This window comes from Rhinatrema bivittatum, chromosome 8 (assembly GCF_901001135.1).
Source record: "Rhinatrema bivittatum chromosome 8, aRhiBiv1.1, whole genome shotgun sequence".
Classification (NCBI taxonomy): Eukaryota; Metazoa; Chordata; class Amphibia; order Gymnophiona; family Rhinatrematidae; genus Rhinatrema; species Rhinatrema bivittatum.
In genome coordinates this window covers 105,631,135-105,703,223 of record NC_042622.1, presented here as the reverse complement: position 1 = coordinate 105,703,223, position 72,089 = coordinate 105,631,135, and the positions used below count along the sequence as shown (strand labels likewise).

Here is a 72,089-nt window from a genome sequence, read left to right as displayed (position 1 = left end):
CTCTCTCTCCTAGATGCAGACACATTTCCTACTCTCTCTCTCCCAAACACAGACATGCACACACTCACTCTCTTCCAAACATACACACACACACATCCTTTTTCTCTGACACAAGATTCACACACTCCTCTCTGACACATAGACACACTTCCTCCATCTCTTTCTCCAAGACACAAACACTCCCTCCATTTTTCTCTCTCAGACATACATACACTCTCTCTTTCTCCCAAACACAGACACACATATACACTTCCTCTCTGTCTCACTCCCCCAGACATAGATACACACATGCCCTCTCTCTCCCAAACATATACGCACTCCCTCTCTCTTATACAAAGACACACACTCCTTCTTACTCTCTCTTTCAGACACACTCACACACTCTTCTCTCTCTCATACACACTCACACACTCTTCTCTCTCTCATACACAAAGACACACATACACATACTCCCTCTCTCTCTCTGTCCTAGACAGAAAGACCCACACATTTTGCTTACTGATTCACACATACATGCATGCTCGCTCACTGACACACATACATGATCACACACATGCTCACTGACTGACTCAAACACACACACACTCATTGGCCCACATGCATGCTCACGGACTCACTCACACACTCTCTCACACTCACTTTTCTCTCCTTCCAGAATGCACAAGCAGCAAAAAGTCACTATGAATTAATTTTAAAATGTCAGGTGGGGGTCCAGGCAGGACCCCATGAGAATAGGGTCTGGGTGGGTTCTTGAGGCTTCAGAAGGAGGAGGTGTCCCTAGGTTAGGGAAGGGGTGGGCTAGAAGGCCTGAATGCTGTATTTTTTGCCACAGTCAAGCATGAGGGAAGGCCATTGCAGATGAAAACATTGAGAGGCACTCAGCTGGTGGTGAGGCAGTGGCTAGAGGCAGAACCATAACACAGGGGAGGCTGAGCTGCTGTGAGGAGAGGCTATGGCAGAAGTGTTTCACAGTTCACTGCACTGCTCCAGGGCAGCAAACTTTGAGGCAGCAGTCCAGGTGGGGTCAAGTTCTGGGGAGTGTTTTGGGAGGTGGAAGACCAGTGTGATGGTGGGCAGCTCATGTCATGGCGATCTTTCCCCTTCTCAGAAGCTGGCTCAGGTGGAAGTTGTAAGTTTACAACTTTTGCCTGAGTGGCTGCTGAGAAGAGGGGATGGCCACTGTTGCAGGATGCAGACAACAGACCTACATGCACATCAGCAATCAGGAGCTGCAGTTTGAGTTCACGAGATGACGGTTTGCCACCTTGAGTATTGTGTACCGTTCTGGTTGGCTTATCTCTAAAAAAGACATAATGGACATACAAAAGGTACAGAGAAGGCAACAAAACTGATTAAAGGGATGGAAAAGCTCCTCTATAGAGAAAGGCTAAAAAGATAAAGGCTCATTAGCTTGGAGAATAGACGATTGAGATTTATAAAATCATGGGTGGAATTGGTAAATAGGGAACAGTTATTTACCCTTTCAAACAACGCTAGGACTAGGGGTCACTCCATGAAACTGCAACTGCCAGATTTAAAATGAATCGTTTTAAAGTATTTTTTTCTTTCAGCGTACAATCAAGTTATGGAATCTGTTGCCAGAGGACGTGGTCAAGACAACTAACACAGTGGGATTCAAAACAGGACTGGACAAGTTCCTGAAGGAAAAGTCCATAACCACGTAGAATTGGAAAAGCCAGTGCTTATCCCTGAGAGTGAAGTAAATCAACTACTTGGGATCTGCTGGGTACTTGTGACCTGGATTGGCCACTATCAGAGACAAAATGCTGGGCTCGATGGACCTTGGTCTGAACGAGAATGGCACTTCTTATGTTCTTACCCAAAAGGTATGAATAAAGCACATGAAACAAACATTTTTTTAAGTGTAAAAAAAGTCCTAGAACAAGGGGGTCATGATGTGAGACTTCAAGTGGGTAAACAAATTCCTTAAGTTACAAATTATTTTTTCACAGAAGGGTGGTAGATGCAGTGAACAGCATCCCAGTATTGGTGGTGGAGGCAAAACAAAAATAAATAAATAATAACAACCACATTCAAGGAAGCCTGGAATAAGCACAAAAGATCCTTAGTTGCAAGGAAGTGACAATGACACTGAAGATCAAGGAGGGTCGGCAGTATTGCAACAGGAAAAGATGGTCCTCGTGGTCATTGTCTCCTGTCATATTCTAAGCCTCATAAAAAGCTAGAGGAAGCAAAGAAGACCGAATATCCCCCCCCCCCCCCCCACACACACACATCAGGGATCATCACCGATTTGTTCCCTCTTTCAGGCGCACATGGCGTGTCTTCTTCTAATTAAACCTTGAAACATTAAGAGAGAAGCCCTGATTTCAGGCATCGGCATTCAAAATGTAAATATGTGAGGCACATTAAATATTTAAACTAGTGGGACTTGTTCCAGGTTTCTTAATTAAAAGTTCTATTTCATATTTTTACAGAGGCATAGTAAAAAGGTCAAAGTGGTATTTTAAAATGCTTTGTGGATTTCTTATTCACAAATATGATGCCTCTTTTAAATAACAGATACCGTCCAGCAAATCCATAACTGCATTACATCTCTGTCAGATCACTAAGTTTAGGAAGACACTTTTATACAAGTGAGCCTTTTTTAAAATTATGTATTGCAAAATTGTAAAAGTATATATCAGTATTAGATGATTCCTGACTGTAGTAGCTATAGATACTTTTACTTTAGAAAAATATTAAAAAGATTCCCGCACACTTGAATAATTTCTAGGATTGTAGATTATAATATATTACATGGCCATGCATAAGACATTGGTTTGTTTGTTCTTCTGTTTTCTAGTGAATTTAGTATTCATGAAAAGTGCTGAACAGAGAACATGGGAAAGCAAAGTCCTCCATTACCCAAAGATCAGGCACACCACCTTCTCCTCACTACCCTGCCAAGGTGCTTACACTCTGCTCTAGAGGGACCACCCTTAGGGTCATTTCAGTCTCTATGCTTCTGTCATCCTTGGCCTCCCTGCTGAAGCTGCCAGCAATGGTGACGGATTAGTGCCATGCTGTGATGACAGTTTTCACGATGTAGATACCAGCCCACAGGGAACTGTATCTAGAAAGGGCTAGTGTATCCCATCAGGCGAACTAGGTGGTCGCCTTGGGCGCTGACCATTAGGGGTTGCTTAAGAGCAGCCATATGGGCCGCGAGCAGAGCCTCTCTCGCTCACGGAAAAGAGGAGCAAAGCATGGGGCACCGGAGAATGCAGGGGATGGGGAGGATAACAACCAGCTGATTGCAGCAGGTTTCAGCCCTGGGGGGGGCGGGCGCAAGGCAGAAGGTTTGCCTAGGGCACCTAATAACCTTGCACCGGCCCTGGATCGAGACTGCCAGCTCATTTCATAGATAAATTTACACAAAGGGTATATAAATACAACTCTCTATAGTCTTGTCATAAATTACACAAATCTTAGAGAGCCAAAATGTATATATAAAACATACAAAGTTTATTGAAAATCCCACCCATATAAACCTATATAGACATTAAAACTAAGCTAGCACACTCACTCATTCATATCCACAAATTAAAAAATATGTCTTTTTGAGATACAAAAAAGTACAGATGTACATTGTTATTACAAATTAATTTCACAAATGCCCATGGTTTATCATGGTTGATCAACTGCATATATTATATATTGCCACGATTAAATGGAGTCAGTCGTGGCAATATATAATATATGCAGTTGATCAACCATGATAAACCATGGGCATTTGTGAAATTAATTTGTAATAACAATGTACATCTGTACTTTTTTGTATCTCAAAAAGACATATTTTTTAATTTGTGGATATGAATGAGTGAGTGTGCTAGCTTAGTTTTAATGTCTATATAGGTATATATGGGTGGGATTTTCAATAAACTTTGCATGTTTTATATATACATTTTGGCTCTCTAAGATTTGTGTAATTTATAGCTCATTTCATAGAGGCAGCTATACAACCTTCAGTTGGCAACGGCTTTCCATTACTCCTGATCTGCGGCAGATCTGAACTGCAGACCTAGAGGTGTCGGGCTCTGTAGTTCCCATAAGGCATTGAATCACACCGCTCAATCCTAAATACGGAGTGGTACATGAAAACTTTTGTTAGCCTTCAGTGCCATCTGCTGTTCTATGGCAGATTTACAACGGTCTCAAATGTTCCCTTTTCCTTGGTCTATTGCATTCTTGCACGGAGGACCAGATCCATCCATGTCATTTTTTAACTTATGCACATAACTTTCCTGGCAATGAAAAATTACTCATGTAACAGGAAAATTATGAACATAAGTTGTATAAGAGAATTGGATGGAAATCAACAGGATCAAATTACCCATTCCTTGTGCTGAGGGAGGAGATTGAGGCAGAGAGGAGATGCTGAGGAGGACACTGGGAGATATGTCTGAGTCTTGGTGTGGCGGGAGTTCACTGAGGAAGGAGAGATCAAACAAGGGAGAGGAGAGAGCATTGAGGAGGGACATTTAGGAGGGGAGGAAAGAGAAAGGCTACAGGTACAAATTTAGACTGCAAACCCTCTGGGGACAGGAAAATACCTATTGTACCTGAATATAATTTGCCTTGAGATACCAATGTAAAGGTGTGAACTAAATCTAAATAAATAAAAGGGAGAAAAGACTTGAGATTGGGGGGGGGGGGGAGAGAGAAAGGGAGAAAGAACTGAAAATGGAGTGCATGCACACATCCCTATGCAGTTCCCCCCACCACTACACTCACACATCCTGTCACATGTACCACCCCCACCTCACCCCACAAACACACACACACGTGCAGATCCCCTCCCCTCATCCTCACACAGAAGGACGCAGATCTCTTCTCCCATCCCACTCCTGCACACACCCACCCATATGGACAGCCTCTGGAAATTTTGAGTACACCTTTCCAATAACATTTTTAAACCTATATTTCCTTTCATAAATTCCAGCTTCTACAATGTAAATATGTAAAGCAAGATAGAACAAGGTTAAAAAGTTTTGATTTCTACAACTAAAATATGTCTCATAAAACATGACCCAACAACATAAAACAGAAATGATTTATAACATTCACAGCTATAGATATGGCAGCTGCCAGAAATGAAGACCACCCAGTGTCTGTCAGAGGTGTCTAACTTTTTCCCTAATAATGCAACCAAAAGAAAACATCTGTAATCAACAATTTAAGAAAGTCAAGTCCCATTTAGTGTGGTAGTTGAAGTATGACCACTTTCCCTTGTATTTTTCCAGTATGTAACAGGAGGGTGGTGGTTATTTTTTTCCATTTCATTCAGTTCTAAGATTTTGTTAAACACAATTTCAAAATGTGTTATTTTTAATGCTGTAACTAAAGAGAGTGACCTGATTCTAGCAGGAACATATGACAGAACTTACTAAATAAACTAGTAATAAAAGGATGGGGAAATACTGTGAAATGTAGGAAGCGCATAATTGAGATGTGTAGATGTGGTAGTAGAGAATGCAGGCTGAGCTCCAGTGTACTGTGAGATAGTAGCAGGGCTGGACTGAGACACATTGGCAGCCAGGGCAAGCTAATAATTTGGTGCCCCTCCTTACTAATTTGGTGCTGCCCCCCCCCCCCCCCCCCCAGCCATTGCCGGTGCAAGGATATTAGGTGCCCTAGGCGAACCTTATAGCTTTGCACACACACACACACACACACATACACACACATCCCAGCTCTTTCCTTGCACACGGTTAAGAATTATACATTTACAATATAACAGATTTTACATGAAAAAAAGAACAAATCTAAGTACAACATTCTGAGGAAAAATATCACATTACATTTTATTTGTATACACTGCTGTGGTGCCAACCAGAAATCCCTGCAAACAAGACACTTGGAAACCACATGGTATTAGGCCTATTGTAACGCATATTGGGCGTGTACTGGACTCTCAGAAAGCCATGAGTAAACTGAATTATAATTACAATTTCTTCTACTCTTAACAGAACACATGGGGCTAACCTGCATGGAACGGTAGTTAATTCACTTAACAGAACATATAGGGGTGACCTCCATGGCGCAGCAGTTACTACCATTAACACCACATGTGGGTAATCTGCCCGGCGCTGCAGTTGCTACTCTTAACAGAATGCATGGGAGTAACCTGCACGATGAGAGAAGCTACTTGCTAGGCAGACTGGATGGGCCATTTGATCTTTATGTGCTTTAATTGCTAGTCTATGTTACTATGTTATAATACAATAAACCTTCCATAGCAAAATAGCACTAACTACCAGCACTCAAAACAGTATCAACCCTACCTATGAAAAGGCATCACTGCAAATATAATACAAGCCACTAAAACATCAAGACACCTCCTAATAGGAAAATACCTTACCTCAGTTACAAATGAAGAACAAAAACAGACTCCACCAAAGACAGATTAGAACAACCACAAATCATAAATAAAAACATACAGGCAAAAATTGAACTGGAAACTGCAACAAGCCAAACTTTCTGCAGTGCAACAATGGAAAAAAAGAACCATCATCATTCTTCAAACCTCAAACAATAAAATCAAGAAATAAATATAATAACTACATAATCATAATAGTAAAAATGGATTAATAAAAATAATATTTCAAAAACAGATAATGAAAGATTCAATAATTAAAACCTCATATACAGTTTTTAGAAATATTTCCCAGACACCAATAAAATATGCCAGCACCAAGGATGCCTCTTCTCAATTAATTACAGTTTCTTTCCTCTATCTGTACAGGACTCACTTGTATCAGGGCAAGTGAAAACATCCACTCTCTTGTATTTTTCCAAGCGTATCCGAGGTCTGGTCGAGGTCAAACCAGGTTTCCGTTTCCAGGGAAGAATGGAGGGGCAGGTAGGATGAGTCAGGCTAGGAGAAGCACTGAAGGCAAGGAACATGAAGACTGAGCTGGAACAGAAGACATTGCAGGATCACCATGAGGTGCTTCTCCCCAGTATGAATAATTCTATCATTGGGTGTGTTCCATAGCTGCAACTGGAACCTTCATGTTGCATTAAGACCAAAATGTGTCCTTGTAACACTGTGCCATCTGCAGAGCCCATCCTGCGGCCAATGCACTTTACTTCCCTCTAGACCCCACCTCTGAGATGCCAACACCTCAGGACGCCTCCATGCTGACACTGTTTCTCCTAGGCATGTGCGAGAGCACTGCCGCTCTTTGATGGCTCCATAGCAGGAATTCCTCAGGGGCACCCCCTAATGAAGCCAGCACTGATGAATCATTAAAACTCTGGCCAGACAGCAAGATGACACCTCAGCAACAGGTCATCTTGTTCATTGCTTCAGATCCTGCCTTGACTCTATTCCTTGCCTCATTTCTTTCTTATTCCAGCTCCTACCTTCCTTTGCCCTTGCCTCTCTCCAGTTCCTGGCCTTGTTCCAAGTCCTGTCATATTCTCCTGTTCCTGCTCTACCTTTCAGGTCCATCTGCTTCCCTGTTCTCCTTGCTCACTTCTGACTGCTCTCATCAGACTTGACCCTACTTGATCGCCACTTGTCTTGACCCTAGCCCAGATACAGACTCTACTAGACTGCCGACCATCTTGACCCTTGCCTAGATACTGACACCGTATGCTCGCTGCCTGCCTTGACTCTTGGACCACTCATTAGCTGTGGACATTTTCTTAAGCCCTGCTGGCCTCAGAACCCAAAGTCTCAACAGGGGAAGACTCTTTCTCAGTCCCAGCCTATAGTGTGCCTGCCCACTGTCAACACAGATCCAGTTCACAAGCTGAGAAGTATCAACTCCTCCATAGTTCAAGGACTTATATTCCATGACAGATTGCTAAGGCCATGAGTTTGGCAGACACATCTTCACCTCAGGCCCTACAAGGACTGGCCTACAGGGTACAGCAGCAACAAGTACAGCTGACTTAGATAGTGGGGCTACTTGGCATGGCCATAGACATGGACATCACGCAGAACCAGACTCCCCTGCCTGCGCCACTGGTACTGCCTCCTCCCATGCCAGTCCATACACTGGCTCCCTTTTCTCATTTGGCACCCCTATCCAGATATGATGGAGATCCCAAGGCTTATCATGAGTTTTTAAACCAGTGTTTAATGCACTTTGAGCTGCAAGTGCCCAGTTTTCCAAGTGATTTTACCAAGGTGATATTCATCCTATCACTACTCTCTGATCCAGCCCTAGCCTAGGCTTCTCCCCTGTAGGAGAGGAACGAGCCCCTCATGGGGAACATCGAGGAGTTCAGGAACCAATTATGCAGAGTGTTTGAGCCTGGACACTCCTCCTCTGCAGCTGCGGATGTGCTTCATCTTTGGTAGGGAAGCAAGACAGTGGGCAATTATGCCATCCAGTTCAGAACCCAAGCATCTGAACTTAATTGGAACTAAGAAAACCTGATAGCCATTTTCTGGCAGAGTCTTGCCAATCAAATAAAGGATGAGATGGCTGGAAGGGACATACCCACGGAGTTGGAAGACGTTATTACCCTCTGCAACTAGATCAATATAAGGTTCCAAGAACAAGCTCAGGAGAGGGATTCCTCTTACAGACACTTGAAGCTGGCTCCCCGATTTCAAAAGCCTTTCGTAAACCCTCCAAGGGAATCAGTGCCGCACTCAGTGCTAGAGGAACCTACGCAGCCTGGAAGAGCCATGATTTATGAAAAGGAGAAGCAGAGATGCAAGCACTCCAATCTCTGCCTGTACTGTGCTAGATGGGGGTCTTCATAACCGGCAGCCGCAACCCTCTAATTTCCATATTGCATGGTGCCCCCCTTGCGGGCGCCATGCATACATTAAAAAAGCAGGCCTGCTTTCAGTGCACATAATTGCATCAGCCCCAATGGGATTACCAAGTAACTTTAGAGCATGAAGCAAGCCAAGTATTTTTTCTGGGTTTATAAGTTTTAAGTTGTGTGAGGAAGCGCCCCTCAACACTTCTCCTGACCACTGCTCCTTCTTCTCCAGGCGGATCCCATCTGCAAAACTCAGCAGCGTTTTAAATTCCCAGGCACTGACGTGGGCCTCCGGTGCCCTAACAGGGCCTGCACAACTGCCTGAAAGTCCCTGGAAACAAGTCCAGCCAGGATCCCAGCACAAATAGTACAAAAATGCAGTTTATCCCAAAACAAACTTTTTACAGTCTCCCACCACAGACCATCAGTGGGTCACAAAACTCCCAGTGCACAGGAACAAAACACCCTCCATTGTACTGCAGGCCTCGGTCTTCCCAGTCCTTAAACACAAAAACAGAATCCAAACACATAAAACACATAAAATCCCCTTTAACAGTGCCACTCACTCAGTTTCCATGTCGGAGTCAGCGGCTTCCTCTGTAGGGACTTCTGTCTCCATGTCTTCCTCCTCCTCTGAGGAGCTCAGCTTTTCTAGCCACTCCAACATTTCTGGCGTCCCTTCCTGTTCTCTATTCATTGGCTCAGGTGTGTGTAAGTCACGGGTGCTCTGCTCAGCTGCCCAGTCATCTTTCCTTCTCTGTCATTGGCTCAGCTGAGGCTCAAAGAACCTTGCGCCGCCACCCCCCAGTCTCTGTCTTGATTCCTACGTCATTATCAATTGCACCCGCCGAGTAGGTGGTTTTCTGGGCTGTGAGCAGGTTGGGCGCTGCTTGCAGCCCGACAAATCTCCACTCCTCTTTTCCACCACTTGTAGCCCCCATATGGCTCGCACCCAGTGGCGTACCAAGGGTCTCTGGCGCCCGGGGGCCAATGCATTTGTGTACCTCTCCAGCACTCCCCCCCCCCCCCCCCCCCCCAAAATCCTTCTTGTACTAATGCTTAGGGCCACAGAAAATCAGTGGCATCTCTAGATAGAAGAATTTGGGGGGAGGAGCCAAAATGACATTTCCTTATCACCCCCACCCCCATAGTATGGCACCCTGCTTTAAATTTGGCTATAAAAATAGTCGTAATAAGAAAGTCCAAAGGGTCTTCTGCGTAATTTTAAAAAGCTGTCCAGTTTCACACTTCTAGTATAACTACTATTAAAATTATTTGATAGCTTCATTCAACTAATTCTATATGGCTATGAGAATAAAGTCTGGAATGTATACAGGAAGAAAAACAATGTTGTAAACCGGTGCGATATGTATTCTTTACAGGAACATCGGTATATAAAAATTAAAAATAAATAAATAAATAAATAAATGTCAATATAAATCTGCACCTCCAGTTCTGTAACACAATGAACATCCACAGAAATTCCCCCAACAATGGAGCTTGGATGTTTCCCTTACAGCTCATCATACAAAAAGATATTTCCAAATTCTGGTGTCACCTCACAGTAATAGCAGCACGAACACTTTCCACTGCTAGACACACTGGGGTAGATTTTATAAACTTACGCGCGAGCGAACAAAAGTACGCCAGATTTTATAAGATACGCGCGTAGCCGCGCATAACTTATAAAATTTGGGGTCGGCGCGTGCAAGGGGGTGCACATTTGTGCACTTTGTGTGCGCCGAGCCCTACTCGCGTTGCCAGTTCCCTCCGAGGCCGCTCCGAAATCGGAGCGGCCTCGGAGGGAACTTTCTTTCCACCCCCCGCACCTTCTCCTACCTAACCCCCCCCCCCCCCCCGGCCCTATCTAAACCCCCCCTACAGTTGTCGGCAGAGTTACGCCTGCCCGAAGCAGGCGTAACTCTGCGCGCACCAGCGGGCTGCTGGCGTGCCATTACCCGACCCAGGGGCTGGTCCGGAGGCCTCGACCACACCCCCGGGCCGGCATCACGCCCCAACACGCCTCCCGTCCCACCCCGAAATTCACGCCGCCCACTCGACATGCCCCCGACACGCCCCCTTTGCGAAGCCCTGGGACTTACGCGCGTCCCGGGGCTTGCGCGCGCCGCTGAGCCTATGCAAAATAGGCTCGGCGCGCGCAAGGGGCTTTTTTAAGGGTTTCGCGCATAACTTATGAGCGTAACCCTTTTAAAATCCGGCCCATTGTGAAGTAACACAAAATCCCACAAAAAAGACACTCAAAATCTATACTGAAAATCTATCATAATGAAATATCGTAACTGTTTACAAATCATAAAAGTAAATGAAATAGCAAATACAATCAAAACAACTTTAAAAGAATAACAATAATTATTTAAATAATAGCTAAAAATATTAAATCATACACTTAAACCCTATAATATACATTATTAGAATAAAATAGCTGCTAGGAACATCAATAACTTAATTACTAAAATAGACGCTAATATCGAATATAAAAGGCCTTAAAAAGCATAAAAGTAAGAAATAAATGATCTCTAATTCACACCGTATATGCTTTCTCGAAAAGCCAGGTTTTAAGATTGCGCTTAAACTTTTTAAAATCTGTTTCAAGCCTCAGATTCGTCGGCAGTGTGTTCCAGAGTTTTGGTCCTGCTAGAGACACAGCTCTCTCTCTAACTTGATTCAAATGTGCTGACTGGACTGAAGGTAATGAAAGAAGGCCCTTATTGGCAGATCGCAAATTTCTTTGAGGAACATGCAGTCTAATGGCTGTATTTAGCCAGTCTACTTGCTCTCCATGGATGAGTTTGTGTAGAATGCATAGTGTTTTGAATTTAACCCGTGATTCAATGAGTAGCCAAGGGCTCAAACAACAATAACCCTACCTGTGAAAAAGCACAGGTAAATATTACACTGGGTCCCAGAATGCCAATACATCACCTACTGAGGAAACAAAACAAACCTGATTGCTATAGATCCCTACACAGACACTACACACTAGCATAATCTCTCAACTTGGTCACATGCACAGAGTAGAGACAGACCCTCACCAAATACAGAATAAAGGATCACAAATTAGACAAAAACTGTGTGTAACAATGATAAACAGATCTGCCATTCCTCATAAAACAAATAAAATCAAGAAACATAAAGCATCAATTGTAACAGTAAAAACATACTAATAAAAGAATATTTTAAAACAACTGATAAATAGAATAATTTTATATTAATTAAAATCATATACATTTTTTTTAAATTTCCCAAGCACCAATAAAATATTTCCAAACAGCACATTTATCAAATAACACCCATTAATTAAAACTAAAAAGGATTTTAAAAAGCCCCTGCTGTAAATACCTGGGAACACTTGATTTTCAGTCACCCTGAGATTGTCGAGGATTAGGAGGTTAGGGGAGCACACAGACTTTATCCTCTCTCTCTCTCACATTCTCATGTCCATTCTCTCTCACACATACACTGTCACATACATACATATTCATGCTCTTATACCCACCATAATCTCTCTCTCTCACAGACACTTACACACTCTCAGGCTCTAAGACCCTCTCTCCCCCCCCCCCCCCCCCCCCACACACACACACACAAGCTTTTACTCCCCTGGATTCTCTCATACACCCACACACACGCTCTCATTTTCACTGGCTCCCCGACATACACACAAACACACACACCCAGGCATGCACCAATTCATTCTCACACACACAGACAGGCACCTATTCTCACACAGACAGACCCCAGGAAGACACCCATTCATTCTCATACACAGACACACCCTCAGGCAGGCACTCATGCAGTCACAAACATACACCCCCAGGCAGACTCCCATGCAGACACTGAAGGCGGTCACCCTCTCTTCTTTTGCCAGCAACCTCGGATCTTCTCTCATTCCTCTGCTGCCGCGTGGCTATTTGGGGAGGCGCCGATTGCTGCTACTGGCACTGAAGGCCATTCTGCTGCCTCCTCTGTGCAGGCCCCATGGTATTAAAACTTTTGCGAGATCAGTATACATGAAGTGCTACTCTTGCACATTCCCAAAGATACTTTTTAGTGATTAGCATAAGTTAATTTTTGTTTTTACCTTTGCTGTCTGATGTTAGTTTTCTAACCGATTGGTCACAGGACATTTAGATAGATAACTTTTGAATTATCCATCAAAATGGCTTTTAAATATGGACTTATATGGGGGTAATTTTCAAAAGAATTTATGTGCATAAAAGCATATACTGTAGCAAATTTCAAAAACCTGTTTACACACTTATAGTACACTTATGCATGTAAAACCTATTGATAGTTCAATAGCATATATTGTAGCATTTTCAAAAGCCCACTTACTTTTGTAAAGTGAATTTATGTGTGAAAAACCCAAATTTAAGTATGTAAATCCTTTTGAAAAGTATCCTTCTTCAATTATTAGCACTCTTCTCCTTCTACGGGTTCCCTGTTCTTCCCCAGAAGAAATTACAGAGCCTCTCTTGATCTTGCTCACAGTACTCACAACTTAGCAAATGATCCACAGAAAATTCTCCCACTTACTTCTAGTGGACAGACATTCCAGGTCCAACTTCTTGACTCTCTACATAAGAGTTCTCTTCCTTCCACAGACAATCCAAGTACATTGATAAGACAGGCTAAAAGAAACTGTGAAAAGAAGTTGGCCATAGAGGCAAAAACTCATAATAAAAACTTTATAAAATATATCCAAAGCAGGAAGCCTGCAAAGGAGTTAGTTGGACCTTTAGATAATCAAGGAGTTAAAGGGGCACTTAGGAAAGATAAGGCCATCGCTGAAAGACTAAATGAATTCTTTGCTTTGGTGTTTACTAGGGGTGTGCATTCGTTTCCTACGTATTGGTAATCCACAACATATAGGGCCATATTCGTTGTATTCGTGGGGAAGTGAAACGTATCGCGATTCCCCACGAATACAACAAATCTTCGCCGAATTATTCAGCCATCTAAAGGAGCGAATTTAAACAAACCCCCCACCCTCCTGACCCCCCCAAGACTTACCAAAACTCCCTGGTGGTCCAGCGGGGGTCTGGGAGCGATCTCCTGCACTCGGGCCGTCGGCTGCCGTATTCAAAATGGCGCTGATAGCCTTTGCCCTTACTATGTCACAGGGGCTAAGGACCCCCACTGGACCACCAGGGTCTTCTGGCAAGTCTTGTGGGGGTCAGGAGGGCCCCCCAAGACTTGCCAAAAGTCCGTGGTAGTACAGCGGGGGTCCGGGAGCACTCGGGCCATCAGCTGCCAGTAATCAAAATGGCTCCGATAGCCTTTGCCCTCACTATGTCACAGGGGCTACCGGTGCCATTGGTCAGCCCCTGTCACATGGTAGGAGCACAATATGGCGCCAGAGATCCATTGCTCCTACCATGTGACAGGGGCTGACCAAGGGGACCAAGGGAATGGTGTATAAAACAGAAAATGTCATAATACCTCTATATCGCTCCATGGTGAGACTACACTGTGAATACTGTGTACAATTCTGGTTGCCACATCTAAAAAAAAGATATAGTTGCACTGGAGAAGGTACAGAGAAAGGTGACCAAAATGATAAAAAAAGATGGAACAGCTCCTCTATGAGGAAAGACTAAAGATGTTAGGGCTGTTCAGCTTGCAGAAGAGACAGCTGAGGGGGTATATGATAGATGTCTTTAAAATATTGAGACCATGAAGTTAGCAAGTAGCACATTTAAAACTAATCGGAGAAAATTCTTTTTCACTCAACTCACAATTAGGCTCTGGAATTTGTTGCCAGAGGATGTGGTTAGTGTTAAGCTCGAGTTGTGGACCCTTGGGCCGACGGGAGGATGGAAGTCCTTAGGAGGGCAGTCCAAAGGTTCTCCCATCGGGTGGCGAGGCTGAGCCAAAGATATGACCAGCAGTCCTATGGCACTGGAGACTGTGGCAGCGGTGGAAGCGGAGGAAGAGTCGAGAAGAAGAGCTATGTCTTCACCCCTGGAAGTCCGCAGGAACCCAGACCGCTGGGACATAGGCGGACCTTTGAGCGGTCAGGAGACGGTGCAAGGGTTGACTGGAGCTTCGCCCTGGAAGCCCGTGGTCCCCCCGGGAGGAGCCCATAGGGACCTGGGCCGCTGGGACTTAGGTGGGCCCTTGGAGACGGTAGTCTTGAAGGAGTCCTACGTCGAGTGCCAGAGGGTCGTCGCTCACCAGTCCGAAGGCGTACACCAGAGAATCACCGCTTGCCAATCCGAAGTCAGGAACCAGAGAATCACTGTAAGCCAATCCGAAGTCAGGAACCAGAGAATCATCGTAAGCCAATCCGAAGTCGGGAACCAGGAACACCAAGACGGAACAGGATCCAAAGCTCAAGGAAGTCACCGAAGCAAGCAGACTGGACAGCGCTGGAGGATGTTGCCAAGTCACTGGATGAGCAGAGGAAGCTGCCTTTTATACTTCCCCTGCCCTGGCTGATAGAAACAGGTGAGGCCATTTAAAGGGATTGGGTCCCTTTAATTCTGTGGAGGGGGCGTGGCCTCGTGCTTAAGAATGGCGGCGGCCATTTTGGATTTCCCCCGCGGAGGGGAGATGCCGCTGGGGGGAAGCAGGACAGCTTCCCCTGCACCGGGCAGCGCCGGAGGCCTCGCAGGCGCGATGGCCCGAGTCGGAGCCCTCCCCCGGGGCTCCCGTGGCGAGGGAACGCCGCGAATCAGATAGGGGGCCACGGTCGTGGGGTGCCACGGCCGCGGAACACAACAGTACCCCCCCTCTTTAGGGCATCTCCCTGGAGGCCTGGTTTAGCTGGATGGTCCTTGTGGAACTGCTCCAGCAAATTCCGGTCCAGGATGTTAGCCAGTGGTTCCCAGGAGTTCTCCTCGGGGCCGAAGCCTTCCCGTGCTATCAGGTATTCCCATTTTTTCCTGTGTTTCCTCACATCTAGAACTTCTCGGACTTGATAAGTGAGGTCATCTTCAGAGGCAACAGGTTGCGGAGTCGAAGGCGTGCTGGAAGGTCATGATAATACCAGAGGCTTCAGTAGGGAGACGTGGAATGTGTTGTGAATCTTGAGAGACGGGGGGAGACAAAGTTGATACGAGACTGCTCCCACCTGCCTGATGATGGGAAACGGTCCAATGAATCGCGGGGCCAGTCGCGATGATGGCAGCTTCAAGCGGATGAACTGCGTGCTCAACCAAACCTTCTGGCCTGGCTTGATAGGCGGGTACGGTCTTCTGTGCCGGTCAGCATAACTCTTAGCTGCCTGGCCGGCCCTGACCAGGGCGCGTTTCGTAGATATCCACAGCCGATGCAGCTCATCGGCAGAGAGTTGAGCTGTCGGAGATGCAACCGTGATGGGGATAGGCAGTGGCGGGCGTGGCTGTTTCCCATACACTATCTGAAACGGGGAGGCCCCCATAGCTGCGGAGATATGAGAATTCAGCACATATTAGGCCCAGGGTAACAGGCTAGCCCAGTTATCTTGTTTTTCATTAACATATAGACGAAGGAATTGCTTCAAGGTCTGGCTGGTTCTCTTTGCGAGACTGTTGGTTTGTGGATGGTAGCTGGATGTATAATCTAGGGTGACATCGAACTTCTGGCAGAGAGTCCTCCAGAATTTGGCCGTAAATTGAGGCCCTCGATCGGACAGGATGCCTTTAGGTAGGCCATGAAGCCTGAAGATATGCTGGACGAACAGCTGGGCCAGCTGGGGTGCCGATGGCAATCCTGGCAAAGGCACGAAGTGCGCCATCTTGCTAAAACGATCGACTACCACCCAAATTACCGTGTTGCCATTGGATAGTGGCAGGTCCACCACGAAGTCCGTTGCCACGTAGCTCCACGGTTCAGAAGGCGCGGGTAATGGTTGAAGTAAGCCTGGAGTGGACTCGAAGATTCTCTTGTAGCGGGCACAGGTCTGGCAGGACTCCACATAGGCCCGGACATCCTTATTTACCTTTGGCCACCAATAATATCGGCACAGAGTCTGCAATGTGCGGGATTGCCCAGGGTGGCCGGAGCAACGGGAATCGTGAGCCCATGCCAGCACTTGTTTCCGTAAGCGTGGCGGAACCAGAGTTTTCCCAGGCGGAATGATGGTGGTAGCCGACAGGAGGATGCTGGATGGCTCAATAATGTACTGAGGTTCCTCAGAACCTTCTGTTGAATCAAATACTCGAGATAGGGCGTCAGCCTTGATGTTCTTCCCAGCCAATCTGTACCGGAGAATGAAATTAAAACGGGTGAAGAACAGGGCCCACCGGGCTTGTCGTGGGTTGAGCTGTTGCGCCCGGTGCAAGTGTTCTAAGTTCTTATGGTCCGTGAAGACCGTAAACTGGTGTTGTGCCCCTTCCAGCCATGGGCGCCATTCTTCCAAGGCCACCTTGATGGCCAAGAGCTCCTTGTCGCCGATGGCATAATTCCGCTCGGCAGGCAAGAACTGGCAGGAGAGGAAGGCACACGGATGTAGCTTATGGCCCTCAGAGGCCTGGCTCAGGATGGCCCCTACTCCCTCTGAAGATGCGTCCACCTCTATAAAGAAGGGTCGTTGCGGATCCGGGTGCCGAAGGCATGGTTGCTGTGTGAATGCCTCCTTGAGATGACGAAAGGCGGCCTCTGCTGCCGGAGGCCATTTTTTGGGATCTGCGCCTTTCCGGGTCAAAGCTGTCATCGGGGCCACAATGGACGCGTAGTGAGGGATGAAAGAGGGATGAAAGAGCAGGAGTCTCTTCCCTTCCCCAGGAAGGGAAGAGACTCCTGCTCAAACTGGCACTTTTCGAGCTCTGCATACAGCTTATGTTCTCTGAGGCGTTGTAAAACTTGAACAACGTGCCGCCAGTGAGCGGCCAAGGTATCGGAAAAAATCAGGATATCGTCCAAATATACTACCACGCATTTGTACAGGAGGTCACAGAGTATCTCGTTCATAGTATTCTGAAATACTGCGGGGGCATTACAGAGTCCGAACGGCATCACCAAGTACTCATAGTGGCCGTCACGGGTATTGAAGGCCGTCTTCCATTCGTCGCCTTCCTTAATACGAATGAGGTTGTAGGCCCCTTGAAGATCCAGTTTGGAGAAGATCCACACATCTTGTAGCCGGTCGAATAGTTCAGAGATGAGAGGCAGGGGATAACGGTCCTTGATTGTTATGGCATTCAGGCCCCTGTAATCAATGCAGGGGCGGAGCGTCCCATCCTTCTTCCCGACGAAGAAGAATCCAGCCCCTGCGGGGGACTTTGACTTCCGAATGAAGACCCTCTCCAGGTTCTCTCTAATATATTCATTCATAGCCTGCATCTCTGCAGGAGAGAGGGCGTAGGTGCGTCCTCGAGGAGGCTCAGTGACAGGGAGGAGATTGATGGCGCAATCGAACGGTCGATGAGGTGGAAGTACTTCAGCCTTCTGCTTAGAAAACACATCTGCGTACGAGGCATATGGAGCTGGCAGGCCTGGGAGGCTGATGGAGGCGATCGGGCAGGGCCCGGGAGCCACAGCTTGGAGGCAATTGCCTGGCAATTCAGCCCCCAACGAGCCAGCTGCAAGGTCTTCATTCGAACTGGGGCTCGTGCTTCTGGAGCCACGGGAGTCCTAGGACAATGGGATGGATTGAGTACTCCAGGGCATAAAATGACATCTGTTCCTGATGCAGGACCCCGGTCCTCAGCTGGACAGGAATAGTGGTGTGCGTCACCCGTTCCAGAAGAGGCTTCCCTTGGATTGAGGAGATGACCAAGGGACGAGACAGCGGAACTTGAGAAATCTTTAAATGTTCTACCAGGCCTTTCATGATAAAATTCCCGCCGGCGCCGGAGTCCACCAAGGCCAGCGTGTGGAACTCTCCATCCGCTGCGGTTAATGCCACTGGCAGGGTTAGTGGAGGTGCAGGAGTGGTACGGCCCAGGAAGAGACCTCCTTCAGGTCCTAGGCCCGAGAGTTTCCCCGCACGCATCGGGCAAGCAGCAATCCGATGGCCCGCTGCACCGCAGTAAAAACAGAGCCCCTCCCTCATTCGCCGTAGATGCTCCTGTGGAGAGACTCTCCCGTGACCCAACTCCAAGGGTTCCTTGGCGGGGGCTTGGAGGTCGGTTGAAGCGCTACTAGGGGAGGGCGAGGACCTTTTCGCTGTCTTTACCTCTGGCAGGCGAAACCACATGCGACGGTCCACTTGGTTGGCTAATTCTATCATGCCATTGAGGTCGTCCGGCAGTTCCTTCGCGGCTAATTCATAGAAACATAGAAACATAGAAATGACGGCAGAAGAAGACCAAACGGCCCATCCAGTCTGCCCAGCAAGCTACGCAGTTTATCCATTTTTTTTTTTAATCTTCCCCCCCCCCTTTTTTCTCCCCCTTGTAGGTGTGAGGATAGCCCTTCCAAGAAGATCCCATGGAGGCAATCTTCTCTCCAATTTAACTCTGCAGATAGAGTGCGGAATTCGGTTGCGTATTCGGCCACTGTCCGAGTTCCCTGTCGCAACCGGAGCAATTCCGAAATGGCAGTGGGTTTACGGATCGGATCATCAAAAACCTGTCAGAAAGCGGATAGGAACTGGCTCAAGTTTTCAAAGAAAGGGTCTCTTCTCTCCCACAGATGAGAGGCCCAGATCAGAGGCTTCCCATCGAGCAGCAACATGATGTAACTGGTTTTGGCCAGGTCACTGGGAAACTGTGCGGGCAGCAAGGAAAAACGGACCTGGCACTGGCTGAGGAATCCTCGACACAACTTCGCATTTCCGGCGTATCGAGAGGGAGCCGGGAGTTAAGTGGGAATTCCTTGCCCCAGGTCGCCCCCATAGGCCTGGATGGCATGCGGCTGAGTAGGGCGGCCTCCTTGAGCCCCAGGCGGAGACGGCAGGGTAGGGTTCATGGGCCCTAATGCCTCGAGGCATTGGGTCAGGCCCTGCACTGCTGAGACCAATGTATCGAGGATCTGTTGCTGATCCTTTAGGCGCTGGGCCATTCCCGGAATGGCCTGGCAGGCGGATGCCTCTGCCGGGTCCATGGACTTGGCAATCTGTTAAGCTCGAGTTGTGGTCCCTTGGGCCGATGGGAGGATGGAAGTCCTTAGGAGGGCAGTCCAAAGGTTCTCCCGTCGGGTGGCGAGGCTGAGCCGAAGATATGACCAGCAGACCTATGGCACTGGAGACTGTGGCAGTGGTGGAAGCAGAGGAAGAGTCGAGAAGAAGAGCTGTGTCTTCTCCCCTGGAAGTCCGCGATTCCCCCAGGAGGAGCCCGTAGGAACCCAGACCGCTGGGACTTAGGCGGATCTTTGAGAGGTCAGGAGATGGTGCAAGGGCTGACTGGAGCTTTGCCCTGGAAGCCCGTGGTCCCCCCGGGAGGAGCCCGTAGGGACCCGGGCCGCTGGGACTTAGGTGGGCCCTTGGAGATGGTAGTCTTGAAGGAGTCCTAGGTCGAGTGCCAGAGGGTCGTCGCTCACCAGTCTGAAGTCATACACCAGAGAATCACCGCTTGCCAATCCAAAGTCAGGAACCAGAGAATCACCGTAAGCCAATCCGAAGTCAGGAACCAGAGAATCATTGTAAGCCAATCCGAAGTCGGGAACCAGGAACACCAAGACGGAACAGGATCCAAAGCTCAAGGAACTCACCGAAGCAAGCAGACTGGACAGCGCTGAAGGACGTTGCTAAGTCACTGGATGAGCAGAGAAAGCTGCCTTTTATACTTCCCCTGCCCTGGCTGATAGAAACAGGTGAGGCCATTTAAAGGGATTGGGTCCCTTTAATTCTGTGGAGGGGGCGTGGCCTCGTGCTTAAGAATGGCGGCGGCCATTTTGGATTTCCCCCGCGGAGGGGAGATGCCGCTGGGGGGAAGCAGGACAGCTTCCCCTGCACCGGGCAGCGCCGGAGGCCTCGCAGGCGCGATGGCCCAAGTCGGAGCCCTCCCCCGGGGCTCCCGCGGCGAGGGAACTCCATGAATCAGATAAGGGGCCACGGTCGTGGGGCGCCACGGCTGTGGAACACAACAGTTAGTGCAGTTAGTGTAGCTGGGTTCAAAAAAGGTTTGGATAAGATCTTGGAGGAGAAGTCCATTAACTGCTATTAATCAAGTTGACTTAGGGAATGGCCTCTGCTACTATTGGCATTGGTAACCTGGGATCTGCATAGTGTTTGGGTACTTGCCAGGTACGTGTGACTTGGATTGTCCGCTGTTGGAGACAGGATACTGGCTTGATAGATCCTTGGTCTAACCCAATGTAGCATATCTTATATTCTTATGTACTGGAAAGACTGGCTAGGACATCTTTACCTTGTTGTTCCTCCCTTTCTCCCAGTTCCTTCAACACTCCAACAGCTTCAAAGGTCTTTCAGCTTCAGAAGCTCCTCTCTGTGCTTCATAGGAGGCATTTTTATACTCCCTTTGTCCCATCCCCTTAGGAGGAAGAACCCACCCATCATTCAAAAAAACCACATCCACTAGAGATTCTCAATGTTAACCAATACACTCAATTTAACTTTTAGTAGGGCCAAAATTGCTCTTCATGTTTGGACATAGGACTGGCAGTGCAGTGAAGTAGTAAGAGCATAGAATTGCACATCTTGATACCCTGCTTGTCCTCTTTTTACTACTCACCGTGTAACCTTCACCAAGTCACTTAAACTCCCTGGGCCAAAACTTAGATGGTAAGCTACTTGGTCATGGCATCTGAGGTATCTTGTTCAGAGCTGTGTACAATGATGGCACTATATAAATATTCTTCTACAGTCTTAAATGCCTCCAGATTATTTGGAGTCTGATGCACAATGCTCTGTTACTTAAGCAACTGCAGCTTTCATAATGCTAGCAAGGGCAAAATAATGATTTTAAGAGGTTTCCAAAATCTATTGAAATGCAATATTATAGTCAAGTAATATTATTGTACAGCATTATAGTCTGCAAAGTACAGATTTTCTAATTGAATTTCTTTTCTGCTGACATTCGCATTATTTAGATCAGGCCATGCAAACAGGGGGAAACTGCAGATTAATAATTTGCATTTGGTTGGCAGTAAAAATAAAAGAGAAATTTCAGCCACGACTGGAAATACAAAAAGAAAAGTCATAGCACTGAAGGATGTAAGCCCAAAAGCATTCTGGGAATTTACATGCAACTGACTACACTTTGGTTCCCGAAATCCCGGATTGGCAATTGCTATAAATGGCAGTTCTTGGAGCAATAATTGGAAAGAAAAATCGGTCAAGAAATATTAACAAGATTATCAGGGTTGATGCTGCCTGGTTTGCTGCCCTGTAAAACATTCCCCCTAGCCACAATACTTTCTCCCTCAGTTCCTAGTTCTCCTTACCCCTCCTCCCCCCCATCCCCAGTTTTTTGTTCCGCAAACTCTGCCCTCTCTCTCTCTCCTTCCTTCCTTCCTGGCTCCTTTTTCCCCTCTCCTTAATCCCCATGAGTCTCTCTGGATCTGAACTGACCCCACGCTGGAACACCAAAGAGACTCTCTGGACCCAACCAAACTGCACACTGGTGTTATGGCTCCAGTTCAGTCAGGGTGTGGGGGAACACCACCATCGGAGTGGCGCAGGATGGCATGGCAAAGCTGATGAGACTGGAGCAAGCTTGGATAGGAACAGCGTTCAGGTAAGACTGGAACTGAGACTTGGACAGGAACAGCGTGCAGGTAAGGCTGGAACTGAGGCTTGGACAGGAACAGCGTGCAGGTAAGGCTGGAACTGAGGCTTGGACAGGAACAGCATGCAGGTGAGGCTGGAACTGAGGCTTGGACAGGAACAGTGTGCAGGTATGGCTGGAACTGAGGCTTGGACAGGAACAGCGTGCAGGTAAGGCTGGAACTGAGGCTTGGACAGGAACAGCGTGCAGGTGAGGCTGGAACTGAGGCTTGGACAGGAATATCATGCAGGTGAGGCTGGAACTGAGGCTTGGACAGGAACAGTGTGCAGGTCTGACTGGAACTGAGGCTTGGACAGGAACAGCGTGCAGGTATGACTGGAACTGAGGCTTGGACAGAACACATCAGAATGAGACAAGGACAAGACAGAACATGGAACATACAGGCCCGAAGGCAGCTACACAAGAAGGCCCTGAGGGGCAAGACAATTATAGACTTAGAAAGGCCACAGACCAAGGCAAGACCTTTATTGGCCAGAAGGCAAGGCAAGAGGCAAAAAGTCCCAAACGGCACATGGCAAAGCAAGGATCAGATTGCCCAGGGGCCTCAAGGCAAGGCAAGGAAAAGGTCAGAAGGCCCAGAGGCCATGAGGTAAGGCAAGGCTGAGGTTAGGAGGCCTGGAGAACATGAGGCAGGATAAGGATAAGGAAACAGTGGCTAGGGCAAGGAGCCAAGGGCAACTTGATGCGAAAGCATCTTGGATTTGGTAAGGCAGGGTTATGTAAGGCTGGAGTCTGTATGTGATGCAGACAGGGAGAAGGAGCTTGGCCAGCCTGGAGTGTATGCTCATTGAGGTCCTCTGGGGGAGGGGAGGCTGCAGGAGAGGCTGATTCATGAGACCAGAGACGAGATGGTGAGAACAGTTCAGAGCAGTGTCAGTGAGGCTGCATAGCAGCTAAAATCATAACAGCTGGACCACCAATGATTCGTACAATTCCCAGCTGGTTGAGAAATGAGACCCAAAGTGATCTCTTCTGTGATTGGTTGCTGGCACATAGCCATCTATCAGATTTCTTGGACACCCCCCCCCCCCCCACCCCCAATGTTCACATGATGCCAGTGGAGCTGGACTCCACTCGGCCCACACCGGCCCACCAATGACCATCCTGGGCCAGCAGCCCATGGCACATATCCAGACTGGCTGCAGCAGTGATAACAATCCATGAGGGAATGCACAGCTCTGCTACTTAACCACCTATGTTTCATCCAGGATACCTTGTGGTGCCCAATCTTAGCTGTCAGCTGTCATGCAGGATTACCAATGTGCAAAAGAACACCTGAACCACCAATGTCTTCTGACAAAGGCAAACTGGAATGGCAGCATTGGTTTCATAGGTGTCTGATTACAATTGAATGTCAATTATGGTGTGGTCTGCACAATTGTCATAAGGGGTTCCCCACTGCACAGTCTTCTTAGGGCTGCAAGATGGGAGAGGCTCTATTTTCCAATAGTGTGATTCCACAGTAACTTGGTGGGACCCTGCTTTCTTCAGCTGTGATTGCATGCTTTCCCTTCAGGTTCCTCATGCCCTCTGCTGGGAATGGTACTTCTGAAGCTGAACTTGGTAGGTAGTACTTGCATATGTCTTGCTGGCCCATCTGTGCTCAGCAGGAGCGAACTGTTCTTGCTGTCAACTCTACTTTTTACTGAAGGTTTCAGGGGTGACGGCAGATGCCAATAGTCCGACTTTCATCTCACATTTTTTCCCCATTTTTGCAAGTCGTCACCTTAAAGCTGGACTGGGAGAAGGTGATTCCTCTCCTGCTCTTCCTTCTGACGTTGATGCTTCTCCCTCTCAAATGCCTCATTTCTGCCATCTCTCACCACTCGGGCCTCGTTTCTGCCATCACTTGCCCTGCCACCAACACTAGTCTCCTCTCTTCCTGTGAGTATATACACAATACACATCAATATTTCTGTGCACTGTTCTTGCAGGTTCAGTAAATCTCTGATAGAGTAAATACTCCTAATGTGCATTTCTCAATTTTCTTTTTCTTTTCATGTGGGTGCATTGCTGGCACTCGTTGCTGCTGTTTGCAGAAATGGTAGTTCCGCTCCTGCTATTCCTTCTGATGCTGTTGCTTCTCCCATTCAGCCACCTCATTTCTGGACCTGTGCACCCTGCCACTGACACTCATCTCTCCTCCCACTGTTGCAGGGCATACCATGAGTGGATGCATCATTGGCACTCATCACTGCTGTTTTCCTGAAAGGCTGGATCATCTCCAATTCCTCCTTCCAATGGGGATGCTTCATCCTCTTTGCCAGGCTATCAGCATGCATCTTGAAATGTTTCTCAAGTTTTTGTGACATATTGATCGAATTTATTCGACCTTTAATAGCAAACTATTTGTTTATGCAACTTTCCAATTTATGCACACTTTGAAACTTAGTAAACACTCTGAAAATGTTACTTGTGGTGGGTTTTTTTCTGGTTGGAAATGGGTCATAAGCCTGAGATTTATAGGCCAGCCTGGAAACCTCACGTCCAAAGATGACAGGCCTGTGATAAAAAGGAGTCATGGGTATCCTCGGGCCAGAGATTTCCAAGAGCGGCCTGGAAACCAAAGGCTTGAAGATGACAGGCCCATGATAAAAGAGAGTGTACCACCAATGAAGAACGAGAACAGTTTGTCATACAAATATTACTTTATTTAAAAACACATTTAAACCAGTACATTAAGCAAACAACTTCATAGGCACAGCATCTATTTCTTCTGGCACTAGCATTCATCTTCCTGGTGGTAGCAGTGATCTGAGAAAAGACGAATGTTAGAGTTAGAACACAATCTCTTCCACATAACCCTCCCCACCCCTATCAAATCACCCTCATGTATAAAAATGTACCTCCAAAATAGTCTTCTATGACCCTGCAAAGGAGCTCATTCCCCCTTGCCATACTATCTACATCTGTAGCTGTGTGCACATATTCAGCTCAGGCCCCAGGTCCAGATTCCATGTATTGATGAATGCCATGCAGTAGAGCGATACCGTGGAGCACACAGCACACCACAATAATATTGACAACTTTCTCAGGTGCATACTGTAACCAATTCCACAGCAGTCAAGTCAGTGCCAAATGTACATAAGAACATAAGATATGCCATACTGGGTCAGACTAAGGGTCTATCAAGCCCAGTATCCTGTCTTCAAATGTGGCCAATCCAAGTCACAATTACCTGGCAAGTATCCAAACATTAAATAGATCCCATGCTGCTAATGCTGGCAAAAGCAATGGCTATTCCCTATTGATTAATAGCAGTTTGTGGACTTCTCCTCCAGAAACTTATCCAAACCTTTTTCAGACCCAGCTACACTAAATGCCTTAACCACATGCTCTGGCAACAAATTCCAGAGCTTGATTGTGCGTTGAGTGAAAAAAGAATTTTCTCTGATTTGTTTTAAATGTGCTACTTGCTAACTTCCTGAGTGCCCCCTAGTCCTTGTATTATCCGAAAGAGAGTAAATAACAGTTTCACATTTAGCCGCTCAAGTCACTGGCTGCAGGGAAACCTTGCAAGATAAAAGATTTCAGTCTTACCTTTATTTAATAGTAGTTTGTGTTCGGTTAATCAAGTTTTTAGGGTAAGCAAGCAATCAGAAATCTTCTTATGTGACTTGTTAAAGGAATCCATGTTAGCAAGAACTTGACAAATGGGAGAAATATAAATGTTAGAGGGTCACAGACAAGGCCGAGCCCTGGGGGCCACCTGTCTTTAAAGAAAAAACAGTCAATGTAGTACTAGACATTACAATCCTCTGAGTGCATTCATGCAAAAAAAGATGCAAACCTGTTAAGGACACAATTGTCAATCCCAAACTGCCTAAGTCGTCTTAGCAGCAAGGCGTGATTGACAATGTCAAATGCTGCTGTCAAGTTGAGCATGACTAAAAAAGAATTCTGAACCATTATCAAATCTCTTCCGAATGATGGCAAAAATCAAGAGCAAATGTATCTCTGTACTGTGCCCGATTCTGAAGCCATACTGATAAGTATCAAGAATGGAATGATCTTCATACCAACTTTTTCAAGAACTTTCACTAAAAAAAAAAAGGAGATTTGAGATAGAGTGATAGTTCTTAGAACCACTAAGATCAGAGTTAGTTCTTTTTAATACTGGTAGAACAGCAGTGGCCTTCAAAGGTTCAGGGATATATTCCTCTTTCAGGGACAAATTTACAAAAGCATTGATATTCTTAGCTAAGTCTTATCTCAAACACTTCATCAGGGCATTCAAACACTCACTGAAAGCACATAAGTTGGTATTCAACTGGCAATGATGTCAATAATTTTGTCGACGGACACCTTGTTAAATTTCCCGCATTAGAAAACACACACTAACATGTCTCCCCACTAACAGGGCTCCCTGCAATGCTTTGCAATGGCTAATGCCTTCGTTTACAAGGGATTTTCATGCACCCATGCTAATCGTACCATAGAGATTTTAGCGCAGGTTTTTTCAGCACTAAGACCCACATTACATACCTAAGTAATGTACATCAGGTACCCTGGTAGGCTCAGCATGGCTTATTACATTGGCCCCTCTAATAGGTTTGAAGTCAGCCAGCAAGGGATAGTGAGTCCAAGCCAACAGTACCAACGACTAATTTCAGGGTGAATGTATACCAGGTTCCTAAGAGAACTATCATGTCCTGTGGGCTAGACAAGGTTGAGGGGGTAACGTTAAAAATGGGGAGGGAAATTCTTAGAGTAGCGGCAAATAAACAAGAAAGACGCTGCAAAGTCAAAAAAAGTATTTTAAATGCTGAAGAATGGAGTTTCTTTATAAAATGTAACCCCTCATTGGGTAGGTAAGTTCCAATCCCTACCTGGGTTATAGGGTTCCTGGTTAGTCATGATCAAGCAAATAGTGTATTGGTCTGGCTGAGGTGAAACCTTCACTGTGTAGGACTGACCAGGGCCAGCAGAGCACCTTTTTTGTTGTTGGGGGGGGGGGGGGGGGGAGCTTTGCCAACCAAGTTCCACCCCTTTTCTCTGTCCCTTTTCATCTCACCAGTCTTCCCTTCTCCCTCCAGGATCCCCCTTCCACCCTGATCAGTGTCAGGAGGAGGAGCGCATAGGTGCCTCAGAGGTGTGCTCTTCCTCTTCCTCCTCCACTGCTGCCTGGCCCAGCTGCTGCTTTGAACCGCACAGCTGTACAGACATAAGGCAGTTGAAAGCAACTGTCAAGTTCAGAGCTGCAGAGGTGGAGATTGAGTGCTTTCCTCCTCCTGCCGCCAGTTGTGAGCACGGACAGGCGCTCAAGAGTGTGAGCCCTTGTGCTGCGACGTGACCAGCACAGCCCTGGGGCTGGCCGTGGTCCATGTCGCTAGCGAGTGAGCGCATCTGGGCACAGGCTGGTAGAAAAAGGAAACTCTCTTGGTTTGAAACAGGAACACTCGGATGTCCAACACGCTCCAGGAACTGAGAACCAGCAACCCATGCTGGTCTCTGGGGTAGCCCTCTGGCCACTCCAAAAGCCCTTTTGGACTGCCGCTTGGAAGCGGTTTGAGCATGAGGACACACGTAGGCAGACAACTCAAAGATGACTCTAGAGACATGGATAAGATGCTGGAGACTTGGATATAACACTGAAGACATAGACATGGTTTGAAGACTGAAGCATGGCTTGAAACAGAAACATGGCTTGAAGACGGTCACAAGGCCTGAGATAGAAACATGGCTGGATGGAATGAGATGAGGGCTCAGGACCTGGAACAGGCAGGAAGCTGGAACAAGAACTCCAGAGATCAGGGGCAGGACACAGGAACTTGAAACTTGAACTAGGAACTCAGACTCAGGAGCTCGGAATTCGGATTCGGACAAGAATCTGAAGTCGAACCAGCGTGAAGACTTGGACAGGACTCTGAAGATTTGGACGCAGATCCAAAGACTTGGATGCAGGAACCAGGATCAGAAGACTACACAAAACAGGAGATCTTGAAGGATCAGTAATCACAGGACATTCGGAGAAATGCCTGGAGAAATGCAGGCCTGGAAAAATGCAGGAAGAGGCCTTTTAAAGACCAGAGGTAATGACATCATCAGGAGGGGCCGCGGGGCTTTTCCCACCTCGGTACCTTTAAATTGCAAGCAGAGGTGTGCACGTGTGCCTAGGACAGCGCACCGTGTCGGGAATCGCCGGCGGTGTTTCAGGCCGCACAGGAAGCAAGAGCAGCATTGACGGCATCTCACTGCTGCACGGAACAGGCGGCATCGAGGACAGCAGCGCTCCGGCTGCATGAGAAGGCAAAACCAGAAATGCCAACTCCAGAAAAAGATTTTTATTTTTACTGCCAATGCAACTTTTTTTTGCTATTAGTAAGTTTTTATTTCAGAAGTTGTCAATCCAGCTTGCGTGTTGTGGTGGTGTAAGGAGGGGAGGAGGTTTTATTGAGGTTTGGAGTATGTGGGCAAGGGAGGTAGCCTCTTTGAAAAGTTAGAGCTTCTCAGTTGAGTGAGTTACCTGTTGCTGCTTCTTGGATCCAGATCAGGCTATTTCCAGCTCTCCTCGTGACACTGATGTCAAACGGGTGAATTTTAAAAACCAGGAGATACATGCGTATATCGACCAGGTGCATGCCGCACGGATTTTAAGTGGTGCCTGGGTCCATGCGTATTTCCCTGTACCTAAAACATTTTTGTTCAGAAAAGGGGCGGGAAGTGGACATGGTCTGAGCGGGGCATGGGCATTCCAGGAATAATGAACGAAACCAGCACGTATTTATACACACCAGCCCGTGTCAGGGTTCCTATCCACGAAACTTTACCTCTGCTATGGATGGTATATAAGTCATGAAACAAAAAAAACCTAGGCTAATCAGCAGTGTTTTAAGGGTTGGGCTAATAGGGTAAAAGGAAGGCAAGTTAGCTAGTGGGTTTAGGTTGTCCTCTCCTTTACTGGGCAAATGGAAATGAACTAGGGAAACAGGTAATTGCGTCAGCACATGAATCTACTAAAATCCCCATTTACATGATGAAGGCAGCTTTTGTGCACACATGCGTGCATCAATGTAAAACTGTGCGCGCATATAGCTGATTTTATAAGCAGACGCGCATATACGCACATATGTTATAAAATCACCATGTCTATGTGAGCAAGCTGGCAAACGTGCTCCTATGCTTAGGTCTTAGAATTCACTTGTAAGGAAGCAGGATGAGAGATGCACCAAAATTACAAACCCTTCAGAACATTTACAGCCAGGACAAATTTTCAGCTATTTTTTACGGCGGCCTATAAATTTACCAGCGGTTGGAAATCCTGTACACACACCTTCTCTAAGATTATCACCCTACTCGAACAGACAGATCCAAGTCCTGGTTTTACTCTATTGTATGTGTGGATTTGTAGTTCTGATTTTCTTGGGAAATCAGTGGGAAAAAAAATCTAAACTACAGATCCAGCCATGAAACAAACAAACCCGGGACTGAATCAGTCTATTCCTCCTCCCTAAGACTGATTTTAACTCCTCATTCCTGACAATGCATGCCAGGGAGGAGGCAGGAATTTGGTGACGTCCCCTCGGCCCGGGCGAGGGGGCGGGGCAACAATTTGGTGATGTCTCATCTGCTGGGCCCTGCCCCTTCCTCCGCCGCTCGCAGAGCTGGGGACGAGGAAGCTTTTACTCCGGAAGCGGCCTCTGCAGGGCACAAGAGCAGAGGGAATCGCTTCCTGCTGCGGTGGGGTTCGGGTTGTAGGGAGACAGCGAGAGGCGACCGGGAAGCGGCGATGGCCCTGCCAGGCCTGTGAGCTTCTGCAGCGATGTGAGAAGTTGCTGAGAGCGGAAGGTGATGGGGGAGGGGAGCCAGGAACCAGACGGGAAGGGATGGTAGCAGGAGCCGGGGTCGGACCGGTGGAGCAGCGATTTCAACCTCCCACACTCCCCGCCTTGCCCTGGAGGCACCCTCGCTCCCCACACACTGAGAAGGGAGGGAAACAACAGCTTGGCCTCTTCACTTCCATTAAATGACAGTTTCCCCATGGTGACCTGAATCGTTTAGAATTTAAAACAATTGTATTTTGATAATTAGTGCCGTACACTGGATTATAAAGCCTAATATATCTTTCTTTAAATTCACTCAGCCCACATATATTCCTTCATATCCACAGGCAAGTGCCTTTCACAATATCTTTCAAAACTTGCCCACTATAATTCGGAAGGGAATCTTAGATAGTTTTCAAATGCTGGTATGTTTCCTGTCACAGGAGATTTGGGGACGAATAGTATTGTTATAATATCTCGTCTCGCATTCAAGTCCTGCCTGGAGAGAGGTGCTTTTTCTTTTCATTGGTCTTTCTCTCCCAAAAGTCGAGCATGGATGGAAAGGGTTCCAGCCCCCCCTGCGTTGCTTGTCCCGTTGGTTTCGTCACTCCCGCGACCGCACCCCATTCTTTGACACCTGTCACTTTTTAGCCCAGTTACCGTAGACTGTGAACGCCCTCGTATGTCGTCTAATTAGAGGCCACATTCCGTGGACATTAATTCACAGTAGAAGGTGCTGATGCAATGTTTATTGGAATTCCGAGAGTCGTGCACGGGCTAATATTTACCATGTTTAATACGAATTCCATTTTTTAATAGCAATAAGGTTCTTTGTTGCAAGCTTTATTTTATCTATTTAAAAGTAATTCTAAAGCGGGGGGGGGGGGGGGGGGGATAAAAAGACATGATTGATGGAATGTATTGGAGACAGTCACAGAAGGTGACACCTCTTCTTATTTGACTATATTTATTAGTTTTTTCTCATCTCCTGACATGGTCTGAATATCGTGATCAACTTCATAATTCTGCTAAAGTTTTTTTAAAGAATATATCCTGGATTAAATTAACTCTCATGCTGACCAAACTGGTGACTTGAATGTTTGTTTTCTGTTCACCTACCTAGTCTTTTTGACTTCCTTAGTTGGCAAAAATAAATTGACCCAATAAAAGCTCTATTTCTGTGAAATGGTCCCCAAGAAACGCATAGTGTTGAAATAAAGCCTTTTGGAGTAGAACAACAATTTTAATAGCTTGGGGGCCTATTTACTAAAGGCTTTCTCCCACTTTGTGTCTATGGGAAAGATGCTTAGTAAATGATCCCCTACTTTGGAACACAGTTGGGAGGGTCTTTTTCTGATTGATGTTTGCTTTCTGAGACTTCAACTTTGTAAAAATACTATTTGTTCCTTCTACCTTTTACCATTACTTGTTCTTTGGGTATAGACTCTATCAATTAAAAATGTTTTTTTATTCAGAAACTTTACTATGATTCCTATGTATTTACTCCTTTTTCCCTGAATAATAAATTGTTAGAGCTTTGTAGAAAACTTAAAGAGCCACATTTTAAAAATTTACCTCAGTGTCATAGTGATTAATTGAAAACAGAATTGCATCAATAGCACCCCTTAAAAATGACAACCAGGAAGGGGCGACAACACAAGTTTTGTTTCAGTTTTAAAATATTCTTACTCTTCCCATGGTGAGATGTGGCTAAATAAACAGTTCTGACAATACAGTACTGGGAAGGTGTTGCATAGGTTCAGAGTCGCTAGTGCTGGTTTTGGAATGAGATATCTGTTCTATGGCTATTTAAGATTTGCAGATGTATTCTGCTGGACCTTATCTCTGGGGCCGATGCAATTAAAATTTGCGGAAAGCGGCGGTCTGCTGGCTATGAACACCGACGCCGATAAACTCTGCGTCGGTTTTCATAACTGCAGTCAGCCAGGCAGGCGTTAATATCTGAGCGATAAATGTGCATCTGAGACACACATTTATTTTTTTGCATTTGGAGTGAATGAGTAATAGCCTCATTCACATGCATTTGCATGTGATGAGCGCTAACTCATTCACGCCGCGTCGGATGCATGTTAAATAGGCGCTAATCCTCCTATTACATTAGGGGGTAGATTAGCGCCTATTTAACCTGCGTCCAACAGCGGGTTAAGCAGTGCGCTTAAGCAGCGCGCTTAAGCAGCTGAGCGCACTGTATTGCATCGGCCCTGGTGCTAGCCAAAGCCCACTTTTTTTCCACACCATCGTATGCTCTTCGGCTGTATGCATAATATTCTGATTTATTTGATCTTTCTTGGCTCAAAGATGCTGAAAATTGAAGCTCTGTTCTTTAGCAGTAGTAAGCATAATTGTAAAATGAAAGTATAATTTCTAATGGTATTCTTTCTGATATATGGGCTTCCTTTATGCTTTCAAGAATATATCTACCATATGTGCAAGCTAAGTTTTATATGGTGGAAGCTAAGCTCTGGAGTTTGGGGAAACTACAGAATATATTAAGATTTTGTAAATATAATGTGCTTAAATGATTAACTATACATCTAGTGATATACGGTATGTATGCCATGCACTGCACAATGAATTGTATCAAAATCTCTTCTGATTTTGATTTTAGAATTACAGAAGTGCCGCTCACTGAGATATTGACTTGTTTCCCCCCTCCATACTTCAAATGAACATGCTAGAAGATGCTTTATCCAAAGGGACTAACTTTGTACCTGGTAAGACATTGCATGTTTCAGCTAAGCTCTTCATAATGTGTATTTTGGGGGAAAATGTTATTGGGTATTTTCAACAACTGGAGCAGTATTGAGGAAGCCAGTGCCAAAATTTCAATTGTTTGATCTGGATTGAGATCCAGAAGAAACACATTTGGGTGTCCCTCACTGAGTGTTTTCCCACATGCCAAAAATAAATTACACAATGGGACACAGTAAAGAATCAATTTAAGATTTGAAAGGAATGAATTTATATAAAATAAGTGGGAGTGTGTTGGAAAACAGTAATTGAATAAATAGCTGTTACTTAAAGAGTAGGTAGGAAGTGCTAAAAATGGGATTTTTTTTTAGTTTATCACTTTTATATTTTAATTTTGTTTGCCCTCTGTGGTTTTTTGGTTTTTTGGTGTTTTTTTTTGGGAGGGTGGTGGGGAGAAGAAATATTGAAGTTAGAGCTTAGGTACATTGATAAGAAGTATGCTGGGAAATCTAAGTATCATCATTATTAACTTTAAAAAATGCATGCTCTTACTATATGCCTCACTTCCAGAAGAATTGGAATTCACTTCATTCACCCTGTTAGGGGAAAAAAATAATATAGGCAAATAGTGATACACTATTTTTTCCAGCATATATATGTGACTTTTATCTACTCATTAAAGCATTCAATTATTTTTTTTTCTTAATTTAAGTAAGTCATGTTAAAATTTTGTTGATCACCCACTGTGCCTGTGTGCATTAGCTGTTGAGCATTCAGGCCGCATTCATTTAGAACTGAAGAGTTTAATCCTGATCTTTCCTAGTGTACAGCCAGATGGACTCAGGACCAATGGGTTATATGCTTCAGTGTTAGCAGATGGAGACGTAGTCAGGTTTCAAAGCTGATTTCACCCTAGATACACCCCTGCAGTGACCTCAGCCCTTCAGTATCTCTCCGTCTCCTAGCAGATGTGGACGTGCTTTCCCTGTGGAGATCACTGTACCCTTTAGAAGAAGAAATTCTACTTTTAAATTGGAAAAAGATTGAGCCCCGCTCTCAGGTGATACTTAAAGATCCCTCCCCCAGTTGAGAATTCCTGAGATGATTTCCGAGATACCTCAGAGATGTGCCTTGGTCTGGTAGCCGGTTCCTAGCATGGACTTTGCTGCTGAAGCAGCTGAAAGGCAATGGTTGCAGGAAGCCAAGCGTAGCGGTGACGTCCAAAGCCCACTCACCCCACAGCCAGAGATCGTCTCTGTACTCAGCCGGTAAGCGCTGAGCACAGGTAAGTATAAAAAAGGAAAAGAGAGAGAAGAGGATTCCTCCTGATTCAGAGACATTGGAGGGGTTTCGGTAAGACTTCCTTCGGTCTCCTTGCTTGGTGTGCCATACCAATGTCTTTCCCGATCCCGTTGGGGTAAGGGGAAGTGGGTTTTTGAGTGGCCCCCTAGTAAGCTAGGCCCTGCTTTATGTTCGGTAGGCATACCACATGGTAGGCCATGGCGGTGCCGTCTTGCGCGTGATTTTATGCATCTTGTAGTGCCACCATAGAGCGTCGGTATGTGTGGTGCATGCCGGCTGTGCGCATAACACCGCAAACAATGTTGCGTGCGTATGTACGTGTACAAATCTCTAGGCGCAGAATTTAGGTACAGCTAAGCACACAGGCTATGCGTGCGCCTCGCCATAGCTCTCGTAGGTGCCTGAAATCTGTGCACACAATTTTTAAGTACTAGCCAGCTGAACACACAGTTACCATCCCTAATGGCTCCAGCAGCAAAGAAACATAAGCGCCATTTTCTCTATGCTGCTTGTCATATTAGGGCTACACAATCTGACCTGGATTCTTACTTATGTCAGCACTGTGAGGAGGCACAGGGAGAGTTGGCCTCCCCAGATGTTCCTAAGCCCGGCTCCTCCCAGTCAGAGGATGGGTCATCCACAACTTTAACTGGAAGTACCCCGGATATGAATAATCCCAGGGCTGGGTCTTCCATGGGAGAGAGAAATCCAGTGGCACTTACCCCAGTACTTCCTTGGCTAGGCATGGACCCGGCTGCCTTCTCTTGGGTGGAATTTTTTTTCATGGCCTTCAAGCCTTCGCACAAGTGCAGTCTGTTTCACTTGCCCCTGTCCGGACAGAACCCCAGCTGGTAAGGCCTCCCTTTCAGCCCTTTTGGCAGACCTCAAGACATGCCTCACCTCACCAAGGGTATCCCTGGCAGGGACCCAAACAGCACAGATGGAAGAAGGGGTTGCAGATTCCTTGGAAGATGGGGAAATCCCTTTGGCTTTAGAACCATATCGGACCATGTTACTTTTTTTTCCATAGAGCTGAATTGCTGGCCCTGGTTTCCCAGACCCTGAAGATGCTGTGAGTTCCTGGGGCAGACTGTATGACAGAACCAAAGAAGAATCCCATTCTGGTTTCTGTACAGAAAGCCTCTTGCTATTTTCCAGTGCTGGAAGCCATCCAGAAGTTGACTGACCTGGAATGGGATGCCCCTGAAGCGAGTTTTAAAGGTGGATGAGCATTAGAAGCTGTATACCCACTGGATCTGGCGGCGAGATAACTTCTATGTTTCCCTAAAGTGGATGCGCTGGTCTGCGCCATCTCGAAGTGAACAACTATCCCTGTGGAGGGAGGAGCGGCCTTGAAGGATGCGCATGATAGGTGGATGGAGTCCATCCTTAAACAGGCCTTTGATGCAATAGCAATGACCTTAGAAATTGCTTCTTGTTGTGCCGTGGTAGCTCGCTCATGCCTGCTCCTCTCTCAGGAGGTGGATGACTCAGGAGCCAACTCCAGAGAGGTTATGGAACCTGCAGCCACCTTTTTAACTGATGCGGGCTTTGACCTAGTCCGTACCTCGACCAGAGTGGCCTCTGATAGCGGCCAGAAGATAGCTGTGGCTGTGAAATTGGTCTGCAAACGCAACCTTTAAGGCAAACCTCACAAAGATGCCCTTTAAAGGATCACTTCTTTTTGGAAGCAAAGTGGAAAAGCTGGCCAGTAAATGGGGTGAATCTCCAATGCCCTGGCTACCAGAAGATAAGAGAAAGCAGTTACAGCACCCCCTCGCCCATGAGGGGTCAATCCAAGGGCTCCCAAAAATTTTGGCCCTACAGAAACTCAACATTTCAGAGGTTTCAGTCCTTTTGGAGTCGACAGCCCAAGAGAGGGGCAGGTTCAAGTTCGTCCCAAAATCCCCAATGAGGTTTTGCTGACCCACCCTTGGAACGAGGAGTTAGGGCGTCAAATATCTCTCTTCTTCCAGCAGTGGGTTGAAATCACTTCGGACAAATGGGTACTGGATGTCATACGAGAAGGATATGCACTGGAATTTTGTAGCACTCCTTGGGACATGTTCATGATGTCTCCTTAATCCGCGCGTGGAAGTTCTCTACGTCCTTAGCATATGTGTGGGTCTGGAGAGTATTTGAGGCTTGGTGCAAGGAACGCGGTGTCTACCCTCGGATGGTCAAAATCCCACTAATTCTGGAATTTTTACAGGTCGGCTTGAATAAAGGTTTGACCCTTAACTCCTTGAAAGTCCAGGTAGCGGCTCTCTCATGTTTCAGGGGTGAGGTGAATGGACCCTGCCCGTCGGCTTATCCCATTCTGATGATGGGTTGGTCACGGCCTTGACTGGTGGGATGACAGATCTTGGTTCTCCCTTGACTGGCTCCTCTGCTGGCGAGAGCAGTTCTGTGGTACCAGCTCCAGTTCCTTCTGGGCTTGGCTGGACCCGGTTGCTTTTTCTTCGGTGGAATTTTTTCAAGGCTTACAAGCCTTTCTTCGGGTGCAGTCCTCCGCTTCCCCCATTTCTGTTCAGTCGGACTCTCAGCCGGTGGTTCCTCCCTCTTCCAGTCTTGTGCTTAATCACTGGGGCTCGCCTCGGCTCCATGTGGGTGTTCCCAACAGGAATACGGATGGCACTGATGATGAGGTTGATCTGGATTCCCTGGAAGATAGGGAAATTCCTCCAGGGCTGGAACCATATCGAACCATGTTGTGGTTCTTTCATAGAGATGAACTGCTTGCCCTGATTTCCCAGACCTTGAAACAGCTGAGTGTTCCTGGTTCAGATGCCGTGTCAGAGCCGAGGAAGAATCCCATTTTGGTTTCCTCACATAAAGCCTCTTGTTTTTTCCCGGTGATGGATGCTAACCAGGAATTGATTGATCTGGAATAGGATGCCCCAGAGACAAAATTTAAAGAGGGTCGGACATTGGAAGGCCTGTACCCCCTGGATCTGGCTGTGAGACAGCATTTGCATTTTCCCAAAGTGGATGCTCTGGTATGTGCTCTGTCTAAATGGATTACTATCCCCATAGTGGGAGGAGCAGCCTTGAAGAATGTACATAATAGAAGGATTGAGGCTATTCTTAAGCAAGCCTTTGCAGCAGTGGTGATGAATTTACAAATTGCCTCCTGTTGCACCCTAGTGGCGAGATCTTGTCTGATTCTCTATCAGGAAGCTGATGAGTCTGGAGGGAATTTCAGAGCTATTATGGAGCCTGCTGATGCCATTTTAGCAGATGTAGGCTGCTAAAGAGTAGCTTTGGTGATAGCTGCCAGGTGTCAACTCTGGTTGCAAAATTGGTCAGCTGACACAGCTTTCAAAGCCAATCTTACCAAGATGCCCTTTAAAGGCTCGCTCTTGTTTGAGGAAACTGGCCAGTAAGTGGGGCAAGTCTCCGGTGTCTTGGTTGCTGGAGGATAAGAAACAGTTACAGTGCCCCTTTGGTATGAGGAGTCATTTCTGGGGTTCCAGGTGTTTTCATCCCTACAGAAGGACAACCTATCAGTGAACTTGGCCTTTCGTAGGCCTCGTCCTTTAGTCCCCAGCAGCCCAAGGGAGGAGTGGGTTTGGGTGGTGGATCTTCCTGAGCTTCCCAATGAAGGTTTGCCGACCCACCTTCTGGAGCAGGAACTAGGGGAATGTCTCTCTGTTTTTTTATCAGAGGTGGGTCGAGATCATGTTGGACCAGTGGGATATATGCAAAGGGTATGCACTGGAATTTTGCAGTACTCCCCTTGCCACTCCCCGTAGAAGAAGCAGGCAGTGGAGTTCACGCTTCAAAGGCTCCTCAGACTGAGAGCTGTGGTTCTGGTGCCCATGTCTCAAAGTATGGGGTGATATTCCATTTATTTTGTTGAGCCCAAAAAGAAGGGCTCCTTTCGTCTCATCTTGGATCTCAAGAAGGTCAACCGTCACTTGAAATATAACTCATTTTCGAATGGAAACTTTAGTTCTGTAATAATGGTGGTGAGGTCAGGGGAATTTCTGATCTCCTTGGTTCTGTCGGAGGCTTATCTTCATATTCCCATCCGATTGGAACACCAACGCTTTCTATGCTCTGCGGTGTTGGGGTGCCATTATCAGTTTCGGGCATGGTCTTTTGATCTCGCCACGGCTCCCAGAACATTTTCCAAGATTATGGTGGTGGTAGCGGCGGCCTTATGAAAAGAAGGAATCCTGGTACACCCACATTTGGACGGCTGGCTGATTCAAGCCAGGTCTTAGGAAGAGAGCCTCCTGGTGACACACAAGGTGATTTCCTTATTGCAGGAGCTCAGTTGGATGGTGAACCTGACCAAGAGCAATCTTCAACCATCCCAGTCGTTGGAGTATCTGGGGGTCCAGTTCATCACGGGGCAGGACAGAGTTTTCCTACCGGACGTTTGGATCCAGAGTTTGATGTCTCAAGTGCGTCAGTTGATAATCATATGTCCAACCGTATAGTCCTACCCTGGAAATGGTGCCGAGGGTAAGGGCGCATATGTGTCCTCAGCGCTCTCTGCTATCTCATTGGAACCCACAGTCTCAGTATTATGCAGTTCGGTTCCACTTGCCAATGGAAATCTGCTCCCGCCTCATCTGAGAGAGGGAGTTCTCTTGTCCTCTCCGCCCTGGTTGATACTCAACGACAGATGCGAGTCTCCATGGTTGTGGGGGCTCACTGTCTGGAGTTAACTGCCCAGGGGTGCTAGAATGCCGAAGAGTCCTGCTGGAACATCAGTTACCTGGAGGCCCGAGCGATGCGACTGGCATGTTTACTGTTCAGCCACAGGCAGTTCACATGATGTCGGACAACTTGACTATATCAACTTATGGCCTACATCAATCGCCAGGGAGGAACCAAGAGCCAGCAAGTGTCACAGGAAATAGACCAGTTGATGGAATGGGTGGAAGGTCATCCGCAGATGATCTCGGCCTCTCACATTGCAGGAAAGGACAACGTAAGGGCAGACTTTCTCAGAAGGGAGAGTCTGGATCCAGGAGAGTGGGTGTTGTCAGCCGAGGCATTTCAGCTGACTGTGGATCGCTGGGGCCTTCTGTTCCTAGACCTGCTGGCCACTTCTCAAAATGCGAAAGTTCCTTGCTTCTACAGTCGCAGGAGAGATCCGTGGTCCCTGGGAATAGACGCTGTCATACAGGTCTGACTGGAAGACAGATTGCTTTATGCCTTTCTTCCTTGGTCCTTGCTGGGCAGGATAATTCACAAGATCTAAGGGCTAATATTCCAGGTGGTGCTGGACTGGCCCAGGCATCCAAGGTATGCCAGTTTGCAACAACTCCTGGTGGAGGCCCCCCTTTGTCTTCTGCTGCACATGGATCTGCTTCAGCAGGGACCAGTTCTTAATGAGGATCCAGCTCTATTCTGTCTTACAGTTTGGCCCTTGAGAGGGCTCGCCTGTTAAAGCATGGTTACTCCTCTGCAGTGATTGCCACTTTACTCCGCGCTTGCAAGTTGTCCACTTCCTTGGCTTATGTGCAGGTTTGGAGAGTTTTTGGAGCAGGGTATTCTTCCTCGTTCAGTTAAGATCCCTTTCATTCTGGATTTTTTGCAGGATGACTTGCATAAAGGCTTGGTCCTTAATTCCTTGAAGGTGCAGGTTGCAGCTCTTGCCTGTTTCAGAGGCCCGGTGAATGGTGTTTCCTTGTCATTTCATCCTAATGTGGCTCATTTTTTGAAGGGAGTGAAGCACCTTAGGCCTCCCTTGAGGTTACTGGTTCCATTATGGAGTCTTAATTTGGTGCTGGACATTTTGGCAGGCCCTACATTCCGATCACTGCATAGCCTTTCTTTACAGTTGTTGACTTTGAAGACTGTGTTCCTGGTGGCCTCGGATTTCTGAGCTGCAGGCGTTGTCTTGCCAGGAGCCATTCCTTCGGGTGACTCTGGGGGCGTTACAGCTGCATACTGTTCCATCCTTCTTGCCCAAGGTAATCTCAGACTTTCATTTGAATCAGTCCATCTCCTTGGCATCCCTGGATAAGTTCAGGGATGCGGGGGAGTTTCGCCTTTTGTGCTCCTTGGATGTTAAGCATCTTGTTGTGCAGTATCTGGAGGTCTGAGTCTTTTTGAAAGACGGATTGCCTGTTTGTTCACTATGACGCTCTGGCTTCGCAGGCTACCATAGCTCGTTGGATTAAGGAGGTGGTCACGGCCGCATATGTGGATGCTGGAAAGCAGTTGCCTACTCCAGCTTAGGGCTCAGGCAGTGTGTTGGGCAGATGTTAGTCTGTTGTCTCCCGTTTTGATATCTGCCGAGCTGCGACGTGGTCCTTCTTACACACTTTTTCCAGGTTTTATCATCTGGATGTGCAGGCCCAGGAGGATGCAGCCTTTGCATGTGCGGGCAGCCTCCCACCCTGTTGGAGAGTAGCTTTGGTTCATCCCACTGGTCCTGAGTCCATCTGTCTACAGACTAAGAAATGGATAAATTACTTACCTTATAATTTTGTTTTCCTTAGTGTAGACAGATGGACTCAGCTTCCTGCCCTCGGCTGCCACATGTGTGTGCCAATAGTCCTCCTGTGGAGCTCTGGATCTCAGGGGATTACTGGTAAGTGTTCATCCAATCCCTTGCTTGGGGTACCTAGAATATTAGGTGAGTTCAGTGTTTATGGTTGGTTGAATACAATTCTGGTTATCTGTTTTTAATTAAGTTTTTTGCTAGTCTGTCCACGGTTGCTATATATAACCCTGCAGTGACCCCAGGCAGGCAGGCTGGGGTCACTTCAGGGTTATATATACTATGACGTCAACTTGCTCCATCTCCATCTGCTGGCAGGAGAGCATAAACCCACTGGTCCTGAGTCCATCTATCTACACTAAGGAAAATGAAATTATCAGGTAAGCAATTTCTCCACTATCATGCTTTGTTCTGCACATTGATTTACTGCCTCTGGTGTCTTGATTACTCAGTACCAGGGCTTTTCTGCTGTGCTTGTGGAAGCATAGAGTTGCACACCTAGGATTGTGCTGTGGGATCATGTTGCTGGGTTTTTTATTTTGGTTTTTTTTATGGCTTAGAATACTTCCATTTAAAAATGTAACTCTTTTTAACTGTAGTCTTAAAGTTAAATTACACACACTAAGCCTAAATGTTGGTAATTGATGATGGCAAAGAACACGTTCTAGATCTTCATAAGCTATTTTCTTTAATATTTCAGATTGTCTAAATAATGAATTTAGCCGAATGAGGAGAATTAAACCAAAAATGGTCATTAGTAGGCACTACAAAGATCTTGTTTTCGTGCAGAGGGTTACTTCAAACTCCCCATACTGTTCGGCTGATATTCAGCATTGTGGTGATCTTGTGTGAAGCTAGCATAGCACTTTTCAGACTAAGGTCACACTTTCAGATTTATTTATTTCGATTTTACCCATCTTTCCATAAAATTCCCAACAACTGTAGCAACATACAAAAAAAATGCAAATAGCATCAAAATAGTGATACAATTAAACAGTCATAACAAAATCAAAAAGATCTACAAAGGTTAAAAATAAAACACAGGACCCTTTCATATTTACAGTAAACATTGCAAACTATTAACAAGGGAGATCCAAAAATAAAGTCGAGGGTATTTTTTGACTACAAAATAAAGAATTTATGTCACCCATGGATAAGTCGAGGGTAAAACCTAGGAGGCTTATGAAATGGTGAAATCATACCAAGAAACAAACCGATAGCTTAAGAAAATCACTTTTATTTAATTTTTAAAAGCCGGACAAAGTGTGTCATAAGAAACATCATTTAACAACTTAAGAAAAAGTCCCTGCTGTATGAATCCTTGCCATCCTTCCCCCTTCCCGATTCCTTTACTCACCCGCTGCTATCTGGACAATAAGGGCACTTGCTCAGGAACATCCTTCCTCCTCCCCTGCGGTCTCCCAGTGTAGTGGTAGGAAAGCTTCTCCCCCACAACTCTTCCAGATCCCTCGCTGCTGCTATGAGGGCGAAGACAAACTTGCGGTCATTCAGGCATGTCCTCCCTCCTCCCCGCAGGGTCCTAGTGGCGTGCTTTGAACCACACGGTCAGACCCTGGCTTGGGAGAGGGGAGGATGTGCCTGCTCATCTGCAAGTGCCATCATACCGGCACTATGTAGATTGACCTGTGGATAAGATTACTGCAATTTTTTAAAGACCGTTTTTGAGGGTAAACTTTTTTGACTTATACACGAGTATATACGGTATATAGCCCCAACAGAGTGCACCGGAAGCTCATGGTGAACTGAAAGATAAGCTGCTAAGAACTAATATATCTGATCTTGAATTTCTTTGCTTTTGTCCTTTTGATTTGTGTGTGATACATTTGTAACATCAGGCACCCTATGATTTGACTGGAATACCCAGGGGAGATTCTCAGTATTTATTTGTAGCATTTCTGTGCCACATTATCTCAGTATTCAAAGTGGCATACAAGAAAACATTCAGACACAATAACAATTCAACATGACATGCTGCCTTTTATTCTGTGAACTTTCAGGGAAAGTTAACATTACTTACACTTAATTTCCACAGCAAGCCTCGTATTCACTTCTAGGGCCTGATGTACTAAAATGGTTTTTCTCATGTTGTGACTATTGGAAAAATGCTGTGTGCAACTGGCCCCCTAGTCAAATGCTATTTTATATTAGATGAAAAAAGAAGTGCTTTTAATCATAGCAGGTTCTCTATCATAGTCCTGACTTGGAGTAGGAGTATACCCTTGCCATACGATATGTGAATGAACAAAGAGGTTCATCTTTGAATCTGTACTGATTATTGTATTTGAGCTTGGGAAGGATCTTTTTTATTTTGGCTGTGCAACTGACGTGGCTACAGATTCCGTGTCTTTTCTCTCTTTCTTTGTCACTTCTGGTGCCAACTAAAAACATAGATGTTTATCCAATAGACAAACACCCTCTGTAACTAATCCCTCGATCCGCATTGGTTAATCACAAGAAACTATAACATTCGAAAACTGGAAAATGTAGAAGCTTGAAGGAGCTTGAATTATGTAAAGACCTTGATGTAATGCTTTTAATGTAACACTCCTAACTTTTGACCTAAAATATCTCACACTAATGTAATGCCTTTGTAGTAGTACCCCCCAGCTTTTGACTAAACCTACCTCACTGTAAGGTACGTTATTGTACCCATCTCTGTAATGTAATACAATACCCCCTACCACACCATAATCCACTTTTGAAACAGCTGACCATCTACGAAAAGCAGATTAGAAATATTAAATTAAATCACCATATAGTGATTGCTGTGAAGCAATCATTAGAGGGTTGGACTCGCTGGAGAACTGCTCCTCTTTCAACCCAACTAATTATGTGACAAAGCAGAAAGGCAACCTAAAATGAAAGAAACAATCATAGATCCAATGAATTGAAAATAAGCTGATTGATCCTTGCTTATATGCTATAAACTAATAAAAGCCCGTTGCAATTATTTCAATATAGTAATATTCATTGGATATGACAAATGGTGTTACTGAGCTAGTGGAAATACTTTGCTAGATAAATTGTGTAGGATTATTTTGATACTAAATGCAGTGCAGAATTGATTTATAAATGTGGGCTTAACTACAGAAACTGGGAGCCTAACATGCTATTTTATTCTTGATTTGTATTCAAATTGCAAGCTGTGGTTTGTACAAGGACAATTGAGGACAGATTTTCTTAAGGTTCATGCTTTCATCTTGTTGTCAGGACAACACCGACAGAAACAGGGACAGCTAGATGAATGTATTTGATAAAAAGCAAATATTTAATTTGACTTTGTGTGTTGCATAGCTGTTTTTGAGTTTTTATGATATTTCAACTTAGGTAATCATTTTAAGTGACAGGGTTTGTCAGAATTTCAATTAAATGCAAGCCTGAAAGATGTACGAATCTGTTTTGGTTTTTTTTTTTTTTTTTTCTAAAATAGGTTTGCTAATTTTTTCAGTGCTATTTTAAATGCAATCGTATTGTGTCACAGCTCAGGAGTAGAAGCATCTGCTGCTTGGCACAAGGTCATGTAAGATAAAGAAAAATGTTGCATATATTAAAGTACTTGTGTTAATTACTGTGAAAAACAGTAGAGGATTTATTGTAAGCCAGCATTAATTTTCTGATGTGATTTATGAGGAGGGTTAACAAAATCAAAGTGGGATTAATATGTACGAAGGTCTGCCTCAGATGATCTAACAGTAAAACTTGGGTTAGAGCAAGTTCTACAAGCATTCCTAAAAGGCTCCTATGCAATTTTTTATGTACAATAAATTTCAGAATATACTATAATAGGTTGCCTTAACTTAAAGAAGGTTAAAAACCAGAATGCAAGGGTCTGCAAGCATCCTTACAGGACTCCGTGCAGTTGTATGTATATGGGGTGAAAGGGGAGGAGAGAGAGAGTGTTGGCATTCTGCAGAATTTTTCAATATATTATAATAAAGTTTAACCAAGAAAAGGTTGCAAACCATTTAGTTAGAGGCTAGCCATAGTTTTGTTTTTACTTCGGAGTGTAATAATTCTGTTTAATAACTATGGAGTTATTAAGCTGGAAATATTGCAAAGATTTACCTCTTGGAGAAAGGGGATTAGTAAAAGGGAGATGAATCTTCATTGCATCACTTAGCAATGGATGTGGTTGCTTGATAGTCTTAAAGGAAAGTGCATTTTTCAGGCATTGAATTGAGTGCTAGAGAATAGGCATTGCTCATTACAGCTTGGGCTGGTAATATAATATTTAGGGGTATGGGGCTGTGAATCTGGAGCTCTTGTTTAAATCCCTTATCCACTACTACTGTGTGACTTTAAGTCATTTAGGGCCAGATGTACTAAACTTTTTTACATATAGACACAAAATGAAAACAAGTAGAAGGTGTACTCTAAGAGTGTGGAAATGGTGTATTCTGCACACTCAAACACAACCCCTTTGTGGTCATGAGCAATGTCCTGTAATGGGTATATACAGACGTGTGTTCCATATGTGACAGTGGTATGTCATGACATTGTTACCTGCCTTCGCAGGCAAACAATGCCTCTCTACTCTGCTTCTCAGTGTCCAACATAGAACTCTTGATTTACCAAACTGACCTACATGAAGCTCGGCATTGTTAACTAGCCTACTACAGTCTTCCTTCACCTTAAAGCACATGCTGCCACTTCTTGTTGTTTTTATGTGATACTAGGCAATAAACAGATGGATGCAATCTCCCCTTAAGGTGTTCTTATTGATACTTCATATAACAGTGCTTAAAGTACCTGTGGTCTAAATCACCTTATGCCCAAACTTGCACTGTAAGTTCTTTGGCAAAAGGACATTGAGATCATATGATCCGTCGTCTGCAGAATTGTGTCCACTGAGGATGTACAGGAATTAAGATGTCAGCCCTAAATGCAGGGTTGGGCAAATCTTTCATGCTGCTTATTCCCATCAGTCCTAAATTCTTGAGGTGTTTGGTTTGGGGTTTTTTAATGAAGAATTTATATCTACTTTACAGGATCATTCTTTATTGTGCGATAGGGCATTATCGCACGTGATAACGCCCTACTGCATGCAATACTGGCCGCATTGCGGTGGTAAAATGCTAATTGGGGAAGGGGAGGAGTGTGGGTGGGGTTTGGGCAGTATTAGGACCCGGTAGCGCTGCAGGCGATAATATTTTACACATTATCGTCAACAGCACTGTGGGAAATAACACCAACTTTTCCCATGGCGCCATTGGGGCGATAGTATGCAGCACGGCTGCACCGTGGTGAGCAAAACCGCACCGCTGCAATGCGGTTGGCTGCACACTCACCCTCCCGCCCCTTTTCTGGCTGCAGCTCATTCTGCTGTATTTATATTTTTGAGGCGATCATACTATCCCCTCTTTGTCTTTTAGAACATAAATTATGTTCTATCAATGGACTAACGGGGTTATCATTTAAACACCGGTCCTTACTTTTTAAAAACATTTCAACACCATAAATGTGAAAAATAAACTACTTCCCCTTTGTTCTGATGATCATAGACTTATCATGCCCAACACGATATCATGTTTCGCGAGTAGCTGCTTCAGGGGCTTAGACAGCGGTTTTCAACGTAATATTGTTCAATCGTGTTTTTAGTCCCGTAATTATTTTCTGTAAAAACAGCAAACAATTATTTAAACATCTTATTACGCTATTCAAATTCAGGATTAATGGGAAAAGAAACTTATTTCAGATACCAGTCGGCTTTCATTTCTAATGAGTCGCGGCGTCTAGCATTAAAGACGCTAGGCTACAAGCAATGTAACTGCTAGGGCTTTTAAACTTTCCACGTGATTGCTTACGTGGATTGTTGAATGTGACATGCTTTATTTAAAATGATAAATTGAGACCTGTTGCTTAAAAACCATCCATTCAATTTCTTTGTTTAGCCCAAAGGGGGGAACAGTGTGACGTTTGTAAATCCATTTTTGTTCTTGTTGATTCAGTTGTAGAACTCTATCTCCACCTTGCCAATGAGCTGTTACCTTTTCTAGGATAGTCCATTTGCAATCTTGAAACTCATGACTGTATTTCAAAAAATGATCTACTAGAGGGGCCTCTTTATTCTGCATTTTCAATCGAGATTTATGTTCAGTCATCCTAACTTTGAATGTCCGCTGTGTCATTCCTACATACATTAATTTACATGGGCACACAATACAATAGACTGCATATGTGGATTTACATGAGAATTCTGAAGATGGTAAAGTATCATCTATGTGGCCAATATCTTTGTGGCCGATTTTTAAAGAATCCTATTTGATTAATACACCATGGCCATCACAGCTCAAGTGCTGGAAACGTTACATAGATGATGTGTTCATCATTTGGCATGGTACAGTATCATCCTTAATGGAATTTTACAATTGGTTAAATTCGTTGACATCATGCTTAAAGTTCACCATTTCTTAAAATGCTTTAGAAATTGTCTTTTTAGACATCTTGATCACTAAACAGGACAGCTCTTTAAAAACGAGCATTTTTCGCAAGCCCACAGAACATAACAATTTACTTCAATTTGATAGTGCACACTCAACATCCGTTCAAACACAGCCTCCCGATTGGTCACTTCCTTTGCATCGAATATGTTCAGAACGAGATGATTTTAGAAGCCAGGCTAAAGATATGGCCATCCGCTTTCGAACAGAGAGTATCCCCCCCCCCCCCCCCCCCCCCCTTGTATACACTCAGCTTACTGAAGAGCACTGTACAACAATCGTGAAAATCTAAGTTCACAATTTTGGCAACACATTTTTGCATTGTATTGTGAGTACTTCATTTTGCCATTAATAAGGCTTTGTTTGTGTGATATTTATATTTACAGCAGAATGATGAATCTAGGCCATAGTTTGGGTGACACATGGCTTGCGTTTAGATTCCTTAAGACACTTTTCTGGAGTAAGAACCCTTAGTTATATATTTATTTGTTCAGGGCCATGCAGTGCGTGCTTAAGGTCTCCATGTTTCGTATTTGTGATTAGTTTAGTATTCTGATTGCATGCATCTGGTAGTCTGTTCATGATCACTACGTCAGAATGTTGAGACACGAGTGAAACATGACAGATCTGAATCAAAATATATCCCCATTTCAGGGTCCAGTATAATCAATTGTGGTTCAGAAAACTTTTGTTTTTTATATTGTTTTTTACAGTTATATTTATGATATGTATTTGTTTTGTTTTGTTCTTCGCCAAGACTTATGTAGATTGGTGGAATATAAATGGTATCAAAGGAGCATAAACTTGTTTGAATAGAAGATAGGAGTACCAGATTAGGAAAAGTATTTAACTGTGACACTGTGTTGTAAGTCTAAGCAGGCCATTTAGTGTTAAGAATGTTAGTGTTTTTCTGGTGATTACAAAAATACATTTTTTAATCCAGATTTTAAACATTTAAATTGATTTTTTTTTTTTTTAAATCATAGATAGGCATTGAGATACTTTTAAAAAAAGATCTAATTTGGATTAGACATTCTAATCTGAAACACCAAAAAAATAATAATTGTCATAGGCTTAGTCTTAAATTTATCTCATTTTTTTCTGGTAATACTGCTTCAGCTTAGAGGTTTTGAGGATATTTGAAGAGAGCATCAAAGCACCAAAGAAAAAAATATTCTGCAAGTTTCCTTTATTAAACAATCTATACTTGGATCAACCACTATAATTTTGATCTGTGGCAAAAAAAAAAAAAAGCTGTTCAAATAGTTTTCAGACACAAGGAATTAGATGGTAGTGACTGGATTAGCTACAGAGGACATGTATCTGTAATGTATTGTACTTACTCATTACTAGAGACGTGAATCGAGTGCCAGAATCGGTTCTGGTTTCGGGGTCGTGGACCCGCGGGAAATTCAGTTTCCCGAGGGTCCAGATGGTTTTTCTTTTCGGCTGTCCCGAGCCGGGGAAAAAAAAAAAACCACCTCGACCCTTTAAATCTAATTATTTAGGACCCCCCCAATAAAAACTTTCCTAAAGTACCTGGTGTTCCAGAGGGGGTCCCGGGAGCAATCTCCTGCTCTCGGGCTGTCGGCTGCCAGTATACAAAATGGTGCCGGTGGCCCTTAGCCCCTGTCAGATGGTAAGGGCAATCGGTGCCATTGGCTGGCCCCTGTCACATGGTAGGAGCAATGGACGGCCAGCGCATCTTAAAAAAAATGGCGTGGGCCATCCATTGCTCCTACCATGTGATAGGGGCCGTCAATGGCACCAATAGCCCCTGTCACATGGTAAGGGCAAAGGGCCATTGGCGCCATTTTGATTATTTATTTATTTATAACTTTTCTATACCGAAGTTCAAATAACAGAGTTAATTATCACTCCGGTTTACATTGCAACCATAAAACAGTGACAAAGTTGTCTTACATAGAACAGGGGGAGAGAAAAATGTGGATACAGCTTAAGCATGGGGAGTAACGTGTCAAAACTGGTAAGAACTGATAAGATAGGGCATAGAGCCTAGAATTCACTGTAGGTTGAAGTGACATCCACCAAAAAAAATTACCTTCCAGGTCAGGTATTTGAGCTAACAAGAGTCTATAGGTTCAAAGGGAGTTTTCATCAACTGGGTCAATACCATGTTGAGATCTACCAAGGGAGGCTTAAGAAGCTTCGTGAAACAAGCCCTGCTTCAAATAGACAACTAAAGGCTGTACAGAGATGGGTTTTACCTTCTGTATCGTGGTGGTAACCACCAATTACACTAAGGTTAAGCCCAATTGAATTGGGCTTAAGACCTGAATCTGAAAGATGTAGAAGAAAATAGATGCCTAGAGTTAGCCACCCTACCCTAAAAAGAGTCAAACATGAAAATCTCATGCATATTCAATGTGGGTATTCTGATAGCCTGCTTGTGGTTCGAGCACCAGAGTTAGCCACCCCTGCTCTAGGGCCTTTCCCTCAAATCAAAAAGGCAAACCTCCTCCACTTCAACCACAGAACTTCTTCATGGAGTCTTCCCTGGAAGCCAGAACCTGAGACATATCCTCAAAGATGTCAGGGTTTGTACATCTATCCTTTCAACATACTGACTGATTAGTGGCAGCTGACGGCCCGAGAGTGGGAGATTGCTCCCAGGACCCCTTTAGGAAAATTTTTTTTTTGGGGGGGGGGTTCGGGAGGGGGGGTGTTGTAAATAGTTAGATCTAAAAGGGTGGGTTTGGGGTCTTTTTTTTTTTCTGTATGCCCTTTCTCCCCCCCCCAAAGATAAGAAAACCACACGTAAATTTCGGGGACCCCCGATACTTGACGGATTAGAAAATATCGTATGATATTTTCATCCGTCAAAAAAAGATGCACATCCCTACTCATTGCTCTAAGATAATTATAACATCTGATAAAACCAAGAAATATGTTTTCTAGATACATTTTGTTTGTGTGCACTTCTGTTTTTAATAAGCTTCATTTTATGAAATGGTTTACAAATTTTTTTAGTTTGTGCTGATATACCCATTAAAATCAATTTCATATTTAGTTTTCAAAAACATCATAAGAACATAAGATTTGCAAAGTTGGGTTAGACCAAAGTCCATCGAGCCCAGCATCTTGTCTCTGACAAAGACCAGTCTAGGTTACAAGTACCTGGCAGATCCCATAAAGTAGATCTAATTCCTGTTACTCACTCCCAGAGATAGCAGGAGCTTTCCTTAATCTACCTGGCTAATAATGGGTTATGGACTTTTCCTCCAAGAACTTGCCCATACCTCTCTTAAATCCTGCAATGCTAGTCGCCTTGACCACATCCTGTGGCAACAGATTCCACAGTTTGATTGTCAGTGAGTGAAAATGTACTTTCTATTTGTTTTAAATCTGCTGGTTAATTTCATGGATTGTCCCCTTGTTAATATTTTTTGGGAAAAGGGTAACTAACCGTTCTTTATTTATCCATTCCATTCCTCTCATTTTATAAACTTCTATCATGTCGTGTCCCCCCTCCCCCCCCCCCCCCCCCGCCCTCAGCTGTCTCTTTTCCAAGCTGAAGAGCCCAGGCCTGCATAGTCTTTGCTCATAGGAGAGCCCTTCCATCCCCTTTATCATTTTTTTGCATTCCTCTGCACCTTTTCTAGTTCCACTATGTCTTTTTTGAGATGGGAGTGACCAGAACTGCACACAGTACTCGAGGTGCAGTGCCATCATGAGTTTGACACACAGAAAATATTTTCCATTAGATGTGCCATTATTTGTCAGATCCTTTATATTATGTTTCTTTTTTGTATAAATATGGAAGAATTATGACAGATGATTTTGAAGTAATTAAGTTTTGTACTATAAAATGTATGTTTTTTAATCAATTTCTTAGACCATTAGAATAAATTGTAAAGTAAAAGGAAAGGACATTTTAGTTAAGTTTACTGCAGAATGCACGACATTGATGAATAATTAGAAATTAGTGATTTTTATTCTTTTTCAGGGAAGACGTCACTAGATTTGTAATGGAGTCTGGAACAAGCTCTTTTCAAGTGGAATTTCCTGATTTTTCCAGCATCATTTTGCAGAAGTTAAATCAGCAACGTCAACTGGGACAGTTATGTGACATTTCTATTGTAGTTCAAGGTCACCTTTTCAGAGCTCACAAAGCTGTCCTTGCAGCTAGTTCACCTTATTTTTGTGATCAGGTACTTCTGAAAAACAGCAGGCGAGTCGTTCTACCTGATGTGATGAATCCTCGAGTGTTTGAGAACATCCTCTTATCTGTGTACACTGGGAGGCTGGTGATGCCAGCTTCTGAAATTGTCAGTTATTTAACTGCAGCCAGCTTCCTTCAGATGTGGAATGTGGTAGATAAATGCACAGAGCTTTTAGAAGGGAACCCAACGGTCTTGTGTCATAAGTCAAACCACAGCAGCGATCACCAGTCCCCTAGCAGCAGCAGTTACAATGGTCTTGTTGAAAGTTTTGAGTTTGGCTCTGGGACACAGCCAGAATTTCATAAAACAGAAGAGTTGAGGGATGGAGAATTTGATGAGAAAAGCCCAAAAGACGATGAACTTTCATCTCAGTTAACGGAACATGAATATCTTCCAAGTAACTCTTCAACAGAGCATGACCGACTTAGCACAGAAATGGCAAGTCAGGATGGGGAAGAAGGGATCAGTGATAATACTGAGTATCAGTATGTTCGGCCAGTCTATAGTAAGCCTAGTATCATGACCCATAGACGGTGGATCCATGTTAAACCTGAAAGATTTGACCTGGACTGTCAAGGTAGTGAAGTGCATGGTGCTTATGAAGAACACCAAGTTTCAGAATCTATGAATATCAGCCAGGTGGATCCTACAATCCAGTCTTCAGGCATTGGCCATGACTTTACTATAACTGACAAAAAGGTAGAAGAGTTAGAGGGACACACTGTTAGAAACAATTATGATGAGCACTTGGACTTCTATGGTGCTTCAATGGAAGAGTTCTCTAGTGAAAGAGCAGAGGAAAATCATGCCAGTCAGAGACCAGATGGTAGCACAGCTGCAGCGTGTGGCGAGGGTACGGATATGTCCACAAGCGTTCAAGACGATGCATCCCATCCTGGATTCTCTGCTGTTGTTTACAAACTGTACCCCTGTCAATGTGGTAAAAGTTTCACACACAAAAGTCAAAGAGATCGACATATGAGCATGCACCTTGGTCTACGGCCATATGGCTGTGGTGTCTGTGGTAAAAAATTTAAAATGAAACATCACTTGGTGGGCCACATGAAAATCCACACCGGTATAAAACCCTATGAGTGCAATATCTGCGGGAAAAGATTTATGTGGCGGGACAGTTTCCACAGACATGTAACTTCTTGTACAAAGGCCTATCAGGCTTCAAAGGCAGACCAGACAATTACTGATAAAGAAAGGAAAGAAATGGCTGAAAGTATTGTAGCAGAATGGCCAAAATAAGCAATAAATTAAAAGAAATAAAAAGACTGTGAATGTTGCTGCTCGGTACTTATTTTGAGGTGGACTAATGAAAATTATGAGAATATTTTCTGTGCGCAGGAAATCTTGTAGTAGCTTTTTAGTCTGGTTTTGCCTTTTATATCTGTGCTTTTCCCATATTGAACAATCCAGTGTATAGCATGCTGAAAACTTGCTCAGTCACACTGACATCTGTGTTCTGGGGAGAGATAAGAGTTTAACTTTAAGCAAACTATCTTGCAGCCACTTTCTTTGTAGGGTGTGATACTTAATTTTTCATTGACCTAACATAAAAATAAACCAAAGATGTTAACGTGAGCTTTTGAGACCATATAGAAATCCGATGAAGAGACTACTTAGCTAGGGATCTTTTATGCTCATCTACCCAAGATGGGAGAGCGGTAGAGCAGCAATAAGGAAGACAAAAAAAAAGACTGTCCTAGTCTGGAGAGGGATCTTGTAGGCAGTCATGCACTGTGGCTAGCAGCTGAGAAGTATCCTTAATAGTTTTGGACATAATTGAGTAGACTGGATGGTCTGCTTGGTCTTTCTTTGCCATCATCTACTATGTTACTGTGTCTCAGAAGCTCATGGACATCATCTTTGGATATTTCTCATGTTGGTCCCATGGGAAAGCATTGCAATTTGCAAAGTCTCCAAATTTCTCCTGGGTCGGTACAGTTATGAGAACTCTGTTTACTCAGCTTGCAAGAAGTCCTAGACAGAACAGCGCATGAGTATGGTGTATATTTAACAAAGGCCAAAGCAGTATTTTTGTTTAAAGGTGCTCTCTGATACATCAGCTTTTAGGAATGAGACCATTGTAATGCCTGTGAGTACCTGCTCTAGATCTCCATGTCATACTTATCCAGTTTTTTGGTTGCAATAATTTTTTATGTACACATTTGCTAAATTGGGAAAATAGAAAGCAGATCTTAGACTTTGTTCCTTCCTAATATGAAATCCTCAGATAGTAGGCCAGACATAGTCTAACAATGTCAGCACATTCTTCCAAGTTTTGGCTTAAAGAAAAAAAAATACTATCATGAGCTTTACAGGTTCTTTTAATTGTAAAGGAAGTATGTAACGGGTGTTGTCACTCAACTGTAGACTAGCCATACCAGAACAAAATGGAATTATTTTTCCAAAATGACTTTTATTACTGTAGGCCAGACTTTTAAGTAAATAAATATTTTTTACCTTTGCACTTACCGAAAAGATACCATTTTAGCTGTTGTCTGTAATTTGTAGTTCTGAAATCATTGATCCAGCATAGCAAGGAATTTTATCTAGAAATACTTAATGTTTTGTGCATTGTCCAGTATTGTTGAGTAAAGCCTGAAGGGCCTGATCCAAACATGAATTTTCTGTTGCTTTTTGCCCTTGTAGAACGTTTTGTGTCTAGAAATCTAGCAGAAGATAGATAAATGCAGTAACTGATTCAGGTTTCCGGATGGTAAAACACTTAAGGCCGGATTTTAAAAGGCCCGCACGGGTAAAGACCGGGGTTTACGTGTGTGGCTGGGCCTTGTGCGCGCTGCGCGTGTTTTAAAACTGGCCCGGCCACGCGTATAAACCCCGGTGTGCGCAGAAGTGCCGGGCCCTGAAAAAGGGGTGGGCCGAGGGTGGGGTCTGGACAGGGAGGGGCGGACGGTTCAGAGGCCAACCGGGACAGCCGGCTGGCATGCGGAAACTACTTCTGCTCCCAGAGGAGCAGTAAGTGGTAAAGTAAAAAAAAAATTTCAGATAGCTAAGTAGGGGGGTAGGGAAGTTCCCTCCCAGTCCTCTTCTTTATATCTGGGGGAGGCCCGATTGCGTCACTGCACATATTACTCGAAAATTTGCCCCCCCCCCCCTGTGCATACCACTAGTACATGCGTGCACGGATTTTAAAATCCAGCGCGCATGTGCGTGTGGCCATCAGATTTTATAACGTGCGCGCATGTTATAAAATTGGTGCATCCATGTGCACACATGGACGGCCGTGCACTGCTTTGAAAATTGACCTCTAACTGATTGAAAGAAAACAAAGTATACAAAAGGGTTCGGCATCTTGCTTTATAATCTAAAACAAATATTCTTTAGGTAACCCAAAAAAATTGTAAACCAGCCTTTATTTGAGGCTTTGCATTTAAATAACTAAGTTAAACTGCAATAGCTAGTAGGGGTATTCAGTATTTCTTTAGTGAGGGGGGGGTTCATGTCATTTTGTTTCGTGTCATTTTTTTTTTGCTTGATTTAGTTTCTAAAATGTGGTTTTTTTTGTTTTGTTTCCTTCATTTTGTGGTTAGTGCACACTAACTGGACAAAACTTTAAAAAAACAAAATTGGTATTTTTTTTTCTTTCATTTCGTGGTTCCAATGAAATGGACGATGTTGTTGACATTGTTTTGTTTCGTTTTAAATGAATGTGCATCCCTAGTAGCTAGCACTAACTTCTGCAAATAACTAAAACCAAAATGTAAATCTTTTTTAAATTCTGATTTTGAACTTTGGTTCTAAATGAATTATTCACTAGGATTTCCAGGATCTGCAATAGGCACCACTCATTTGCTAGGGGTGCACATTATTGTTTGATGTATAGAGAATTTATTAATTTAGGCTCCAGCTCTCACAAATTTAAAATCTTTGTGGCTTAGCTAATGCTCTGAGAAGCAGATTTATCGAGGCAGTGTTTCTCAGCCATTGGTTCATTTCTGCCAGTCTTCCGAGCAACAGTGATTTCAGGAGGATGAAGAGACAAGACCTGTACTGTTGCTGCACCACAGCCAACAGAGACAGCCTTGCGGACCTCCCCTCCCCAGTTGAGACCAGTCCTGAGGCCTCAACTCTGGGAGGGGAGCGACGGCAGCTAAATGTTAATGAGCCGGCATAAGACCAAGTCAGCGTCTGCTGCACTCTCTGGCCTCGTCCCCTTTGGCTTCTGTATGGGAGATGGAGCCTAAGAGCAGAAGAGAGGCTGAATCGCTCTCATGCCGGCTCATTAACATTCAGTTGCAATTGCTCCCTTCCTTGAGACAAGGTCTTTGGATCAGCTCCAGCTGGGAAAAATGTAAGTCTATGGGGCAGGAGGATTAATTGTAGTAGTAGTGTTGGTTGGCAGGAAGGAGGAATTTCATTATTTTTTATTTTTTTGAGGAGCTGCTGGCTGACTAGGGGAGGGGAAAAGAGGTGGTTGTTTGTTTTTTTTAATTTTCTGAGGACAATACTGTTACCTGGTTGGGAGGGGGTAAGAGGTTTTGATTTGTTTTGTTTTTTTAAATGTTATAAAAAGCAGTTTTCTTAAACTGGCTAGTTACCTTCTCTCAGATACCACAGATCAGAGGCTGATGCCAAAGAATGGACTGGGGAGGAAGGTGTATCCTTTCCTCCCTCCTCCATTCTTTAATTTTCTGGGGCTCTCCTTCGCTGGCTTCTCTCCCCACTCATCAGCACTGCAAACAGGTTCAACAATTTAAGGAACGTGGCTGGCCGTTCCCTGGCATGCAAAAGGTTGAGAAACACTGTTTTAGGGGATTTTCCCTATTTTGGCTTTGGAAAAACACCCATGTATCTGAGTGTTAGGTGCTCCAGGCAGAAGCTGTATAATTGTGAAGTTTGTACATGCCCTGCTGTTACAGCTTAATATTAGTAAACAGACCGCACAAAGACAAAAATAGGCCTATTTTGTTGTCATTAATGTAGCAATTGGGTAATAAATTACTGTTATCCTGAGGTTTATTTTCCACTGCAGTATCAGGAGTTGACACACTAGACAATGATATGGACATTACGAGGTTCATTTTTAAAGGGCCGTGCGGCCATCCATGTACGTGCCGATTTTATAACATGCGGCGTCGCACACCTGTTACAAAATCGGCTACCTGTGCGCGCATGCGTGCCTGATTTTCATGTTGGTGCGCACAGGTTCTGAGTCGCACACGCGAGGAGGGGGGGGTATTTTATTTTTAAAAAAACACGGTGATGTGATGGGGGCTTTACCCAGTACCCTATTCCCCTAACTAACCTTCCTCCCTTTTCCCCTCTCCTCCCCGACCACTAAACCCGACCTACCTACCCTATATATATTTTTTTTTTTTTGTTATAGGACTTACCTGTTCTCCTGAGCAGTAGTAAGTTCTGCACGCCGGCCAGCTGCCAGCAGGCACTTCCCCAAGACAGAGCCTAATGGCGCTGTCCCAGCTGGCCCTGCCCAGCCCCCACCCCAGCCCACCCCTTTTACAGATCCCGGCACTTCTGCGCGTACCCGAGCCTCTGTGAAAATGTGCGTGGGCCAGCCACGCACGTATCTGCCGGTTATGCCGCGTGCCGGGGAATTAAAATTCCCCCGTACATGATGATACCAACTCACAAAATACCTATGCTGAGCTTCTTAATCCATTTTGATCAAGCAGTACAGCTAAATTTTTAAAGCCCGTGCTCGCAAAAACCGGGAGATACGTGCGTGGCCGGGCTGTTTTAAAAATGCGCTTGGCCCAGCCACGCTTGTATCTCCCGGTGCATGCGGAAGTGCCAGGCCTGTGAAAGGGGTGGGGTAGGGGCCAGCTGGGACAGTGGCCATTAGGCCCGGTCCCGGGGAAGTGCGCACTGGCAGCCAACCGGCACACGGAACTTCCTTCATCTATTCAGATGAAGTAAGTTCCAAAAGAAAAAAAGGTAGGAAGAGGGGTTTTAGGGGAAAAGGGAGGCAGAGTAGTAGGGGGTTAGGGAAGTTACCTCACAGTCTGCCTCCTTAATTGGAGCGGACTGGGAGGGATCTTGGATTGGCCTGTTTGCATCGCTGTGCGTTTGTGTTGGGTTTTTTAAAATCCCTCCCCCCCCCTTGCGTGCGCAAGTTTCGTGCGCGAGTTTCAACCTGCCCACACATGCGCGTGCCAATATAAAATCGGGTGCACGTGGGTATCGAATTTTACAACATGTGCGCGGCAACGCACGCGTGTTATAAAATCAGTGTGTCTTTAGTGTGTAGTGAAGAAATTAATTTTCATTAGTAAGCAGTATAGATCTGGATTTAAAATCATAGAGCAGAAACACATTGGTAACTTGACCGATGCCAAATCAGCATTCGCTGATTTTTGGCAGGGAAATTCCCTTTTGTCTTTTACGAAGAAAGAAAACTAGTAAACCTAAACGCAATGCTTCCTTAAACTATTTAATCATCTTTCTATGAATACGACAGCTTTGGATTCCAGGAATGTGCCTGCTGCCTGACTTCCAGGTCGTGCCTCTTTTAAGTTTTCTCTTTAGTACCACAGTAAGTGCTCAGTGAGAACGGATCCCTTTACTTCCATCCCTTATGTGTGGATGTCATGTACAGGGAAGGCAGAGCCTGAGTTGAACAATCCAGTTTGAGTAATAACTGTAAGCAGGGATAACCTGGAAGTTATAATGTAGTTACATGTGTAGAACTATTGTCAAACATTATATTGTTGCAGTTGACGTAATACCAAATATTTAACTGAGGTGAAAGGAACCTATACAGTCATGAAAAATCAGGCTGTCATACATGTTTACATGTTCAACTGTACACACAAATGTGAATACGCTTGCATATAGTTACAGACATTAAAAATTCCTCTACTTGAATAGGTCGACCATTTTGAAATTCTTTGAAGACTTTTTAGCAAAGAGATTCTGAATATTTTCTTCTATCCAAACTTGATGGATGGTACTCAGCAAATCTGGAATTTTAACATGATGGTCTGTTGTATTATATTTTGTAAACTTGATTATATAAATGTACAATCTAAAGGAGAGTGAAAAATATTTCAAATTTTTATTTTATCCTTTTTCTAAATATTTTCTTATTTTTGGAATTCTATATTATTAATATGTTGAATACTCGGTAATATAGAAATAACATTGGCTGGATAAGATACTTACCTTGAATTTGTGATGTCTATTTCTTATACTGTAGAATATGAAATATTGACACATATATTTCATACATGTATTCAGCCTAATAGAATACTATAATATAGAGCATATGGGCACATAAATTCATTGTAATAAGCAGTGTAACTTTAATATTGGTAACAAATTTAGTTAAAATTTAACACAAATATTAGTACAGAAAGCACTGGGTATTACATGGTGTATCACCATTAGGTATTTTCTTGCAAATGTAATTCTCACCAGGAAGATAGTGGAACTAATTTGGTTTGATATCCTTGATCTGATGTAAAGATCTAACTCGTATAATATTACAAAAAAAACTCAAACTATAATTTAGAGAATCTGAAAAGTAAATTACTTTAGTTCACTTAGGGGTCCATTTTAAAAGACATGCCAATTTTATAGCATGCGCACGTCGCCGCATGCATGTTATAAAATGATATCCGCACGCACATGTGCAGGTGGGTGTCAGTCATGCGCGCGAAGGGGGGGGATTTTAAAAAAATATGCGAGGCAACGCAGGTAGGCCTTTCCCAGTTCCCTAACCTTGCTCCCTCTTCCCCTCTCCTCCCCAACCCCTAAGCTATCACTAACTATCCTGTTTTTTATTTTGCCACTTACTGCTCTGGAGCAGAAGTAATCTCCGCATGCCGGCAGTCAGCTGGCGTGTGCTTCCCGATCCTCTCCCCCCAGATCATGCCCTCAGCCCGCCATTTTCTTTGGGCCTGCCACTTCGGCACGTTATAGAGTTACGGGCGGGGCCGGGCCCTTTGTAAAATGCGTATGGTGCGCGCAAGGCCCAGCCACGCGCGTAACCCCGCCCAGTCTTACGCGCGCCAGGCTTTTAAAATTTGGGCATTAGTATAGCCTACATTCCAGTTGAATAACTTAAACATTAAAGAATTTCAAAAAATTTTAAGATACTGAAATTTAGCACAAATGTCTTCTCCATAAAAAAAAAAAAAAGCCAATTAGGTGAGACTAGAGTATGAACCCAGAATGTAAATGTTTTTAAAATAAATCACAAGCTTTTTTGGAGGCGATTCAGGTGTAGGTGCAATATTGCAATCACATCACAAAAAATACATTAAGAGAGCAGAGACAAAATGGAAGCAGAGAAGAATAATCAGGGATGAGTCCGGAGAGGGCAATGGAGAAAGGGTATGGGTGGTGGTGCTGGGCAAATGGAGGGGAAAAGTGCTTTTCATACTACCTTTTTGATCTACCACTGCCACTGGGAATTTAATCTTCCAGTGCCATTTGATGGGGGCTTTTTTTTTTTTGTTTGCTTTTGAGAAGAGCTAAGCAGCAAACTATGGAGATAATTTTAAAAGGAGTTACACATGTAAATATGACTTACTGTTGTAGCAGTTTTAAAAAGCCATTTATGCATGTAAAGTGCACTTACATGTGAATATCCTATGGACAATTCTATTGTAGCAATTTTCAAAAGCCCACTTAGATGGATAAAGTGCATTTACACATGTAAAACCTAATTTTAAGCACACAAATGCTTTTTAAAATCAGGCCCAATGGCTTAAATGTGAAGAAAAGGGGATCCATAGAATATAGCGAAATGACTGCATAAAATGTGTCATGAGAGAATCTCTCCACAGCCTATTTTTAAAGAAGGTTATTGTAAAGATAATAGAGATGCATTTTTGGCCCATAATTGCATATATCTAGAAAAATCCAGATGAAAAATTATAAAAATGGAATTGGTAACTGACAATGTCAGACGAAATTTTGTGATTTCAAAGTCACAGCATATTTCTCTACAAACGTAGCTACTTTATATCTCAGAAAAAAAGCTGGGAATTCTTAAGTCTGGTCTGGTCCTATTAAGTTCATTAGGTAACAGACTTTGCACTCAACTGGTGAAATGTCTAGGGAGAAAGTTGAAAGTTGGGTCTAATACATTTCTAATGACCTGAGCATGCGCAAGAAAATACCTAATTTTTTTCATCCGTGCTTACTATAATTATGTCTGAGACACTACTGTGGTCCTCCCAGTTGGGGACTGTGAACCATGGATGTGTTCACACAATGCTGAATCCTGACCAATCTAAAAAGGCACTTTGTATTTATATCTCTGTATATATGTTTACGTATATATTCTTTTTTTTTTAATTTAGACTTCTATTTTACCTCTTTATGATCTGTTTCTACATATAATGCTGTTTTTATTGACAATTTGGTATGGAGTTTTGTAGCTGTAGCCAAGGTTTTCATGTGTATGTTTACAAGATGATAAATATTCAGTCCCAGTTAAATTATTATTCTTTGTCAACCGATTTATTTTGAGTGCTGTGTACTTATTTGTGAAAAATGCTTCAGCTCCCCTACTGCCCTTTAACCCATTATGAATAATTTTGTAGGAAATGTTACTGGTTTGCAATATATAGAAGTAAATAATTTATTTTTTTTTTCAATTTTTTTGACAAGTGCTTGCTTTTTTTTTTTTTTTTTATCTTGTCATTCTTGATCGGCAAGCAGGGTGATATGTGGGTGATATTATCTGGCAGCACTGAATGAACCCCTTTCTTTAGGCCCTCATTAACTAGGCATGTTTCCCATAGACACAGAATGAGAGAAAATCTTTAATAAATAGGCCCCTTAGCTTATAGAGCTTTTGCTACACTGAGCATGTGTGAGGATTCCTGCAAAGACATTGCCTCATAAGCCCTCTCACTCTTTTTTTTTTTTTCTTTTTTTTTTATCTGAGCACCATCTCTCTCTAATTTTTCTATAAATTCTTTATATTTTTTCTCTTAAAAGTTGCTTCATTGCCTCAGCAGAAAAACTTGACTTTTCAGTGCCTTCTTTCAGAAAAAAGAGAACTTTTTTTCTTCCAGATGTCCAAGCAGAAAGGACTACATTTTCAGTAGGAAAATGTCCATCTCTGGACAGGACCAGTGCTACCATGCACTGCCTGGTACCGGATCGCAACCAGGCCAGCTGTTTCAATTGTGGCTGGATGTCCCCGTGTTCCCAAAACTTAAAGGCCTGGAAAATGGAAGAACTGTGCAAATCTCAAAAGCTGCAGTCAGTCCTTGTCCTAAAGCACAGCCTCATTTCCTTCCCCAGGAATGGAATTGAGCAGGTGATCCTCCAAAATTTCTCCCTCCCCTTTGGCAGACCTGGAATTTTCACCGGTGCAGTTGACACCAAAGAAATAAGTCTCAGCACCATTGACTCACTCTCTGGTACATGAGCACTGCTGATGCATAAAGCTCTGGTGCTGTCAACACACAAGGTCCTCATGCTGTCGATGCATCAAGGCCCAGAATAAGAAATTAATTGATCCTCAGCGCCCTTGCCATCAGAGCAGCCACCATCATCCATGCATCATGCTGCAGTGCTTCCAAGATAGTTGCATGCTACTCTGCCAAGAATTTTGAAAGAGGCAGAGTGGGATATGATACCCCTAACCCCACCAATTACCAGAGCCCTTACAACAATAAAATTAATGGAAGAAGAGCTGCATCTAGAAACTCCATATCCTATTTGCTCTCTGGAATCCCTCACATCTAGTCAGATTTTCAGAATCCACAAGATGTGTGTGATTCCATTCTCATGTTGGAAGATGTTTCACCACCCATGCCTGGACAGAGGGCATGTCAACCCTTCAACCAAGTAGCAGAGTTGATGATAGATTTAGTGCTAAGGGTATCAGATTTACTCCCTAGAGGAGGAATCCCAGTATTCCCAGTTTGCACGGATATTCCATCAAAACATCTATGAAATGGTTCTAGCTCATGGCATTTGCTTGCAGCCAATCATAAAATGTGCACCAAGAGTATACCCTCCAAGGTGATCAAGGGACCCCCTCCTTAGCTTCTTCATCATTGGGATCCTGGATTAGTGTTCCCTCTTCTCTAGGCTCTGAAAAGGGATTGGTAGGGATTCCTTCTGACCACCACCACCCCTGTCTTAGAGCCTCCAGAATACTCATCTACACCAGAGGACTTTTCCTAGTCCAAATTTCTGGACAAGTCGGGAAAAGAGCTCTGAGTTAATGTGGGTAAGTAACAGTTCCTTGCGCAAACATCCCCAATTTTCTCCAAATTCTAGAAACATAGTCAAAACCAGCAGCTATTCCAATCCATGACATCCTGCAAGAATTAGAAATGAGAATGTAGGAAAATCCTATTTCCTATGCTCCAGTCACAAGGAAACAACCTCAAATATACAGTGCAAAAATCCTCTGGGTTTGGAATAGTGGAATTACCCCCAACAATCAGTTGTGGTACAATCAGCTCTTAAAATAGCAAAGAAAACAAAAATATACTTGAATACTCTGCCAAGGAAGGATCCCAGTCTACTGTAATATTTCTGTACAAAAGTATTCCAAAGCTCTATGCTTAATGCATATATTTCTGCCCACCACTTCTATATAGTTCAGTACTTACATGACTATATACAAAAACTAAAACTTTTTCTTCCAGCTGTTGAAGAGGGAATCGCATACCCTCAGCCACTCTTGGATGTTGAGGAATGTGTATGCCATCTTATTCTATCCCTCTATGAGGCATTTAATACCACAGCATGCTCCTCGTCATCCTCCAATGGAGCATGCCACATGGCTTGGATAAGAGTCGGTAGCCTATAGGATGATGCCCATGACAGATTGGTGGCCGTTCCCTGCCTAGGTGATAATCTTTTCGGAGGAAGGTTCAGCGAAACTGTAGCTCAAATAAAGGAACAGCACAGGACTGGAACAAGTCTTCTATAAAGCACACCACTATGCTTTCAAAAGACCATATTTCCAAAGACTCCCTTTTCTGGCAATTCCGAAAATATTGGATCCCACCTCTTCTTCCCCAACTGCAACAACTTCCGGCTCACACTTGACAGCATGAGCACAGTCAGCCAAAATAATGCAGCAAGTCTAGCCCAAGCCTGGACCAAATTTTTGACCATTTATCAAACCCAGGAACTATCCTCTGTAGTAGGGGGAAGAATCCAACACTACCTGGAAGAGTGGTCTAGAATCATCAAAAATCTGAGTTCTCAAAATTGTAGCTTGCTACACTTCAATATCTCTCCATCTTCAGTCTGGATCTGTCTTACTCAATACACCTCCTGCCTGGAGGTGGAGTCACTCCTCAAACAGCAGACGAAAGAACCAGTTCTTTCACATCACCATGGCCAGGGGCTCTACTCCTGCTACTTCTTTATCCCCAAGAAATCTGGAGGATTTAGACCCATCCTGGATTTAAAAAGTTTGAACAAGCATATAGTCCAGAAGAAATTCAAAATGAATTCCCAACACACAGTTCTCTCCTTCATCTAGAGGGTGAGGGGATGTGCACTGTCGATCTAAAGGATGCTTATGGTCATATCCCTATCCATCTCTCCCACTGGCAATACCTGCAATTTAGTGGATTTCTCCCACTCATGATGCAAAGTGCTCCTCTTCAACCTATCCGAAGGTCTTCACCAACAGTCTAGCTGCAGTGGGACCTTCATTCCCAATGGGACCAGCTTACTCAACCCTTAACAACCAAAGTGAAGATTTCAAAATAAATTAAACAGGAATTGAAGTCTTGGCTAGACCCCCTCATTCTTCAGGAAGGAGCATCAATCCATTTACTTCCTCACCAAGGAATATTGGTATCAGATGCCCCCACAAAGGGTTGAGTTCCACAGAAGCCCCTTTCAAACTCAAGAGACTTGGTCATTCATAGACAATTTCAGATCAACCTTCTAGAATTGAGAGCAACCAGAAACAAGTGCTTCCTCCAGGTGAAGACCATTCTCATTCAAATAAACTACAAAGCAGATATGTTCTATGAAAACAATCAAGGGGGCATAGGGTAATGGACTCTTTGCCAAGAGGCAATTAAAAATATGGGAATAGGCATGCAGATATCAAGCTATCCTGCAAGCAATCTACCTTCCAGAGATTTCCAACATATTAGCAGATCACCTCAGCAGAGTTTCTCAACCAACACATATGGTCTCCACAGCAGGCATCAGTCTATGAAGGCTTCCAGCAATCAACCTATTTGCCTCAGAACAAATAGAAAACTGTGAAAGTTTTGGCTCCATTCTTCCCAGCAAGCTTAGATCTACTCAGGATACTTTTCTGCTAGATTCGTTTGATAGCCAGAACTGTGCAAAACATGCTCAAAGACAGATCCTGTCCGATTGTCATAGCTCCAGCATGGCCCGCACAAGTTTGGTTCATGTATCTAGTCCAGCTATCCAGCAGTCCTCCAATTCTCTCTCTGATCAGATCCATCCTTACTAACTCAAGATGCGGGATGTCTTTCATCCAAACCTTCCCTCCCTCAAATTGACAGCTTAGATGTTGTGCGCTTATTTTATTTTATTAAAAATTATATACTGCCAGCACACAACCCAAGGTGATGAACAAGCTGAACATACATCATTTTAAAAAACAGAGAAAAAAACAAAGAAAACACTCTATAAAGCTTCAAACAACATTCAGTACTTAAGAACTCAATAACTTAAGAAATTCTGCTCACAATGAATGTTTTTAACTTCATTTTAAATGTCTTCACATAGTTCATTTTTCGCAAGTCATAAGAGAGAGGGTTCCAGAATGTAGAGCTGCAATCAAAAATGTATGTTCTTTTGACTCAGGTAGCCGAGCCTGACTAATTGTTGGAATTTCCAGCAGTCTTCTTTGTGAGGAGCATGATTCCTGCATGGGATTGCAAATCCACAGAAGGGCATTTTCCCATAGATAGGAATCTATTCCCAATGACTTGTGCACCAACATTGCAATTTTATATAATATCTAGATTGAATCAGGAACCAGTGCAGCTGCCAAAGTACTGAAGAGATATGTTCACTTATAGGACATCCTGAAATCAGCCAAAATGCTGAATTCTGCAACAGTTGCAGTGCACGCAACACATTAGGCAGGAGGCCAATATAGTGAGTGTTGCAGTAGACAACAGTAGCTGTACCACTGTTTGAAAATCAGCAGGATCTAATAGAGGTTTCAAACCTTGCACCAGATGGAGCTTGTAAAACTTAATGCATGTCACTGCTTTAATTTGAATATTGAAAGTCAAGAAGGAATCAATAATCAGACTGAAACTCTTTACCTGAGGAGAAGAATATATTGTCAATTTGAAAAGAAAGTGGATGTGATTAGTGGCTCCCACACTGAAGAGGAACAATCTCAGTCTTTACAAGTTTCTATGCCATCTTATGTTGAAGCTACTGGCTTGTAGTTGAAACACAAGAAGATACATTCACCTCTACATAGAATTGGATGTCATCTGCATATAATTGCCAAATTATCCTTACCCAAGGAGGTTGCTAGAAAACTCATCAACTAGAAGAGTTTACTAGTTTAAATAGAAAAGGTTCTCCACATGGTGTCAACACAATTCCTTAGATGCATTCACATGTGAACCTAAAGAGTTACTGAGCTATTTCTGCTTCAGGGCCTAGCACCTGATCAGTATGAAGACATCTCTGTGCCATAGCAGCTTACCATGCTCAAATCAAGGGTAAACCAGTCTCTACTTATCTTTTAGTTTCCAAGTTCATGATAGGCTTATCGTATATTAAGCCTCCAGTTTTGAAACCACCTTTTCCAGGGGACTTGAACATGGTTTTGGCACAAGTGATGCTTCTATCTGAGCCATTGGCATTGTCTTCTTTCAAATTTCTAGCATGGAAAGTAATGTTCCTTATAGCAGTGATGTCAGCCAGGAGAGTTAGCAAGCTTCAGGTTTTAATTCATTATCCACCTTATATGCAATTCTTCTACAATAGGGTGGTAATCTGCACCCAATCCAAGTTTCTACCAAAAGTAGTATCAGCTTTCCGTATTGATCAAACAATTGTGTTATCTACTTTCTTCCAAAAGCCACATGCACATGAAGGTGAGAGGAGCCCTTCATACATTAGACTGTAAAGAGCCTTGACTTGCTACAAAAGGATGCTGCCATGGCTTCACAACTATTTGTATTTTACAATCCTAACAGACTGGACATAGCAGTGGCCAAACATAGACTGTCCAACTGGCTAGCAGACTGCATCACATACATACTACAGATTAGACACCATCAAGGCTCATCAAGTTAGAGCCATGGGTGCATCAATGGCTTATCTGTGAGCCATACTTCTGGAAGACATCTGCAAAACTACAATGTGGTCATTAGTATACACCTTTTTATCCAATTACTGTCTGAACAACCTCAACGTGACAGTAAATTCAGACAAGTGGTTTTGCATAGCCTGTTCACCCAGTAGACTACTCTCAAGAGTGGGGTCCAAGTTGCTCATTTAATAAAAGCTCTGCTGCAATCCTGAGCTTGGGACTTCTCATATGGTATTGCTAATTCAGCCCTGCTTGTCGACGGAGATAGCAAGAATGTTTGTTTACTGTAGAAAGCAGGATGAATTAGCCATGCTAAATACCTGCCTCTACGGTGAGTCCAACTACCTAGCTAGAATTAGCTCTAAAATCAACAGAGGGCTCCCGAGGCAATGCCTGCTCGGAAATTCTTGCACATGCTCAGAGTAAAAGCTCCACCAGCTAAGAGAAGGGTCTGTTTGATACCACTAGATGACATCACCCATATTTCAAGGCTAATTCATCCTGCTGCTATGGAGAACACTGTTATATGGTAAGCAAACTTGCTTTTTTTATATACAGATTCTGAAGTAAAGTTTAAAACCAGAGAATGGCAAAACAGGGCTTTTATGTGCACTGATTTCTTGTTTTCCATCGAAAGCATATTTCCTTTGAGCTTGCCTGCAGATCATGGTTGACTTTTACACTGTAGTTCAAATGGAGGCTTGGGATGCTTGCTGTACATAGAGTGAGGCTTGAACAGCATAATCTCCCAGTAACCTTTGAGAGCTATAAGACATTAACATCCTGTGGTGTCATTGGTTGGAAAACTATTTCTAATACATTGTGCCCTAATTGCTTTGCTCCTTCCGAAACAGCTTACAGAGAACTAGCTCTGAAGTTGCTAGAATTCTTTAGCTTTGGCTGGGAGTACAGACAGATTATATCTGTGCTGAGACCCTTCTCCAGTTCCGGTAGACAGTCTTTTCCTGAAGCTCCCTAGGCATTGCTAAGTATAGTGAGATATGTTTACCCAACATTTACTGTTTAAAACCTTGCTATTTTACCTGTTACTATTTGCAAATTGAACTTTTTATTTTTCTGTTCATTGTTCCTGCTTTTGTTAATAAACTCTTCAGTTTGTTAGCTCTGTCTTGACATTGATTCATGAACCCAGTATTTTTTTTTTTTGTTCCGTAGGTTTATTTCTAGGAATTGTGACCCCTGGGTTGTGTGGATCTGTATTCCTAGAAACCACCAAGGAATAACTTATAGGTGGGATATTTTTGCCCAGGAGCAAACTGGAACCCAAGTGGCAGGTGGGAGGCTACCAGTGTAGGAGCGCATGTACAGGTGCAGGTAGGGCTGGGCAGCACTCGGCAGGACTCTCCAAGTGGCCATGGGGTTAACCCTGAGTGGGAGTTAGGAGTAGCACTGAGGCATTATGTGGCATAGAGCATTGCTTGTAGATCTTTGAAAGATTGCAATTTGAAATAAAGGAGAAGCATATTTTCGTTTGTCCTGATATGTTACTTTGTTCTTTGAGTATTTCATTTCTTTTTTTCTTCTATAAGATGTTGTATCATGATTCCTGCCTTTCACTTGAGACGACAATGTTTTTGAGAAAATATTTATTTCATGTCACATATTATACAGCCCGCACATGTTTTGCAGAGCATTAAAAAACCCTCTCTTACATTGAATAAATTGTTCCTCCATTGTGTGGTGTGCCATTTTAATTTGGATTATTATTTTTTCTTTCTGTACAAACCATGAATCTGTTCAAACTGTATACTTGTCATTTTACCCTACCCCTCCTATCCAAACTGTACTAGATTACTTCCATTAAAACACACATTCCAGATCCAAGCAGTAATCAGTTTTCTAAGGTCGTTATAAGCAACCCATATATTCTGGTGCTTTCACCCTTTTCACAGGTGCCAGCATTTTAATGATATTTGGTGCTAATTTTTTGTCAAAGGAGTTGGCCCGTGATAAAATGGGCAGGAGCATTAAAAGTTATAAAAAAAAAAAAACCTTCTTTTACTTTGCTTCCAAGTGTCGTCGTTTCTCCCAGGCTGCAAGTAAATATCCATGTGTCATTGTTTGTTTCTCCCAGGCTGCAAGTATTTAGCAGTCCCTCATTTATCCTTGCAGTAATGCTGTTATAAGTCCAGCTCCATCAAGCAAGGCTAGTTCATGTATTAACAGTTACTAAAATAGGATGTGATTTGGTCTAGGAATGTACTAATGAGTATAAACAAGACAGCTCATATTCCTTACTGTACCTTTGCGTAAAGTTGTATTAATGTTGAAAGTTTGTCGATTTAGAATATGATGAACAGATATCTTGTTTTAAGGGACTCTTGTTCTTGCACTTTGCTTTCAGAGGGCTTTTACTGCTGCTTATCTGTATTTCCCTTTCAGGTTAAAGGGTGATTTCTAAAGCACACCCTTCTTTGCTTGCATCCTGTAAATATATACAATTTTTTTTTTTTTTTAAGAAAAATATGGAAAAGAGAGAACGTTATAGTCCTGTTGTAACGGGACTTGCTTTTAGGCTAGTGAAATCTTTAGTGAACATTCTGTGCTAAGTTACTGTGCTTCCCTTAGTTCACCAGGGCATATTACAGTGTTTCTTAGGCACAAGAAATAAGAAGGAAATAGATGAAGGCTTCCATTCTCAATTTTAGATTTGGATTGTGGTTGGATTCTTCAAAGCCATAATACCTAGAAAATCTGTGATACTTGCAGAACTTTGATTCTCTTTAAGTAGAAATGAACGCCTGAGGTTCCATTTCATCTGGCACCATGAGTCTTCATTCACAATTACCTGAAGAATTTTTTTCCCTATTTTATTTTCCTTCTACCCCCAACATACCTTGTTTAGTCATTACAATGACTAGCCTGGGCCAGAGCCATGCACTAGACCAGTTTTTCTTAAGCCAGTCAAAGGTCCCTCAAGCCAGTCAGGGTTTTTTTGGGAGCTCCACAATGAAAATACAGTGCATATAAATCTACCTCATGCATCTTCATTGTGGATAACCCAAAAATCAAACTGGCTAGGGGGGTACTTCAGGACCGACTTGAGAAACACTGCACTAGGTCTCCTTCCAGAATACTATAATCATGGGCCCTGAATCTGGACAAAGGTGTCACTCTTAAGTAGAGTATCAGGATTCCCTCCCTCCCCCGCCCCACCTGAGACTGCCTCTGCAGTACCAGCCAACTCGGGAAGCAAAAGATCCTATTTGAGCATTGAATCAAGAATCCTCAGCATGGTAATGCACAACACTTGCCACCTTAGCCACTGCCTGCCAATTTTTATTTTATTTATTTTTTTTTTTTTACACAGACTGATTTACTTGAGGCCTATGTCATAAACTAGCTCTTGCTGTATTTTCTTTTCTTTGTGCAGTTTCCTCAATTTCTTCCAGAAATGTCTTAATTTATACAAGTCAAGTTGTGGCTTCTTTAAGCTACAAAATGGATTTTATTATAAAATATTAAAACAGTAAAATGTATCTTATCAATATTTTGTGAAATGTTATGCCTGTGTTGCAAAGACTGGATATATATATATTATTTTTTTCCTTTTTGCAATGTAGTTTGAATTGGACAGCATGGTTTTGTGTAAATTAATGCTACCCTTAACATTTTCTTCTTATAGAAGAGATCTATGCTCTTTTGTTTAACAAATGTTTTAATAAATGTTATCTGTCAGCTTCACTAAGCCTTAGTTTCTCTTTTTCCTAATTGTTAGACCTAGTACCTGCATCATTTTTTCTTTGTGTACTTACGTTTGAAGAACTCTGTAACTCATTTAGGCACCAAATATTTAGTTTTCACTGGCAGGAATCCACATGCCAAAGTTACCTCTTCCGCACATGTTTGGCAGTTATCTGTTTAGGAGAGGCCCAGGACTGAATTTGAATGAGAAACTGAACCACCTCAGAGTCAGGGTCATTGACTTGAGCCATGTGGTTTACCCTAGTGTCTAGCTTGGTACGTAAAACTTCAATTTAACTTGTATGAGAGTGCTTGTAATGCATGTATCCTTTGGAGAGATTTATTTATTTATATTTCATCTTTATTTTTTCCAGTGAAGACCGAAGGTAAAACAGACATATTGGAATTTTCTGTAACATAGTAAGTTTAATGAGATGATGGCACACAATGCTATATTAACCCCCAGATGAACAGATCTCCTATGATAATATCTTTGTATCATGGCAACATTACAAATATTTGCATGAATGTCTATTCTGCAGCAAGACTCATTGCATTGTATGCAGTGGGATATAAGCACATCTTGGATACATAGTGAAACGTGAGACCCAAGGCTTTTACCCAAGAAGTGTTGAGATGCCAATACAGCATGCATCTTGGAGTACCTAATTGTGATTTTTTTTTTTTTTTAATAGCTACTGTGATTTATTTTTGTGTCTGGGGGGGGGCAGGAGGAGGAGGAAGCTTAGTATCTCCACAATGATTACTTGCCCAATAGAAAATAAAAGTGCAAAATTAAGCTTGAAATATTTATACTTCTACTTTCTTTGAAGCATACCAGATGTGCTTCCAAGTCCCTGCGAGCAAGAAATGATGTCAGTATGTCTTAACCACCACTTTCTAGAAGGGACAATGACTTTCCTGCGAGCTGGAAATAGACAACATTTTGGTTTAAATCACAGTAGTGAGCTTTGACCCATTCAGAAGCTATTAGCCCAGTTGCAAGAACCTAAAAAAAAAAGAAAATTGAAAGTTAGAAATAATAAGCTTGGGCTAGGGAAGACACTCAGGTTACCTAAATATACATTTCAGGAATTTTGAAGGAGTTTTTGATGACCCAGCATGTTTAATTTGGTCTCAAGAAATCTGATTGGTTAAATTAAATCATATCATTAATTCTACTGAAACACCCTGTATTTTAGCTGCTCTAAATTTTTGAGGCATCTTTCATTAGAGAGAGAAAATCTGTAAGGGAGACAATCTTGAAATAGGAAAATAAAATGTGGTTTATTTTAAATGAAACATCTAACAATAATAACTTCCAGAAAAGGCCAAAAGCCTCGCGATTTAAGATGGAAAAACTAAATTAACTGGAAATTACCCCAAACCAAGAAATGTGATGGTAAAGTAGAAATGTAACATGAAAATCTAAATTCTTAAATTCTCATTGCATGATTATACTAAGAAGCCCCTGATGCAGGCAATGATTGGTGCAGTGTTGCAATGTTGGGCTCCTACTAAGAGGATGATATCAGAAACTGAGTGTTCGTACTAAAACAGAATATTTCTTGGATTAAATTAAACTCAGCGAAACATTTGGCTGAATAGATAAATCTGTGAATACCCACATGCCTTGGGCTTTTGGCACCAGCATTTGAAAAGAAAAAAGATAAGTGAATGACTTGTATTTTTAATAGATTTTATTTGCGTAAGATTAGAAGAAAAAAAAAAAAAGACAAAAAAATTGCACACAGGCGGGAGATCCACTACTTTATTGAAATGGGTGGGTAGTGGATGGGCTGGTAGATAATTATATCTAAAGCTGAATATGCCTGTATAATGGCAATTA

General features: G+C 43.7%; 1 protein-coding gene across 2 annotated transcripts; it reads left to right on the top strand.

Annotated features, from left to right (window-relative positions):
- The first annotated feature begins 29,985 nt into the window (after positions 1-29,985).
- ZBTB43 (zinc finger and BTB domain containing 43) lies at positions 29,986-53,914 on the top strand. 2 transcript variants are annotated; one of them, XM_029613759.1, is made up of 3 exons: positions 29,986-30,155; positions 32,784-32,889; positions 51,063-53,914. In XM_029613759.1, the coding sequence occupies exon 3, from the start codon at positions 51,085-51,087 to the stop codon at positions 52,531-52,533; it is 1,449 nt and encodes a 482-aa protein (XP_029469619.1). In that variant the 5' UTR covers positions 29,986-30,155; positions 32,784-32,889; positions 51,063-51,084; the 3' UTR covers positions 52,534-53,914. The 2 variants fall into 2 exon arrangements, with proteins under 2 accessions (XP_029469619.1, XP_029469618.1); XM_029613758.1 differs by having other exon boundaries at positions 29,986-30,179.
- Positions 53,915-72,089: the final 18,175 nt, after the last annotated feature.

Bases quoted from the DNA above. Each gene is read 5' to 3' on its own strand.
- ZBTB43 (XM_029613759.1), top strand. From the start codon at position 51,085: ATGGAGTCTGGAACAAGCTCTTTTCAAGTGGAATTTCCTGATTTTTCC.